The 68,462-nt window shown below is 53.7% G+C and overlaps 3 protein-coding genes across 7 annotated transcripts; 1 reads left to right on the top strand and 2 right to left on the bottom strand.

Annotated features, from left to right (window-relative positions):
* Nucleotides 1–4,840: 4,840 nt before the first annotated feature.
* Phyhip (phytanoyl-CoA 2-hydroxylase interacting protein) lies at nt 4,841–15,918 on the top strand. 2 transcript variants are annotated; one of them, XM_004630647.2, is made up of 5 exons: nt 4,841–5,360; nt 8,684–8,868; nt 10,337–10,511; nt 12,244–12,361; nt 13,869–15,918. In XM_004630647.2, the coding sequence occupies exons 2-5, from the start codon at nt 8,704–8,706 to the stop codon at nt 14,401–14,403; spliced, it is 993 nt and encodes a 330-aa protein (XP_004630704.1). In that variant the 5' UTR covers nt 4,841–5,360; nt 8,684–8,703; the 3' UTR covers nt 14,404–15,918. The 2 variants fall into 2 exon arrangements, with proteins under 2 accessions (XP_004630704.1, XP_023570354.1); XM_023714586.1 differs by having other exon boundaries at nt 8,675–8,868.
* Nucleotides 15,919–21,365: 5,447 nt separating this feature from the next.
* Bmp1 (bone morphogenetic protein 1) lies at nt 21,366–62,325 on the bottom strand. Of its 3 annotated transcripts, XM_004630645.2 has the most exons (20): nt 61,870–62,319; nt 53,915–54,031; nt 51,310–51,474; nt 51,010–51,127; nt 50,535–50,713; nt 49,953–50,058; nt 48,431–48,555; nt 47,823–47,938; nt 37,599–37,701; nt 35,914–36,030; nt 35,528–35,673; nt 35,212–35,407; nt 34,334–34,459; nt 33,511–33,671; nt 32,949–33,129; nt 28,961–29,086; nt 26,101–26,228; nt 25,567–25,780; nt 23,762–24,012; nt 21,366–22,077 (listed from the first exon to the last, which is right to left on the bottom strand). In XM_004630645.2, the coding sequence occupies exons 1-20, from the start codon at nt 62,018–62,020 to the stop codon at nt 21,943–21,945; spliced, it is 2,961 nt and encodes a 986-aa protein (XP_004630702.1). In that variant the 5' UTR covers nt 62,021–62,319; the 3' UTR covers nt 21,366–21,942. The 3 variants fall into 3 exon arrangements, with proteins under 3 accessions (XP_004630702.1, XP_023570381.1, XP_023570382.1); XM_023714613.1 differs by lacking the exons at nt 51,310–51,474; nt 53,915–54,031; nt 61,870–62,319 and having other exon boundaries at nt 50,535–50,750; XM_023714614.1 differs by lacking the exons at nt 21,366–22,077; nt 23,762–24,012; nt 25,567–25,780; nt 26,101–26,228; nt 28,961–29,086 and adding an exon at nt 29,427–29,752 and having other exon boundaries at nt 61,870–62,325.
* Nucleotides 62,326–62,929: 604 nt separating this feature from the next.
* Nucleotides 62,930–65,211, bottom strand: Sftpc (surfactant protein C). 2 transcript variants are annotated; one of them, XM_023714699.1, is made up of 6 exons: nt 65,008–65,211; nt 64,529–64,687; nt 64,089–64,211; nt 63,744–63,854; nt 63,317–63,476; nt 62,930–63,121 (listed from the first exon to the last, which is right to left on the bottom strand). In XM_023714699.1, the coding sequence occupies exons 1-5, from the start codon at nt 65,047–65,049 to the stop codon at nt 63,333–63,335; spliced, it is 579 nt and encodes a 192-aa protein (XP_023570467.1). In that variant the 5' UTR covers nt 65,050–65,211; the 3' UTR covers nt 62,930–63,121; nt 63,317–63,332. The 2 variants fall into 2 exon arrangements, with proteins under 2 accessions (XP_023570467.1, XP_004630700.1); XM_004630643.3 differs by having other exon boundaries at nt 63,325–63,476.
* Between the last annotated feature and the right edge of the window lie 3,251 nt (nt 65,212–68,462).

Below are 68,462 nucleotides of genomic sequence, written 5' to 3'. Positions count from 1 at the left end.
GTGTGCTTTGGGGCCAGGGAGATGGCTCAGTGGAATAAGCGCTTCTCTGGCAAGTGCAAGGGCCTGAGTTCAATCCCTAGTTCTGCAAAAAAAAGAAGAAGAAGAAGTAGTGTGCTTGCTGGGCATGCACAAGTCCCTGGGTTCTATCTCCAGCAAAACACACACACACACACACACACACACACACACACACACGATGATGATGATAATGATGTACAATAGTCTTCTTAGTTAGTCTTCATAGTTGTGTTCTCATATGTCTTATCTGCAAGATTTTCGATAAGCAGTGCTCTTCATAGAATGAGCGTGGCCCATACACAGTGCGTGCGTGGAGGGAAGCCTTCTCCTCAAAGCAGTGGCTTGTACTCAATATGTCAAATGCTTGTCCTGGTTCCTTGCCGTGTGGTGCTCAGTCGTGTCTTGCATTTCCTGCAGTGTGTTCTTCTACCTCAGTGTTGCTCGCTGACTCTTCCAATGCCACAGCTTTGTCACTCTTCCCCCTTTCATGTGACTCACAACTCTCATCATCATTCTCCATCTTTTTCCCTTGAAGTTTCTTTTGCCCTTCCAAAATTTCCTTTGTGTTTCTTCTCTTAGGGCATTCCAGAGGCCATAGATACATCATTCAGCATTTGTACGCCTTAACTTAGTTAAATATTTAAATTTTTAAAAGCTCAAATTCTATTCTTTACTAGACTAAATGCTAGAGACGTGTTTGCTTTTAAAAATCATATTCGCCAGTGGGTGGTGCACACCTGTAATCCCAGCACCCAGTTATCACAGTGAGTTTGAGCGTAGCCTGAGCTGCATAAGTGACTTCAAGGCCTGCCTGCACTACAGAGTGAGATCATGTCTCAAATAAAGAAATAAATAAAAAAGATGTGAGATTAATGACTCTACCTCTTGAGGCTGCTGAAAGAATTGCATGCCTGGCACTGTGCCTTGGTGCTTAATGAATATTTTTGTTATTATTGTAGTCATAGTATCTTAGATATGTTTAATATGGAAAGTTCCAGCTACACACACAAATAGAATAACTTATTGGATCTCAAAGTATCCAGCTTTAATAATTATTATTATTTTTCACTCCTATTTTTATCTCTACTGTCACCAATTCCTGTACTCTAGATTATTTTGAAACAGATCACAGATATTATGTTATTTATCCATAAATGGTACAATTTGCATCTCCACAAGAAAAGTATTCTTTTTTTGGGGGGGGAGGGTCTACAGGGTGTTCAAGGTCTCACTACTAGATCAGACTCATAGTGATCTGCTTGTTTACAGCCTCCCAAGAGCTGGGATTTCAGGCACGCGCCACTGCACCCCTGTCTCAGTTGCTGTCTCAGCGTGCCCTGGGGCAGGGCCAGGCTGGCATGGCAGGCCCATGGATGGAATGCCCTGGCCCCTGTGCCTGCTTGCAGGCGTTTTAATCCACTGAGCTATTTGACTGGCCCAAGAAAAGTATTCTTTTTTTTTTTTTTTTTTGTGGTATCAGGGATCAAACTCAGGGCCTTGCACTTGCCAGGCAAGCACTTATTCCACTGAGCTATCTCCCCAGTCCCAAGAAAAGTATTCTTAAAAAATAACCACGATATCATTATCAGATATTTGTATTAAATAAAATAAGATATCCAAATTTTGGATTTGATTTTGTTTAGTTTTGTTTTGAGACAGAATCTCACTATGTAGTTCAAGCTGCCTTTGAATTTAGTAGATAGCCCAGGCTGGCCTCAAACTCATAATTCTTCTGCCTCAGCCTTCCACATTTTGTGGTTACAGATGTGTGTCACCACACCCAAATTTTTTTTAATCGTTTATTAAAGCAGCATTCTTATAAAGTCCACTAAGCTGGATGTGGTGACATACACCTATAATCCCAGCATTTGGGAAACTGAGGCAAGAGGATCAGCATGAGTTGGAGGCTACATAATGAGTTCAAGGCCAGCCTGAACCACATAGTGAGACCTTGTCTCAAAAATATATAAAAGGTCCATTACATCCCTTAATTTTGACTGTAAGTATATAAGAATATAAAAAGATTTTTTTTCTACAAGGATTTTCATTAGAGTGTTGTTTAGCATAGAGAAAAAGAATTATAGAAGAGTAGGGGATTGGATCTTAAAAAGAATGACAATGAAACACTAAATAGATAGCAATTTAAGATGACACCATGTCCGTCATGGTGGCCCACACCTATAATGCCAGCACTTGGGAGGTTGAGATAGGAGGATTGAAGCAAGTTCAAGGCCAGCCTGGGGCTTCATAGCAAGACTCTATCTCAAAAAATATGATAATATAATATTAAAAATATGATAATAGTAATAATAAAACAAAATAGCACCATAAGAAGGACCCTGTGATGAACTGAAAAGTGTTGCTGAGAGATAAAAGGCTATAAACACTGCTTCATCTTCTTCTTCATTCTGTTAATAAATTATATATCATTCCCATATTTCTGAATGTTGAGAAAAGTGATTTTAATGCTCTTAATTTTTATAATAAGATGTCCTCATCTTTCTACAGTGATCACACAGGATGTTTGCTCATTCTTCTATGGAGTCAGCTGTACTTGGCAGGCTGGGCTTCGCTCTTACCATGTGTGCGGGTCTCATTCTAAAGCAAGCAGAGCTGCAAGCCTGGGAAGGGCCGGGCCCTCACCTGACTGTCTGCTGGTGCCAGCGCATGGCCAACAAAGGGGCATTCAGATGGCAGAGGCACATGATCTCATGCAGCCTCCTCTCATGCACCCTGAGGTGGTGGGAGGCAGAGATGCTGTGGAACTTGACTTCTTTCACAGAAAGGGAAACCAAGTCACACATTTCTGCCTTTTCCTCCCATTGCCCCTCACGTTGGTCTGGGGATAGGGTTTTTAGGCTACATGGCTGGTACTGCTCATAAGCAGGAGGTGCTGTTCCACCACTCCTCTGAGCTTCAACATCTCAGTGTAGGCGTGTAAAGGGTGGGACCTGGTCATGTTTGACCAAGGGAGCACTTAATCCTGCCTGTGACATGCTGTGCTGCATTCTGTGGTTTGGGATCTGACCAGGCTTGCTCAGGTTCTCACGCCCAGTTAAGGTAGGACTGGCTTCTGCTTGTCTTTGTATATCATGAGCTCTTCATTCCCAGTCACTGTCACCTGCTCCGACCTTGTCTCTGTGTCTGCAGCCCACAAGTCCCTCTTAGTGTATGTGTCCCTTATGCTCAATTCATGTCTTCTGCTCTCTGACACCCTCACTTCTGGGCTTGTACTGCATGCTGTTCCTGCACCTTTTCCCTCCACCCCACTCCTCTTCTGTGGTCTCCTCTTCCGTGGTCTCCTCTGGACAGTTGTACCTGGAATTCTGTTACCTTGTCATCCCTCAGCATGCACAGAGAATTGGCTCCAGGGTCACAGACACCAAAATCCGCAGGTGCTCAAACCCCTTATATAAAATAGCGTAGCTTTTGCGTATAGCCTGGGACATCCTCCCACTACTTTGTCACTTGCAAATTACCTGTAATACCTAATGCAGTGTAAATGCTATGTAAGTAGTTGTTATACTATATCATTTAGGAAATAGTGACAAGAAAAGAGTCTGTACATGTTCGGCACAAACTTTTTTCTTTTTTTCCTTTTTTAGTGCTGAGGATTGGAATCAGAGCTTCAAGCAGGCTAGGCCAGCATTCTTATGACTGGGTTATAGAGCCAGCCCTTCAGATGCAATTTTAAACCAAGTGTGGTGGCATGCAAATGTAACCCCAGTACTAGGGAGGCCGAGACAGGAGAAGATTGAGTTCCTCAACTACATAGCAAGAGCCTATCTCCAAAGCAAAAAAGCAATGCAAAAGAGAGACCTCCAAGCAAATGCAATTTTTAAAAATGTATCTTCAATCCCTGGTTGGATCTGCAGATGGATACGGAGTGTTAACTGTATGCTTCATATCCTCTAATTGCCTCATCTAAGTGTCCATCCCTCCTCCCCTGGAAGACAGCAGGCTCCTTGCAGGCTGACTCTGCCAATAATGATGGAAAGATAACATCTCTGACGGTGCCAGGCCTCAAGCTAGCCGATTCCTATAGTGACCTCATCCCATGATCACAATGAGCCCCTGTTAGCATCCCACTTGACAGGTGAAGAAACCGAAGCTCCAAGGAGGTGGCGTCACCTGTCCAAGGTCACCCAGCTGGAAGATGACAATGACGACGACGAGCAACAGCATCGTCCCCATTTCTGTCTGGCTGCAAAGCTTGCGTTTCCCATCACGGCACAAATTCTCTGTCCCTGTTTGCTGCTTGATTCCAGTTTCCTTGAGTGTTCTTGTGGTGGCATCCACAGATCTAGCCTTTTGGTGGCAGACATGTCTCCTGCCAATACTACTGCGTCTGGGTGAGGTGCTCCGGGCTTGCCTGAGCCCTGGGGGCTGGCTGGGATGGGAACACTCGAAGCTCTGTGTGTCCTCCCACCTCCACATTCTTCCTTCTGTGAAGCCTTCTCTGCTCTATGACTTCTTTCCTTGAGCACGCCTGATCAGCTAGAGGGCTCTCAGTGGACATCCAGGCGTCTCCAGGGCTGCAGGGCTGAGATCTCCTTGTAGGAGTTGGTAAGAAAATGGAGCAATGCATCAGTAAAAGGCTGCCAGGAGGGGACCCAGACTGAAAGAGGCCCTGCTCACGCACCCCATGTGGACCCTTCCCTTCCATAGCCTCCCTCCTCTTCCCCTGGTCAGCATCCTTGTTTGGGGGCCCAAGCCCTGGGGTAAGCTCCACCCCTTTCCTGGCATACTAAAGTTTGGGGGTTGCACCCAAGTCAGAAATTTCCGAGTAGGGGGTGTGTTGGAGGGATTTCTGAGGGCCGGTTGTCCTGGAGGAACGGGGGTAAAGGTGGCAGAGCCACAGCTGCTGCCTCCAAGGACATCTGTGCAGCTCCCTGGGAGACCCTCTGCCCTCTCCCCCTCCCGCCAGCCTGGGTGAGCAGGGACCAAGCTTGCTGATTATCACCTGACGCTGTGCAGCCACTGATCCCATTGGTGGAGCCAGATTCGGTCTGGCTCTCCCGTTCTTGCTCGCCTTCTCTGCCTCTCTCTCCTCCACGCCGCTTGGATTTCGTTCTTGCTTCTCTTCTTCCACTCCTCGCACTCGGCTGGGCTGGGCACGTCGTCGTGTTGCTGCAGCAGCAGCCCTTTGCTGCGGAGCCAGACAGGAGCTGCCTGCGGGGCATGGAAGCTGCCTCCTTGGCAGCCGGGAGAGGAGTGAGCACGAGTCTCTGCCTGTGACCCAGGCGTCCAGCCGCTGTCTCCCTGCCTAGGGAGCTCATTCATACAGAGGTCCTCCCTTCCTTCCCTGCCCGGTCTTCCTCTACCGCGCCCGGGAAAGCCAGGTGAGCGCCCTTCCTCCTCCATCCCAGCCATCTGGCTACCTATCCTAAGTAAGGCTAAGATCTGGGGGTGCCAGGGATCCGTCACTGTCCCGGGTGCCGAACTGATTCGCAAGGCCTGTCAACATTGCCCTCTCTCCCCCAGGCCTTCAGCAAAGGGCTTAACAGCTAGATCCAGTCCCTGGGGCAATACAGTTAGTTACCCCGTGACCATTCTGCTGCAGTCAGCGGTGCCAGCAGAGACAGGGGGTGGGGGAGCTTTCCCTGTGGCATGCAGGTGGCTTTCCTGAATGGGGCTGAGCAAGGGGCACTGTGTTACAGCCTGTGTGCACCCTTGCAGGGAGGCCAGAGGCTTGTGTGCGTAGATAGGGTGTGCCTGCGTGGAGATAGGCTCCCATGGGGACTTAGCTGCCTCCTGGCATGTCTAGGAACATAGCTGTTTTGCACGTGTGAGGTACGTGTGAGTGGGAGCAGTGCTTCTGAGTAGCCTGTGGGTAGGCGTAGGCAGGGTGCCTGCGAAGGAGTATTTTTAGGGGGTGGACATGTCACTTGTCCTGTGGGTGGGAGTACATGTGGAGGGAGTATATGCAAGCAGGCACTTTCTATGTGGGGAGACGCAACTCCAGAGCAGGGTGGAGTGGGCAGGTGGGAGGTGTGGGCAGATCTTCATAGGTCGCAAACCTGTTGGCATGTGAAGGATCGGGCTGGCAGAGAGTGGAGAGAGGCAAACATGGTTTCAAAGTCTGTCTTTGTGCCTGGAAACTCTGGCAAGGATGTCAGGGTCCCCTGGGGGAGGTGAAATGTGTGCGGATGCACATGTGTGCTCAGGCAGGCATGTGGGTGGCGTGCCCTCCTTGGGGGGGTGGCACACATGCATGTTGGTGCCTGCAGCTTCTTCTTTTCCCCAAATATGGCTTGCAAGGAGGGATTTGCGTCTGTGGGTGTGCATGAGACCGTGGACATGAGCATGTGTTGGTCTGCTTGAAGGTGGCAGTTTGCGGAGGGAAAAAACCATGGGGTGGACTTAAGTAGGCAGAGGGTACCTCGGTAGGTAGGGAGTGTGGGAGGGAGGGTGGCTGGGGAGGTGTATGCTGGGCACGGGGGCACCCCCAGCACTTATGTGTGCGCATGCCTGTGTGTGGGTGTGTACACACTTGCCTGGGGTGGATTCACATAGGAGCGTGGGTGTTTTGAGGGTGTTGCCCCAACCTGCCCCTCACACCCTGCTTTTCCCAAGGCATCTGGGTGTCGAGAGGCTGGGTTCACACCCACCCTGGTCCACCCTGTTGGTGCCAGTCGACACCTCTCTCCCAGGCTAGGGTGGGGGAGTCAACTCAGCTCCCCCAGAACTGGAGCGAGAACGGATGAGCAGCTGCCAGATCTGGGGCTCCCACACACCACACAGCTACCCCTATCCCTAGAAGACTCTGAGAAGAGGAGGAAACAAGGCAGAAACAGTGGCTTGATCGCTGGGCCAGTGTAGACTGCGTCACACATGGGTGGGAGTGTGTGTGTGTGTGTGTGTGTGTGTGCGCGCGCGTGTCTGTGCACACACGCATGCAAGGGGCATACCTGTGTCTCCTGGGAGCTTCCTGCCAGGATCCAGGAAAATGGTAACTCCCCACTGCACCACACCTGTCCCCCTAATTACAGACAGGTCTATTATTGTAGGCTATGTCCATCTGTTTTATTTTGGGGTGGACTTGGCACTTCTGTGCTTTTTTACCATAGAAATCCACTCATGAAGCTAACCTGTCTCACTGCAGGGCGAGTGGCTAAGAAGAAACAGGACTTGGGGGACACCCAGGGCAGGGAAAAGCCATCATCCATAGCCTCCCCCGGGTCCTGCCATCCAGGCAGCCCACAGGTTAATCTAGAGGTTCCAGGCTCTACAGCAGTCTTAATTGACAGGGAAGTGTGGGCTGGATCTTTGAGAAGCTATAAATAAAGTACCTGTTTTCGCAGGCACAGGGTACCCTCACCCCTAGCTCCTGGGTAAGGGGAGGAGGTAGCATTGAGCTGTGTCAGTGCTGAGCTGGAAGAAAGAACCAGGGGAGCAGGAGACTGGGTGCCCTGGAGAAAGTCCACCCGCATCCGGGCCTCTCCTACCCCTTACCTGTCTCCACCCAGAGCCTGGGGTGGGGGGCAGGCAATAGGCAAAGCCACGCAGCTCTTCTCAGCGAAGGGACAGGTAAGAGAGATGGTGGGGCAGTCCTTCCACAGCTGGAGGGCACCAGATGTCAGGCAGCGCTGAAGGAGTGGAGGAGGCAGGTCAGAGAAAACACAGTTGCCCAAAAGGGGAAAAATACACAGCCAGAAACATACATGCCCTGTACATGGCCACATGCCATGTATGTCACACACACACGCGCGTGCACACACGCACACACACACACACATGCTTAAAGTTAAAGTGCTTGCTCTCCAGAGTACACATCATTTGCTGACCATGGCCTTTGGCACCCCCCAACCACAGTTAACTTATCTGTAAAATGGGGGCAATAATAGTATATACCTATTATGACACTTGTGTGAGATAATGTTTGTGAAATTATTTATACCCTTGGGTTCCCAATAGACATCATTATTAAAATGAAACAAATTATTTTTAAAAAGCCAAGTGAAGACCCGCCAAAAGCTGGGGTGGTGGTACATACCTAGCAAAAAGAGAAACAGTGATTGTCAAAAAAGTTATAGGTGGAGAGAGAGCTTGAAGCCGGCTGTGGCCCACACCACCCCTGTCCACTACAAATATATCCACAGGCACCCATCTGGCACTCGTCCTCTTAGCCCTGCACCATGGGGACCCTCGCTGAGTCACCCCCAGGGAGGTGAGAAGCCTGAGCCCAAGGGGCTTGGCCCCTTGGACTCTTGGCTGCCAGCATCTGCCACCTGCCTCTGCTAGCCCTCAGCCCCCCAGCAGGTGCTTCCTGCCTCCTCTCCGCCTCTAACCCATTCTCTCCACCCCCAGCCTTTCTCTTTTCACGCCTGCTGGCTGAGAGCCCCCTCCCTCCTCAGCTCCATCTGCTGCAAATCTGTCCCTGCCCAGTGTTTGCAATGTTCCCACTGCCTTTGCCACCTGTCAGGTGCCGTCTGCTCTGTAGACCCTCTGAGGACAGCAGAGAGTCCCCCAGGGGCCACCTGCCCCACCTTGGGTCCCTCAACTCTAATTTTTTCCATACAATCTTTTCTATAAGATTTATGAGGCAGATGCATCTGTTGGGTTCTAAAGGATCCCTTGCAAGGGATGTTGGGTGCAACACATTCCAGAAAGCTCCGTGGAGGGAGGGAGCACTGATCCTTCCCCTCACACTCAGTTCCCACAGGGGCCAAACCAGAGGGGAGCATGGAGCTGCTGTCTACCCCCCACAGCATCGAGATCAACAACATCACCTGCGACTCCTTCCGCATCTCCTGGGCCATGGAGGACAGTGACCTGGAGAGGGTCACCCATTACTTCATCGACCTCAACAAGAAAGAGAACAAGAACTCCAACAAGTTCAAGCACCGGGTGAGTAGAGGATGCTGTTCTGGAAGGAAACAGGAAAATGGATCTCGGGGAAAAATGGGTTGGAATCAGAGGCCTGATCAGAACCCAGGCTTTTTAATTTTATTTTATTTTATTTATTTATTTTTATTTTTATTTTTTTAGGGGAGGGTCTACAGGGTGTTCAGGGTCTCACTACTAGATCACACTCATACTGATCTGCCTGTTTACAGCCTCCCAAGAGCTGGGATTACAGGCATGTGCCACCACACCCAGTCTCATTTGCCGTCTCAGCGTGCCCTGGGGGTGGGGCCGGCCTGGCAGACACAGGGATCGAACCCCTGGGTCCTGTCCCTGCTTGCAGGTGCTTTAATCCACTGAGCTATTTGGCTGACCTGGAACCCAGGTTTTTAAAACTGCGTCAGCTTGGGGAAGTGATGTGACCTCTCCTGGCTCCTGTTCTGTCCCTGATGAAAAGGGAGAACCACGGCCACACTCAGAGACTTGTTGAGAAGATTCCATGAGTAATGTTTGCGTGGTGTTTGGCATACAGCCTGACACAGCGTGAGCACTGTTATCTGCACCGTGACTGGGCCTTCAGACAGGGCTGAGTGCCCAGGCAGGGGGTGGACCCACGATGCCACACATGGCGAGGGATGACATCTCAAGCTCTGACAAAGGCCACGCCTCAGGGAGCAGGCTAGTTGCCTGGGTGGGCAGTGTGGCTTCCGTGGAGCAGGCCCTTTTGGCCAGGGATTTGGTGTTCCCCCTCAAGCCCTGTCACTCTGCCCCTCAGCTGCCCGCTGGCCTCTAGTCTAGAAAAGGAATGTCAATGGGCCCTCACGGGTGTGTCCGTTCCGTAGGTGAAAAGCCACTGTGGGGGCGGGTGGGAGGAAGCCCACATCTTCTCCAGCTGGTGAGGCAGGGGACAATGAGGTGGGGAGAGGAAGGCTCCCAGGCGGCCAGCCTCACTGTGGGTTACTTACCCCCACCCTGGAACTGGCTCTCCTGATCTGGGTGTCTTTTGGCAGGCCAGTTGCCACGGTGACGTGAATGTTCAACACCACCCCCTTGAAGCAGGCCCTCCCCACCCCCAAAAGAATAAGGCATATTTTCCCTTCCACCTCAGCTTCTCAGCATTTGCTGTTGCCGTGGAGACGGCACTGCAGTGTGCAGAGCTCTTGAAGTCTCCCTCAAAAATGGAGGTCGTGCTGCCTTCAACTTTGGGGCCTCCTCCTAAGTAGCCTCTCTCCTCAGTTCCTGAAAGAACAAGGGATCAGCGTGGGAAGCTGGAAGGTCTGCGTGGCTGTCCCAAGCAACTACTTGCTTCTGTAGGAAAATGGTAGCTGGGGCACAGAGATGTTAGTCCCTGAACTGCTGATCCTTTCCTGGGGGTGGGCGGGAGTGTGATTTGGTGGGTGGGAATTCTGGATGAGACTGGATGTGACGCCCAAATTAACTCTGGGCTTTCCTCCCATATCCCATTTCTTAGGATGTCCCTACCAAGCTAGTGGCCAAGGCCGTGCCACTGCCGATGACAGTGAGAGGCCACTGGTTCTTGAGCCCCCGCACAGAGTACAGCGTGGCTGTGCAGACAGCCGTGAAGCAGAGCGACGGGGAGTACCTGGTGTCTGGCTGGAGTGAGACCGTGGAGTTCTGCACTGGGGGTGAGGCGTGGCTCTTAGATCGCTTGTCTTGCTCGCTTGCCACATCTGGCTTAATTATGGCCAAGAGGGGCCAACGCTCGCAGCCCCGTGTTCTGCTCTGGATACTCTGTTTGGGCCAGAAGAGAAACAGCCTGGCTTTGTGTAGTGAAGACACCACCACTCACCACGATAGTGAGGAGACTACCATGCAGGGGTGGAGTCACTTTTCCAAAAGAATTGCATCTCATGCGTTCTTAGTAACATGGTAACTAACACACACAGAACACAAACCCTCCCTTCCTGACCTGTACAGTAGCACTAAGTACATTCACAGTGTTGGGCAGCCAGTCTCCAGAACCTTTCCGTCTTGTCAAAGTGAAACTCCCCATTCAGCAACCACTCCCTCTTCCTCCAGGCCTTGGCAAATGCCCATTCCACTTCCTATCCTTATCATTTTGACGACTCTAGCCTCCTCTAAGTAGAATCATGTAGTATGTGTCCTTTGGGAACTGGTTTATTTCTCTTAGCGTCATGTCTTTGAGGTATGTGGGTGTCAAAATTTCCTTACTCCTTGAGGTTGATCAACATTTGGTTCATCAGTGGTCTGGCAGTGGACAACTGCTGGGACAATCCCATTTTTCTGAAAAATGATCCTTATCCAGTGGCCTTGAAAACTCTCTTAGCAGAGTTCACATTGAAAATTCAAACATGAAGGTACTCTGACCTTGTGTGTGCTGGGTCACTGCTGACCTGGGACCTGCCCCACAAAATATCATTCCTTTAGGGTCCATGAGAAAACTGCTCCAGATTGCTGTCCTGTCACAAGGAAGGGGAAGGAACATTCCCTGCCCCAGGGCCTCTGAGACTGCTGGCTCCATCCTCTGCCAGCGTCTGTGCCCCAAGTCTCCTTGAGCTGCCGCAGACCTTACTCAGCACTGCTCCTGCTCCTTGTGGAAAGGGTTTCCTGGTTTCTATAGAACCGCACATATCATGGGCATTGAATTCAAAGTGGGAGCTGGGGGTGGCTCTAGTCTAGTCCACCCTCTTCTCACCCAACCAAGTGCCCCAGCCAGGGACACATCAGCAATGAGGAAAGGTCACCCCTTTCTAGTTTGCACCAAGGCTCTGTCCAGCCTAGAAGCAACCCTACCTGAGCTCAGGCTGGGTTAGGGAGTGCAGGGTGCTGCCTCTGGGCTCTGGTACCAACTTTCCCCATTTCTGCAAAATGGCTCAAGTGGAGACCTAGTTTTCCAGCCCTGACGGACAGGTGTACACACTGCCTTAACATTCACGAATGTGGGGTCCATTTCAGTTCTCTGATTTGGAAGAATTCACCCCCTTGCTGGATTTGGGGCGCCCTGCCAAAGGACCCGCATCCAACCCTCTCACGTCTGTCTTTGGCCTCTGGATATCTTTCCATATGAGCGTGGGCTGTGATGACAGCCCCCTGGGCATGGTCACAGGGCAGCCCCCTACTCTTCATGGATCCAGGGCAGCCATGAGCCTCTGCCAATGAGAGCATAGAGGCAACGAGGACAGATAGCACACAACTCTCTGTGTTCCCAGCCAAGGCGAGCTGGCTTGTTCTGATCTGCATCCAAGCCTCTGCTGCGGCTGTGTGGTGCCCCCTGCTGCTCCAGAGGACTAGGTCAGCTGGCAGGCACAACAGAGGTAGATTGGGGTACAGGGAAAGGATGAGGCTGTAATCCTGCAGCTGGCTCAAACTCACCTCACCCCACCCGCACTCCCACAGATTATGCCAAGGAGCACCTGGCCCAGCTGCAGGAGAAGGCCGAGCAGATTGCCGGCCGCATGCTCCGCTTCTCTGTCTTCTACCGCAATCATCACAAGGAGTACTTCCAGCATGCCAGGTAGGTGGCCTTGGCCTCACCTTCCTCCCTGGGCTCCTCCTCCTCTTGTCCTAGCTGTCCTGAGTCACCCTAGTCTCTCTGGCTGCTAGGTCTTCCTCTGAGGTCCCCCTGTCCTCACCCCTCCAGGCTGTCTCAGCAGTGACCACTGGGGGTTCACTAGATTCACAGAAAATCAAGGCTTCAGAGACAGGGCTGCCTGGCGGAGTACAGAGCTAACAGACTTGGAGGAACAGGGTCCCACTTTGATCCCTCTGGGCAGTTTCTTCATGAGATCCACCACCATGGGGCAGCTGGTTCTCTAGTTCAAGACCTGGAACCACAGAGGAGAAGAGGAGAATGTAGAATGAATCCCAAGCCTGAAGGGCTCCAGGGAACACCCAACCTGCTGGCATTCAACCTGGGTGCTGAGGCCCCTGGATGCTCCAGGAAGGCATCTTGAGAAACACCTTAGGGTGCCACTGAGGGTCTGAGGTGGCAAAATCCGGGCAGGGGTGCTTCCCACCATCAGCCAGAGCAGCCTCAATGATACTTGCCTGTGACCAGCCTGTGCACACATCCCCATGGGGGAAAAGGGTTCTTTAGCCCAAAAATGTTTTAAAATTTGTGATGCCACCCAATAACCTTGGCCTACAGACAAAGATCCTGAGGTCCAGAGGGTCATCATTTGGCTAGTTAGGCCAGTGAGGCCCACATCACTCAGAACAGCCAGGGCCAGCGCTTGTGCACCCTCTGCTGGGTCTGGGGCCATTGCTTCCCATCCATATCCTTCTAAGCCAGGCCAGGCCGGGCCAGATGCACCTATCACTGACTTTATCATTACAGGCAGCTGGGGTGGGTAGTGGGGGCCTTGTGGGTCCTTAGTGTCTATATTGAAGAACAGAGGCAGGGGTCCTATTTAGGCTCACTTGCCATTCAGAGAGACAGGGAATGTCCCTGTGTTCCCTGCTTCTTACAAAGAGCCAGGTCACCCTTTCGAGAACCTCAGCATCTGATCAGTAGGAAAGGATTTTATGTCTAAATATGTGTGATCACGGAGCAAAATTCAGGGTCCTTCATGTAGCAGGCAGCCAATTTTTTTTTTTTTTTTTTTTGAGTATTTGTAAGTGCTCCATGTTCCTGAAAGAAAAGAAGAGCCCCTATGCTAGCTAGCCCTTGCAGGATGATTAGGAGTCTATGAAGCCAGGAGGAGAAGGTAGGCAGGGCAGGCCAGGCAGAGGGAACCACGATGCAAAGGTAGGGAAGCAGGAGAGTGGGTGTGGCTGTCACCTGTTGGGTGGTAGGAGGTGGAAAGTGATAGTTGGACCAGAAAGACGGGATGCTGTCTCTCTTGCTAATCCTGATCAAGCCCCACCAGAGGGCTTTTAAAGATGGGTGTGGCAGATTCAGCTGTCTTCTTGGGAAGGAGAGGGAGAGCAGGGTGACTTCCTCTCTAGAGCCCTCCCCTGCTCTTGCATCTGGGACTTCTGGCTTGGCTCCGCTCACTGGGGGCACTTTCCTTGCGGGGCAGGACCCACTGCGGGAACATGCTGCAACCCTACCTGAAGGACAACAGCGGCAGCCACGGCTCCCCCACCAGCGGCATGCTCCATGGCGTCTTCTTCAGCTGCAACACTGAGTTCAATACAGGCCAGCCCCCCCAGGACTCACCCTACGGGCGCTGGCGCTTCCAGATTCCCGCCCAGCGCCTCTTCAACCCCAGCACCAACCTGTACTTTGCAGACTTCTACTGTATGTACACGGCCTACCACTATGCCATCCTGGTGCTGGCACCCAAGGGCTCCCTGGGGGATCGCTTCTGCCGCGACCGCCTGCCCCTCCTGGACATTGCCTGCAACAAGTTCCTGACCTGCAGTGTGGAGGATGGGGAGCTGGTCTTCCGCCATGCCCAGGACCTCATCCTGGAGATCATCTACACTGAACCTGTCGACCTGTCCCTGGGCACCCTGGGAGAGATCAGCGGGCACCAGCTCATGAGCCTGTCCACTGCTGACGCCAAGAAAGACCCCAGCTGCAAGACCTGCAACATCAGCGTGGGCCGCTAGGGACTCCTGGGGAGCTGGGGGTCAGGGAGAGATGGCAGGAGGGTGGCTTAGGTTTAGGGAGCTGGCTTTCTCTCCCCTGCCCCCTGCTCCCTTGGGTCCATCTGTCCACCCCACCCCCACCCCTTGGCATTGGAAGCAACCGAGGGTGGTCTTCTTGGTAAACGTGGCCCACCCCAGGCCTGGTAGACTTGCAAGGGCTTCTCAGCCTCAGGAGGTCCGTGGATAGGCGGGATTTCTGGAGAACTTCCCCTTCCTTTCCTCTGCTTTCCTTTCCTGATCTCTGCCTTATCCAAGCCTCCATTTCCTAGAATCCTGTCTGCCCCCAGGCTCTCCTGGGGAAGCCCCTCAGGGCCGAAGCCCACATGTAGCTTGGCTGCCTCCAGAGAGATGCAGAGAGCTGTGGGGCACCATCTCCTTAGCCCCACCCCCACTCAGGGCCACTCCAGAGAGCCCCCTCCCTGCTGAGCTGGGCCTGGGGCTTCCCACTCCAGGCTGGGACTCTCCCCTCTATAAATAACCTCCCGCACCGCTGTCATGCCCTGGCTGCCCCTTGCCCATGAGAACCCTCTTCCTGCATGGGAGAGCTGTCCTTCCCCTCCTCCACTTGTCCACTCCAGATGTCGCCCTGCTCTCTAGAGAGGGAGCCCCTTTGTCTCCTGGCTTTGGGGCTGCAGGCTGTCGGGCTTTTCCTTTCTTCTGGCTGGAGATGATATATCCCCCAGCAAAACTTTCCCTGGCTCAGAGAGCACAGGGGTCTGGAACAGTAGCTACTGGGGTCCAGGAGGGGGAAGAAGACCCCTGAGACCCCGTCCTCAGCCAGACCTCACTTGACATGGCCAAGAGATGTGGAACTTGAGATCTGAAGGCTACCTGCAGAGCCCTGGCACCTCACCTGGCTGTGTGCTTCGCTCACCTGCTCTGCCACGGTGCAGTGCTGCTCTGCACCGGGTGGGAATCAATTGGGTTCTGGGCCAGTCCAGCCCCTGCACCTGCCCACTGGCCATTGCCAGGCATTCCCTGGGCGCACTGGGTGACGCCGTCTCTGGGCTTCCTGTGTTCTCACCTTCTCCTCTTGTTGTACAGGTCATGATGCTGGTGAACTCCCCTGCCCTGCCAAGAGAAGCAAAGCAGGGGATGGGGGGACCAGGGAGGTGCTGGTGGAAGCAGCACAGGGTGGCACCACTGTGACTTTCACAGAAGTGACAGGGTTGGTAGATACACAGCTGGATTTGTGTGATGAAAGACAGAGTGGCTGGCAGGCCAACGAGGCTCTCCCTGGGTGCAGGGACAGGAGCAGTGCTGTGGTGGGTTGAGGCTGGGGATGGTTGGGAGGCTGAGGCCTCTAGGAGACTTGTGGTAAGGGAGAGGATGTGGTCGGCAGGCCCTCCCCACCCTGTGCGAATGGCAGTGCTTGGGGTGGTCTGCTGCTCTTCTCCAGCCCAGCGTCCTCCCGGGCAGGGGCACATCCGCCTGTGCTGTGCTTGCGATATACATCAATAAACCACATGGCCTGAGGCCCTGCCTGTGTTGGTCCATCCAGGCTGCCATAACAAAATACCACAGACCAGGTGGCTTCGGAACCACAGAGCTCCAAGTCTGTGGAGTCGACAGCAGGTTGGATGTCTGCCAAGGACCTGTCTTCTGGGGAGTGGAGAGCCGCCTTTTTCTGTGTCCTCACATGGTGGGAGGGGCTAACAAGCTCCCTCAGCTCCACTGCCCCATGTCCTTGTACTGGAAATTCTACTGAGGATCCCTGGCTCTTTCCATGTTTTTATTTTGAAACAAGTTCTCACTGTATAGCCCAGGATGGCCTCAAATTTCTGATTCTCCTGTCTCAGCCTCCCTAGTAGCTAAGATTACAGCTCTGTGCCACCATGCCGGCCCCTCAGCCTGTTCGATAAAGGCACTATGCTCACTCACAGGCCTCCACTCTCCTGACCTGATCACCTCCCAAAGGCCTCACACCCTAATGCCATCTTGGGAGTTAAATTTTCAAAAAATGAATTTGTAGTGGGAGGAGACAAGCGCAGCGGCCATAGCAACTTCTCCTGGGGCTGAGTTGGAGGGGTGGAGAGGGCAGGTTGCATAATCCACGCAGGAGCTCTCTCCGATGGAGCCGCCCTTCTGGGTATATCCAGACCCTGCACAGCCTCGTCTCCCGCTTGGACAGTACTCTGGAGGTCATCTGTGCCTCCCTGCACTGCCCCGTGGAGACACCAAGTCCCAAGGGAAGGGCTGCGACGATCTGGGGCCCTGTTGGGCCTTTGCCACTGCTGCAGCCTGCCAGCTTCAGCCCAAAGGCCACTGGTTTTCCTTGTTGCAGCTGGGGTGGCCCTTCCCCCAGCAGGGCTGAGTCACCTCTGCATCTATTATTATGGCCTTATTAAAATGGTCCTTGGCTGGACTGGAAATGTTCCAGAAATGTCAGAGGCACCTTACCAACACTGTCTGCGTCAGGGCCAAATTCACATGTCTTCAGACCTCAGGGTGAGGCCTCTTCGGGAAAGACAGGAAAGCCAAAGGGCAGGCGACAGCTTCTGGAGGTCCCACTGTGTGTAGCCCTGGGCCTGCACTTCCATGTGCATCAGTCCTGTAAGTCTGCATAAGGGCCTGGGGTGCTATTAGTTCCACTTAACAGATGAAGATACTGAGACACAAAGAAGTTAAAAGGTTTGCCCACATTGTATGCCAGCAAGCCTCAGTGCCTGGGGTTTCATTCAGAAAACCCAGCCCCATTTTGCTGCCCTGTTCTTGGCTCCCCTAGTGTATACCAACATCACCCTGGACAGTAGTAAGACATAAGCCAGAGAGGCCCTTCACAGACACAGTGGCCCTCTGTGCGTCCTCTCCTGTCTTCCCCAACCAAGGCTGTGTGTAGTTCCAGCATAACACCAGGGGGTGCTGTGGAGCCAGGAACGCCCCGAAGGAGGCTAGGGAGCCGTTCAAGCATCTGAGGCCTCATCTCTGAGCAGGTCTGGCTTTTCAGAGTCCTCCATAGAGTCAGGCTTTGGTCTGATTTTGACAACCTTTTTAGGTTTCTTGGGAAGTGGTACTGGCTCTCAGAATCCTCTAACTTGGGGACAAAGGCAATGACCAGAGGCATGGGCTCCGTACAGAGGCAGGGTTTCACCAGAGGGCCTGTTTCTCTTTCCTCCGTCCAGATGGCCACACCCCGGCACATGGCCAGTGCTGGGCTACTTGAAGCACCTGTCAGATGGAGCAGGGTCAGAGCATCCGAGTGGGGTCGGATTCCATTCTGAGGTCCTTTCTGGCCTGGAGTCTAATCTCACCCAGTGGAAGGAAAGGTCCTTGTTTGAGGCGCATGCACTCTCCTTGTCCCAGATTTAGAGAAAGCCTCGGGGACCTTAGAGAGCTCCAAGGTGAGGGCAGCCCTGGACCTTGGCAGCTACAGTCGAAGGGACCTGAGCTAGTTTTGCTGCCAGTACAGACTGGGTGAGAAAGTGAGGCTCGGGGTACAGGGGGGTGTCCTACTGTGCAGGCACAAACACACTAGCACATGCCTGCACACATGCTCCAAGACTCACGTGCCTCCCTCCCACAGTCTCCTCTGCTCAGATGCATGCCCACACTCCCCTGCCCACTCATTCTTCCCAGGCCAGCATCTCTCCTTTGGGTCCTGGGTGGGTGGTGCCTCAGCCTGCAGAGCAGAAGAAAGTGAAGGCTCAGCTCTGAGCACCCTGGCAACTGTGTCTGTTCTGGGAACGTGTCTCTTCTCTGTGTTAGGAAGAGAGGTTGCTGGGGTCCTGAGGATAGGGAGGAAAAGGCTGACCCTCAAAATGGAGGAGGGCTTCAAGAAGCCAAACTGAGGGGATTGGCCGTAAAACAGCATGGCCCCAGCATCTGGGGGAGATTGGAACCAGATGTTCTGGAATGAAGGAGGGCAAAATGGCTGCTCTAGTTGGCAGGGGGCTGGGGTAGGGGCCTTGGGGTTCCCTGGGGGGAACATCTGGCTACCCTCTTCCCCCACTCTCCAAGTGAGGCTCTACTATTTTTGCAAAACTGGAGCAGCAAATCATTTCACAGATTCCAGAATCAGCCTTGTGCGTAAGGACAGTCAAGTACAGGGTGTAACTTGGGAGGCACCCAGAAAGGCTACCAGCTGGCCAGAAATGTGTCCCTTGCTGCCCACAAGGCCCTCCTTGCTGTGGGGCAAGCATTGCCCCCTGGCAGGAGCAGCCGGTGCTGAGCTGGAAACCAGTGCACCCGGAGGTTTCCTTACCACCAGGCAATAGTGCCGTGGAGGAGAGAAAACTGTCTCAAAGAGGAAGGAAGAAAAGAAGGCGGGCCCCTTATTAAGAGTCTGCTGGGCCAGAGATATAGCTCAGTGGTACAAATGCCTGCCTGGCAAATGCAAGGTTCTGAGTTCGATTCCTGGTACCAAAAAAACCCCCAAAAAATCTACTATTCAATGGGCACAGGGGCCGGCCTTCCTCAGAGGTCACCTCATTCCTTCTTCACAACCATACCAGATGCTCTCCTCATTCCAGGATTCCAGATGGAGAACCTGAGGCTCAGAGAGGGTGAGCAACTCTTTCAGAGTCACACAGCCACCCAGTGATACAGCTAGATTCCAAGTTTGCCATTAGGCTCATGACTTTGTGGGCTAAGGAAAGGGAATAAAGAGGAGACCTGGGCATCCACCTTTCTGGTTTAGAAGTTGAGACAACAGTTGGGCTGTGAAGCTGGGACCTCTCCCAAGGGTCCTGGTCACTTCAACAGCCTGGATCCCTGTCCCTTGGCTGCCCCAAAGCCCTAGACCTTGGGGTTTCCCGTTTGTCTACAGCTGTGGCTGGAAGATTGCTGGGGACAGGTGACAGGTTTAGGAAGCAGAGAGCAGGACAGAGACACCTGGCCCACCTCCAGAGTGTAGTGGCAGAGCCAGGCCCCCTGACTGCTAGGGACTGGCAAAGTGTTCTGGGGAGAGAAGTCCAGGAGCCAGGGGCTATGCCGTCTTGGCCTCATTCCACATCGGAAGCACAGAGCTGAGACAGCTTGAGCCCAGCTGGTCGGGCACCCAGAACCAGGGGGAGCTGGGGAACCACAGCTGCGGATGCTGGAGTCTCTCTCTGCCTGCGCCAGAGTTGGCCTGGCCCAGAGCCCTGAAGCAGCGGGAAGGTAAAGGCAGGTAGAACTGGACAGCCCAGTAACTTCCTGAATTCCAACACCCCTACCCCTAAGGGAGCCCTGTTCTGTACCCTCCACCTCCCCTTGCCACTATCTTGTCTTCCTCTGGCCCTCTCTGGCCCTGATGTACCCTTCTCCTCCCCTTTCTGTCATCCATGTGCTGGGCTATCTGCTGCCTGACTAGGGGTGGCATCCAGACAGGCTGTGCTCCTGCTTCCTGGTCATGGAGGAGTATTCTGCACTCCCACAAAGACCTGTTTAGTGGTCGCCCAGATTTGTATCCACTCCATGAGGTGGCTTGGAGCCCACATGCTGCTCCTGACTCACACAAAGTCCTCCTCAGGGCATCAGTTTGGGCCTGGGCTTCCCAGATGCTCTGTGCCCTGCTGGGCCCATTCTGGACCCAAGAGATCGCGACTCCTGGAGGTCAGGAGGCTCTTTCCTGAGTCCTTGAGTCCAAGTCTGCATGGGTAAAGGAGTCCTGACGCGTGCCTGGGAGGAGGCCACGTGGGCCAGCCCCCAGCATCCTCTAGCTGCCCTGTTGCTGTTCAAAGAGTCCCTGTTGGGGTAGAGGAGCAGGTGCTCTGGGGGCTGGAGCCCCTTGGTTCGGATAGGGTTAAGTTCTTGGCTCCTTCAGGCCTGTGCCATCTGAGCTAGGATTGTGGTCCTTGGAGCCTTGGAAGGACCTGGAGAGCTGATATGGACAGCTAGAACCACTGATGACAACTTCTGCTGCGGAGGTGCCAGTGCCAAGTCGGCCTGGAGGAGGCTGGCTTCTGGTAAGACGGCCCTATTGCACTTCCTGTTCTCCACCACTTCTTTCTGCCTAAAAGAGTAGACATACAGGAACAAATAGAGTCCACTGTGGCCTACTGCTCCCGGGAGGCAGAGCCCCAAGTCTGCACAGCATCTGTCCCTGCAGGAGGGAGGAGCTGGGACTAGTAAAGGCTGCATGGTCCGCTACAGGCCCTTTGGGAGCCAGGGCTTGGACGGGCTGCAGCTTGCTCCAGAATCTGACGAGGGCCGGCCAGGCCTAAGAGCATCCTCCCTCTGGCCCTCCATCCCCTCTGCTGTGTTTCCCTCTGTTAGGGAGGGAGAGCTCCCTGGAAGGGAGGGAACAGGGAGGGCATAGTTCTCTCACCAGCCCTGGGAAGCACAGATCCCAGGAGGGAGGGAAGGGGAAATTGCAGGAAGGAGGAGGTTAGACAGACTGGGTTCACCTGGGGGCGGGGGGTCAGGAGGCTCTTCACTTGATGGAATGTTCCCTTGATGGCTGCCTAGCAAGTGTCTGGCTCTTGTTCCCCCAGGAGAGGACCTGCAGGGCCAGGACTCTGGCATCAGGAGAGCAGGCACTGGGGGAGTGGGGAGTGGACCTGCAGGGGCTGATGCTATTCTTCTGGCTCTTTGTGGACTCCCCAGCCAGACATGCTCACAGCCCACTCGCTCCTTCTCATATGAAGAAAGAAAAGCCAGATGGACAGACACACCCCAACCCCTATTACATACCTCCTCCCTCCCTCCCCCAAAACACTCATTATAGAATGTTTTACCCACTGCTTTCCGCGGGCAATGTATGGATGGGATTTGACAGCATACTGCCCTGTAGAGCAGGGTGTGTGTGTGTGTGTGTGTGTGTGTGTGTGTGTGTGCGTGTGCAGGACAAAGTGTGAAATCACACCCTTAGGGGTCCTACAATTGTGACAGGGAAGGGCAGCCAACAAAGCCAGGTGTCCTGGCCACACGCCAGCGAGCCTGCACATCTGGAAGGAGAAACCCAGCCTCCATATCCCAGACAACATCTGGCACAGGACATTCCCTGGCTGTAACACTTTCAGTTTATTGGCTGGGGTGCGCTCAGGTGGCTGACCAGCCTGTGGGCCTGAGAGAAGCCCTGTCTTGTTTCTCCAGCCCCTCCTCCCATCTCACTACAGCGGTTTCTGGGGAACCCAAACTGACACTCCCGCCCCAGGAAACAGAAGTGGGGGTCACAACATGGAGGCTGGAGAAGGGTGGGAAAAGCACATTACAATGAAGATTAAGGGCCACCATAATACACAATACAGTGTGTAGAGACGGTGGGGAAGGTGGCAGGGTGCTGCTGATACCTGCCACACAGGCAAGGCCCTCAGGGAGGACTGGTCACTTGAAGTGTCTCCGTGAGAGCTGCAGCGGCCTGGCCCAGGCCCCTCGCACTGGCAGGAGACCACAAGGTGGTAGCTTATGAGTCCAATCCCTCCAACCTAGAGGACAGCCTCACCTGGCCTGTCAGCCCTGCAGGTCCTGGCATCTGTGGGCAAGGGATGGTGTATCCCCTTCTGCCTGCTGCCCCCACTGTCCAGTCTAAGTGACTGAGGGAAGCAGGACACCATCCTGTGCCCCTGGGTCGGGCAGTGGTCACTTCCTGCTGTGGAGTGTGTCCTGGAACTTGGTGCTGGTGTAGCGCAGGTGGAAGCCTTTTTTGGTGATAGTGTCGTCCGAGTGGAATTTCACAAGGACAGAGTCCCCAGCTGAGTACACCTCCTCGGGAGGCTGCAGGAGAAAGGGACAGGCATGAGGAGGAGGGCGAGAGGCTGGGGCTTCTCTCTTCCCTGCCCAAGATCCCAGCTCTAGGAAGGCAGGAGACTCCCTGATGTTCACCGGATCCCCCAGCCCCTTGAAGTGGAGTTCAAGTGTTGGGCTTTTAATGGTGCAGCTGGTCAAGGAGAAGCTCAGTTTGGAGTCAGCCTTCCATTGAAAACCAGCTGTGATCGTTAATAGGGTAATCCTGGGTCAGCCACCCTCCCTCCCTGCATTGCACACCACTCTTCAAGCCTACCAGGCCGTGGGGGAAAACAATAAGATGAGTGTGGCAGTGTGCAGGGCAGAGGTCACTGGGTGGGTGGCCTTCTTGGTGGCCCAGGGGGCTCTCAGAGAAGATGGAGCAGTGTTTGCAGTGCCCATAGGGGCGTAGAAGCAGCTGTGGTACGAGGCCACTCCCTACTCCCGAGTCTGGACCTGTCCTTTCCACTCCAACTCTGAACCTGTCCTGACTGTGGTCATGGACTGTGCCAGGTGATAGCCTTCCTAGGAGGCTTCACAAGCCCACACTGATGCTCTGGTCCTTCAGACACAGAAGGAATCATTCCTGAGAGCCTTGGAGCCATTTCTGGCCACTGTTCTTGTGGTTCTAGCTGGGGGGAGGGCCCTGGAGGAAGCTCCCTGGAGACATTCCATCTGGCATGGGACTCAGATTAAGGGACAGAGTGAGGAGGGGGCACTGGCTTGGTCGCTAGGGGATGGCAGAGCAGCTGGGCAGGCAGGCTGGGGGCTGGACATGCTTCCCACTGCCCACTCCACACTGGCCCAGCTGGTCACACAAGACTGAAGCTCTGCTCCCAATGGGAGGTTTGACCAATGCAGGGTCCAGCAGCTGCCACTACCCCTGGAAGGCTTAGCCTCCCAGGGACACCAGGCTGCCTTGGAGCTGCCATGACAGAGGTGGGGGTTGGGAAGTGTGCTGGAGTGTGCATGTGAGCACAGGTATGTGTGTTTGAAAGGGCAGCTGTGCGCAGGGAGGGGATGACAGCATATCCTTAAAATGGATGAGAAAAGCAGAGGACTAGAAGGTCTCCTGCAGGGGAACGAAAGCTGCCATGGGCTAGCCCATGGCCTTGGTAAGAAGCCCACGGAGCTGTGTGCCCGCCACCTGCTGGGACAGCAGTAGCAGTGGCTTCAGGACAAGCTGGCCTCTCACAAAGGGGAGAAACTGGCAGAGGAGGAGCACTTTGGGTCCCGGACAGGATTGGTGAGAGCAGCTCTCTCAGGCCCCCACTCCAAGGCCTGGCCCCAAAGCTCTGGCCCCCACTCCAAGGCCTGGCAGAAGCCTTGGGACATGGCTGGGAGGCTGTCCAGAGGGTACAGGGCAAACGCTATCCCTCTTCTCAGATGCAAGCTGCTTTGCAAGTCCAACCCAGCTGGTTCTGAGCAGGCCCAGGTCAGGGCAGAGCTGGGTCCAGTGGCTACAGGCACCCTAGACCAGATGCTGGCTTCCTGGCTGGGGCAGGCCTAGCATAGGGTGGCCCTCTCCAAGGGGCTCACCAGACCAGGTGTCCCTGCTGCAGCACAAGGCCAGCCATGTGCTGCCATTCGCACTGTGGCCTCTAGGGCCATAAGGTCTCAGGATTGGGGTTACATAAAGGATACCAGGGGGTTGTGGGGCCAGGAGAGTGCTCACCCCTGAGCCACAGTAGCGCCCCAGCCTGGGGGCCGTGCTGTCGTAGCCATCAAAGAGCTCCATGTAGTCATAGCCACAGTCCGTCTCTTCCTCCACCTCAAAGGTCTGGAACACAAGCTCCACGCCGTAGCCCTCCTCAGCCACAATGACCCACTCACAGTCCACACCCCCAGGGTAGTTGTTGTCGCCAAACTGGGCATGGGAGTAAAGGTCCTTGGTCTTCACATCTGCTCGCACCTGGCCTCCACACTCTGCAGAGGATGACAAGGTGGGCCACTGAGCACTTGTGTGCCAGGCAGGTGACAGGCCACGCTGAACTCCCATGGTGAGGGAGACACTAAGGACACAGGCCACATGGCTGACAACGGGTGGGCCAGGACTTGGCCCAGGGCTTGGCTAGAGAAAGCACTTGGGGAGCACCTCTAGAGAGATGGCTGAGGAGGGGCCTGGATGCTCCAGGGTGAGGTGCCCAGACCAGAGGAAGTCTCACTTTGTTGAAAAAGGACATTTCTAATTTGTTCCACGAAAGAAGGTGGCCCAGTGTCACCAGAGCTTCCGCTTTCAAGAGAGATGCTGTGTGTTTAGGTTTTATGTGAAAACTCCTGGGTTTTCAACGTTGCTCAAATGTTTAAAAAACACACTGTGTGGGGGCCAAATGCTGAAGTCCGTGGGGCTGATGGGGTTTGGCCTCTGAGTTGTGACCCTGTGCTGGGCAGAGCAAGTGACAGCACACAGGATGGGGTCATCAGTGTCCACTGTCTTCCTGATACCCTCTGGCCTCTCTCCTGTCTCCTGTGGAGACTGTCGGGACACAATTAAAGTGAGAGGCGGAGGCTCTAGGTCTGTGACCTGTGACAGGTAGCTCAATACCTAGCAGGAGACTGAAACTGGTGGCTAAAACCTCAGTGAATCCCGGCCTCTCCAAGCTGGGCTCTCACCTCTCCCTGTAGCCACATAGTTCACTGCTCTGCTATCCTCGAAGACCTATCCCTCTGGCCAACCAAGTGACTCACTGTTACCATGTCTTCCCCAAGCTGTGCTCTCCTCCCCAGCTCAGAATGTGGCCACCAGCCCCACCCACTCTTCCTGCCCTTATCTCATGTTTGGTCTCCAGCTGCCTTATCGCCCTGTGGGACTGTGAGCTGCCCAGTGGGCTGTGGAGAGGGCTCAGGCCTGTTGGATCACCACACACCCCTTGATCTTTTGAGTGGGGAGAAGACCACAGAAGCCCATGGTGGCCAAATAAGCAAATCAATACAGAGAGAGCCCCTCGAGGTCTGGGGTATTCATTTGCTGGGCTCATTTTTGTGATTTACACTTAGAATGCTGCCTTAGTAAATATCTCCATTAAGTGAACCAAGGCACTTTAGGGCTTGGGCATGGGTGGGAAGATGCACTGACACGTATACTACCATTCCCTCCCCATTCACCCGCAGGTTCCCTGTCCCACCCCACACATCACAGCCCCATCCCCACCCTATCTCTGAGGTGCTGGAGATCAGACCCAGGATCATGTGCACAGCAGACAAGCACTCTACCACTGAGTTATAGCTCCAGCACCATTTTCTGCCCTTTCTGCCCTAACTGTGACCTTTGCCCACCTAGTGCTAACTCTGCTCCTCCAGCCTGGTCATCAGAACACAGTATCTTATTCACCCCATCCACAGGGCTGTGTCCATCTAGCCTTCCCTATGTCCCATGTGAACCTCACCCCTGCCCTAGGCCTGGCTTCAAGACCAGGATCAGCTATGCCTCCAGAGCAAGAAATAGCATTTGGATGGCGCACTGGCCTGAGGTGGCCTCACCTGTGGCATGCGAGGCCTGGAAGCCCTTCCTCTGCACTGAGTTGTCAGAGTAGAAGCGCAGGAACATGCGGTTGCCTGTGGCCAGGACGGGTTCAGGCTTCTTGCTGCCACAGAAGCGGCCAAGGACCGGGGCCTTGGCATCACGCCCATCGAACACCTCTAGGTGGTCATAGGCACACTCGGGCTGAGATTCGATGTCCATCTCCACGAAGGTCTGCAGGGTGCAAGGAAGGAGCACAGACTAGGTGAGGCTGGTGGGGATGAGGGGAAGAGGCACACCTGCGCTCTGGATCCCGGCGCTCACGTACACCCCTGGAAGCAGTGACAGCTGTGTCATCCCCAAAGTATTCTGGGAAAGGAGGCTTCTGTGCAGACCAACTTGTCCTAAGAGGGATGGCAGGCCCGTGAGCTCAGCCAGTCCACCCTGTCTGTAACCAGCACTCATCCCTCATGTAGGGTTTAGAGATAAAATAGAAGGCACGTTGCATGGAGAGTCAGGGGGGCCCATGTGGGGCTGGCGGGCGGGTGCCTTACCAGCTTAACCCGGTGCCCAGGGGTGCTGGAGATGGCCCAGGTACACTCCTTTTTGCTAGGATATTTGTCAGGCCAGTTGGGGCTGGTGATAGTGCCGCTGGTGGATGTCACCTTGTGATCACAGCCGGCTGTAGGGATGTGAGTGATAGAAGAGGATCAGCAGGGATCCCATGTTCCCAGTCCTCCTGTGTAGAAGGCTCTTCCTGTGTCCTGTTCCCCACTTAGGAGATGGATTGAAGGCCTCAATCATTTCCTTTCCACTGGGCTCCCCACACTGGGGAAAAAACGACTGCCTTTTGCTACAGAAGCCCTGAGGCCCGGGGGGGTGACATCCACAAAAGCAGCCCTGCCCCAGGCCCTTGCCCCTGGTGCCTCAGCCCAAACCATGTCTCCCATGGGAACCCTCATACCAGTAATGTCCCATGCTCACACCCTCTCCCAGATCCCCAGCCACAAACCTTTGTGCATCCTGACACTGTCACCCATTGCTCCCGCGGCCTCCACAGCCACAGGGGACTTTGGCTCCTGACTCAGTCCTCCTGCCCTTGCTCCATCCCAGCCACCATCCTGAGTAATGTCAACATGCAGGTGGCTGGTCCACCTTCCACGGCCTCTCTGTCCCAACTCCTTAGCCCTGTCACTTCTTATCTTCCTTCTGTAGAACTTTGACTCAAGTTTTGCCACCGACACATCATCCTTCCACCTCTGCAGTGTGTTCAGGTCTCCTTTTTCTTGACAATCATTACTCCTTAAGGAGACCACCACAGTCCTGTTCTGTCTTCTCCCAGGAGAGCTGTCCCTCCATACGTTTGTTCCTGGAGGATTCCAGAATCTTGGGTGTGCAAATCTTCTACATGAAATGAAATAGTATTTGCACAGAGCCTACACATATCCTCCTATCTACTTTAAATGGTCTCTGGATTACTTACAGAATGCCTAGCACAATAAAGACGCTGTCTAAATAGTTGTTACACTTTGTTGTTTAGGGAATCATGACAAGAAGCCTGTACGTTTTCCAAACACAATCACTGTAGGCCTAACCATATGTCCAGTCTGAGGGTGACTGGGCCCACAGGGACAGCTCCTATGGACTCAGAGGACTGTTTCCTCCCAGGCAGACTTCCTGATTTTCCTCTCCAGCTGGACAATATTGCTGATCAGCCAACTGCTCAGTGAGGCCCGTCCCTTGGTTCCCCTTCATGCTGTCCTTCAACCTTAAGAAACCCTATCTGTGCTGCCCAACCTACCAGGGCCCACAATTCACCAGACACTCTTCAGCTCTGTCCTTTGCCAGCTCTGTCTCTCTACTTCCCAGCAGCCATCCCCAGCCTTCAGCCCTCCTTCCCCTCAGGCCCTTCTTAACTCAGCTGCAGCCCACCTCTCCTCAGGTGCTAGCCTTCCTCCCTCTCCTTCTTGGGAGAGAAAAGGTGAATAGATTGTCCCTCTGGGAGCTACTCACACCAGGGAACCCTTGCATTGCAAAGGGAGGGATGCACTGTCCCGCCCTCCCAGCCCTGAGCCCACAGAATTCAAGGTATCCTCAAGTGGCTCTTCCCGGAGCCTATTTCTCTGGTTGTGGCCCCTCTTCTTTCCTGCCCTTCCCAGCCAATCTTCAGGAAGCTGGCAGTCACCACATTCTCACTACTTATGTCTCCGCAATCCACAGCCGTGTGACTTCCGCCTTGGAACAAGTGTGGCTGCTCAACTACATGTTCAAAAGCCAATGATCACTATTGAGGACTGTGCTCACGGTCAGCCAGTGCACAGTGGAGCCAGAGAAAACAGAAGTGGGCAGGATTAAGTCACTCCACAGGGCTGAGTCTCAGTGCATGTACAGCAAGAGAGCCCAGAGCAAGCCCGCTCAGGTCACCGGTGAAGACCGCCCAGCCTCCTGCTTCCTCCGCTGAGCTGTGAGCTATTTCCATTACCCACCCATGGTTTCATATGGCCATTCTGCCCTTCCCATCCAACTCTGGTCCCCTTGTTCTGTTTCCCTGTACACACATTCATGCCTCTTTTCAACAAGGCCATAATAACCCTAGGTGCAGGGCGTTTCCTCTCTTGGCTCCTCTGCAAAACTCCCTCGGAAGTCAGATCTGTCATTAGCCTACACCTGAGTGTGGAACCAGGAAAAAAGCAAATGAACAGGCCTCCTTCCCTAGATGTTCATAGCTCTCCCGGCTGTCTTGATGCTGCCCTTTAACTTTAAAAAAAAAATTTATTTGATACAGGGTTTCACTACGTAGTTCAGCCTCCCCAGCATCGGGATTACAGGTGCGCACCACCATGCCCAGTCTCGGGGCCAGAGCAGTGCACCTGGGGTTCTGGAGCCCGCATGGCGTGAAGTACTGGGGATTGAACCCAGGCCCTTGAGCTTGCCAGGCAGGTGCTTCAATTGCCAAGCTATCTTCCCAGCTGGTGCTGCTATTTATCAAAGCTCTCCTTTCGAGAGCTCTCTTTCCAGAGATGGAATGCAGTGAAGCCAGCATCAGAGCAAGAGCCCTCCCACCTAAAAGTTGTGGGTGCTTTGTGGCTCATGCTCGAGAAGCCTGCCAGCAGCATCTGTGCTTTTAGCCACACTCTTAGCCGGCCTGCACACTGGGGGGAGGTCATTACAGACAGAAAGGCCCATGACATGGGTTAAGAAGCACTAATCCCCCGCAGAGCCTGCAAATGGGCCCCTGGGGCAGCTGTGAGCTCCTCTGCCTTGGCAGGAAGGGAAGGGAGTCCCCGCTGCAGGTGTGAAGTGAAAGGCAGCCCCCTCGAGGTCACTGGCACCAGAAAAGACCAAGCTCTTCAGGTCCTGAGGCCTACCCAGCACAGCAGGAAGCCCTGGCTGCCCTGGTCTCCCTGTCCCTACCTTCTTTGCAGTCATGTTTGTTGTCATGGAGGACGAAGCCGCTGCGGCACTGACACTCGTAGCTTCCAAAAGTGTTGACACAATCCTGTTGGCAGCCCCCGTTGTCCTTGGAGCACTCGTCCTTGTCTGCAGGGGGCAAAAGGACAAGAGGTCTATGGGGGCTCTGCTCAGGCTGAGGGCTGCTGGCCCAGGGAACAGGGAAGGCCGGGCTGGGCTTCCTCCTATCGGCAGAGCGCAGGAGCCAGCAACAGCCAGGGGCCACTTGGGGAGAGGGAGCCAAGGCGATGACAGGCTTCCGAGCACTGCACCAAGCGGAACCAGCTGAGGGGACCCCAGCTGTGGGGAGAGAAGGTAGGAGTGGGGAGGGAGGGCGGGGGCCTGGAGCTGATTAGCACAGGGACCTCTACCATTACCTGCTTACTGGACAGACGGACAAGTGGAAAAACAGACACACGGACAAGCAGACTGCAAGAGAAAGGAGCAGGACGCAGGGGTCCCTCTTTACTTCACAACAGGAAATGTCACAGACACCATCAAAATGGGGAAGGGGTGCCCCTGTCGGCTGAGGGGGACAGGGGAGGAGAGGAGAGCACCAGTTCTGTGCGGCCAGAGGAGGGGCCGGCCAGGCGGAGCGGAGGTGGGGGTGGGTGGGCTTGTCCAAGGTGAGCTTCCTGAGTAACGAAGGGTCTGGGGGGCCTGGTAGGCCTCACTGGGGGGTCCGGTTTCTTTTCTGCACTCGGTATTTGAGCTGCTGGGGGCGTCCCCGAGGGGGCTGCAGAGCTGGCCTTTTTTCTGAAACGAGAGAGAGGAGAAAACCGACCAAGGGGTGGAGGTGGAGGTGGAGGGCAGGGACCAGGGAGAGAACGCAGTGAGAACCACACCCAGGGCCTGCAGCAGGGGCAGGGTGGGAGGGCAGGCGGCCACACATGCAGCACAGCCATGTCTAGCAGCCAGATCATGGGACTGGGTTAGCAGGTGGGAGGAGGTGCAGCGAGAGGGGCCGGAGACTGAGCCTGCTGAGGGAGGAGCCCTGGAGGGACAGCAAGGCCAGGGTGCCCATGCTGGGGCCAGAGGAACAGGGAGTCACTGACAGGGGGAACAGCGTGTGCAGAGCCTGGGTGAGGGCTCTGCTTACTCCCCCGACGGCAGCTGCATTTACAATGTGAGACACAGACTCACACACACTCACGCACTCCCACAAATGCTCATAGGCAGACCCCTGCACAGCCCCATCCACACACGGACTGTGGTCCACACCCGCGTCGGACACATGACACAAACACACAGACAGACACACATCCACAATGTGCCACACAGGTGCAGACAGGAGATGTGGCCATGCATGGAAACCACGTCTGTACGACCTGTGCGGATGTGCACGTGGGAGATACATGTGACCTACTCCTGCACACGTGTAGGGTCTCATACACTGGCAGAGATACAAATGTGTACAGATCTACATGGTGAGATGCACACACAGGTGCTGGGAGCCAGATGTGGACGCACACACGTGCACACACAGACAAACAGGTCACCAGTAGCTCACACACGAAGCTGCTCACACATCTGTGCACACACACTCACATACATACACACACATGTGCACTGAGACATGGTCATCATGTATAAGCCACAGCCACATTGTTTTCAGGTCTGTGGTCACTTTGGGACTGCAGGCCTGGCACTAAGGCAGGCATTCAGGGTAAGTGTGGGGATCCCAATGGATACCCAGAATTCCAGAGATGAACCCCAAAGTGGAAAACTGCCTACTGATATTGGACTGGCCAGTGTCCCTGGTCTGTGGCAAGGGACCCCACTCCTGGTCTCCTCAGCAGAGGACTCAAGCCAGAGCATCGCCTCCCAGAAGTCCCTGCTTTCCCAGCCCTGCTCAGGAGGGCCAGACCGACTGGCGCCACTGGAACATGGGGCAGAGAGGTGGAGTCCCCAGCTCCCTTCCCAAGGGAGCCATCTCTGTTCTGCAGAGGGGAGTCTGCTCAGTGGCAGAGAAAGCTGCCTGTACCTTTGCATTAGATTGTGGGTAATGTGGGACGAGGGGTACCCTAGGACCAGTCCTGGGGTTCACTGAGGACCCTGTGGGACTCTGCTGGAGGCTACAGAGGGCTAAGCTCATGACTGAACAAAGACTTCCCTAAGGTGTTAGACTCCCTAACTTCCCCACCCCAAATACCTCATCTGGCATCTGACACACAGTAGGGGCAAAATACTCATGGAATGAGTGAGTGAATGGCTGCAGGAGGAAGGAAAGAGGGTCAGGCCTGGGGTGGCTGCCTCAATGCCCTAGAGAAGGGGCTCTGGCATTGGCAGAGGAGTGGGCAGACCCAACTCAGGACCAGGAAACAAGTGGCAGGAGGGGCAGGGGCAGGGGCAGAGGGAGTGGCTGTGGGCCCCACAAGGAGATGGCACTCACCCTACAGTGCCCAAATGCCCTGGAGGTGCTGGGGTCAGACTGAAGGTCTTCAGGCTCTTGCTTCTCCTTCTTGGCTTAGGGTCTCCTCGATGGGTGTCCCAAAAGTCCAAACAGCCCCCCTCCTTGGGGGCTGGCTCAAAAGCCCCAGGCCCCAAGGCTGAACCTTGATGCCCACCAGTGGAGGGCTCTCTGCAGGTTTCTTGCGCCACAGGGCAATGCGTGTGTGTGCGTGTGTGAGTGCACATGTGAGTGCACCTGTATGCGTGTGTGTTTTGTGCAAGGCTGAGCGCGGGGTGGGCAGTGTTGGGCAGGGGTGGGGGCAGGGCAATAACTCCAGACCTGACATGGGTGTTGCTCCCCTGCCCCCTCCAAGACTGGAGCAACAGAAAAGCAGGAAGAGACAAGAGTAAGCAGGTAATGGTTCCCCAGGGGCAGAGCCCACCCTGAGGAGGTGTTATGTGCCCTTAGCCCTTTGGCAAGCACCCTTCAGGACTTCTGGAAGTGCCCAGGGCAGGCAGGGATTGGCATTGCATCAAGAATAGGGAAGCAGCTCTTAAAGCCAAGCAGAACAGCTGGCAGTGCCAAGCAGGGAGTCAGAGCCCAAGAGAAGGTGCATGGCATCCAAGTGGGGAAGGCAGGGTGGTCACAGGGGGTACTGGAGGATACAGGACCCTGGGCAGGGAGGGAGACGGCAAGGGTTTGGCCCTGGACTTCCTGCCCGACCTATGCCCAGCCCACCAGGAATTGGGGGTGATGGTCCCTGCGCTACACCCCACAAAACTACCTGCTGCAGCCAAGCTATGGACTCCCTGCTCTTTCCATGCTCCACGCCACAAAGCTTCTGCTCTTCACTGCCTGAGTCCCAGGCCCTTTTGCCTATGAAGGACATCAGCTGCCTTGCAACCTAAGCCCAGCCAAAGGTGAAAGGGACAGGTGTCTGGAGACACTGCCCCTAGAGGCTGGGTGAGGGGCTACTACTATTTAGAACACTTAGAGCGGGCCAGAGGAGGCCAAGGGACTGCAGCCCCAACCTCATGTTGGGGCAGCTCTGAGCCCGGAAGGCCAAAGGGAGCTGAGTGCCCCTGTGGGCAAAGCAAGGCTTTGGTACCCAAGGGAGGGCAGTGACCCCCTCGTTTTGGAAGACCTCAGTCTGAACCTCTCCAGTTTGTGCAGGGTCTGCCTGGAGATCAAGTGGCTGCCACATAATCTGCCCCACACTGTAGAGGGCAGACAGCCTCCTCTTCCCCACGTGCCCTGTGTCCTCAGCCAAACTGAACTCCCTGTTCCCAAGACCTGTCCCTTCCTGGGCCTTGCCGCAGGCTCCTGCTACCCGGAATGTCCTCCTCTTCATTCCCACCTGGGTCTGTCTGGACTTCTCAGCCCTCATACCGTTACAATCTTGAGGTAATGGGATGGAGGCCTCAATGGGGCTGGCCTGGTTGGGACAAGCCGTGGTGGAGAGCTGGGGGCAGGCTGGGCACAGGAGTGCAGGGGTGGGGAAAGGGGAGCCCTTACTCTCCAACAGGAGGCAGGGCTGGCAGCTAGGCAGTCCAAGGATACCTGAGAAAAAGTGGGCCTTGAAGCCCTTTTTGGACACCGTGTTGTCAGACTTGAACTCCACGCGCATGTTGTTGTACTGGGAGGTGATGACCTCAGGCTTCTCAGAGCCGCAGAACTTGCCATGCAGCTTCGAGTCGGCGGTGAGCCCACTGCGTACCTCCACGAAGTCGTATTTGCACACCTGCAAGGGGCCCAGTTCTGCTGCCTCTTCCAGGAGGCCTCCTCTGACCACTGCCACCCTGAGGAAGCCCCACCTTGCTGATCCTCCAGCCCTAATAATCTACTCCCCCACTAGGTGCTCTTTGATGCTCCACAAAGCCCTGGGGTTGGGCCCCACACCCTTTATCCCTCCACGGGTTATGACTTTATGTCCTTCACTCCCACTTGCCATGTGTTCCTTCAAATGTACCCCCACTTCCCACACCTCCCTGAATTGGAAGCAGTGCCCTCCTCTACACTCACAGAGCCTTTCTGCCTGGTCTCTTCTGGAGGTTTGGAGGTAGGCACACACCTCATGCCCCTACCTTCTGCCCTCCTTGCCCCAGGGCTGGGGGGCACTTACATCGTTGCCCTCCGTCTCGAAGAAATCAAACTGCAAAGAGATGCGGTACTGGGTGGGGGCCACCAGCTGCCAGATGCAGTTTTTGTTTGGAGGGTACTCCTTGGGCCAGCCGGGGCTGGTGATGGAGCCATTGAGCTTGGTGAGGAAGCCACCACAGGCAGCTGGGGGGACAAGGGAGGTGGCATCACCAACCAGAGTCCTCACTGTAAGTAGGGGCCTGAGCCCGAGCTGGGACATAGTCAAGAGATGGAGGTCTTGGAGTGCTCCACCTAGAGCCTTGGGACAGATAGGGGTGAGGCCAGGGGATGGTGGGGGGCAGAGTGGCCTAGAAGAGTGAGTAGAGGAGCTGAGAGGATGCACACATGTTCACTTCTGCCTCCTCTGCTGGAGAACAGCACAGGACTCTGCAGAGCAGAGGGACATGGGGGTGGGGAGGCAAAGGGAGGGGCTCTGGGAAGCACACAAAGGGGCTACTCAGAGACACCGCAAGACCACCTGAGCTAGAGCCACCAGCCTAAAGTGCTATCCCTGGCACCCTGGAGACATGCACAGAGCTAAGAAGTGGTTTGTAAATTGTGGCTCATTACCCGTTAGTGGGTGATGATATCAATTAGCAAATCAAGATCATCGTTAACTAAAGAGAAAGAATGAAAACCCCAAAGCCAGCTCACATCATGCTGGGGCCAGTGCTCTGGGACTGCAGTCAAAGCACACTTCTTACACATGCGCTGGGAACGGAGCACGGGGTCCGTTCCATCTTCCCTAGGAAAGGGTCTGTCCAAGGGCACACTGAGGGGAACAGGGGTAACTGAGGGGTACTCACCCTCGCAACGGCGCTTATCCGGGGCCAGCTCATACCCAGGGTCACAGCTGCACTTGTAGCTGCCCAGGGTGTTCAGGCATCGCTGCTCACAGCCCCCACGGTTGGGCCGGGAGCACTCATCCACTTCTGTGGGAGAAAAGGGGTCAGAGACCCCAGGCCAGGCCTTCACCTGTGCTCGGCCTCTGCTGGAGCTTCTTGCCATCACCCCCAGCCCCATCCCTGGGAGCAGTCAGTGTCTGAGTATCACGTGTCTACCTAGCTCTAAACTCCCCATTTCCCAAGGCTGCTCAAAATCCCACAAATGGACCCCACAGGGCCTTCCTTCTGGGCACCCGGTCTGGCTGGCGGCCACCATCTCATCTGCCATTTCTCCTTCAGTTTACCCACAAAGGCTGTGGTGGGGGCAGTGCGACTGCACCCATTTTACAGATGAAGACTTTAGGCTCAGGTAAAATACCTCACAAGGACATGCTGATTTAAAAAGCCCCACACTGAAGCCAGGTGGGGTGGCCTCAGCCAAGGAGGCTGAGGCAGGGGGATGGCGAGTTCAAGGTCCGCCTAGGCTACATATGAAGCTCAAGACCAGCCTGAACTACATAGTCAGACTTTATCAAAAAGAAAGCAAATGACTTCACTCTGCCCATTGTTCTCAGGCATCGAGCCTCTACTCCCCACTGGGGTTAGACTTTGCTCCCAAGTCTGCCCTCAGCTCCTCAAGAGCAGGGCTCCAGTGTCTTCCCATCACTTACACCCTTCACAGAGCCATGGTGTTGAATGAGTGAAGCGAGAAGGAAAGGAGGGATGGAGGGAGGGAGGGAGGGAGGGAGAGAGACAGGGAAGGAGGAAGGGAGGGGATGGGCTGGCCACACCCTGGGCACCTTTAAAAAAGTTGACTGCAAAGCCAGCCTTGTTAATGGATCCATCAGAGACAAACTTGAGCCAGAGGCGGCTGGATGTGCTCTTGATGTCGTCAGGCTTCTCGTAGCCGCAGTAGCGCCCAATGAGGGTGCTGCTCTCGCTGTGCCCATCGCGTACTTCCAAATAGTCATAGGCACAGCTGTCGTGGCGCTCAATCTAGGGGACAGGGGCTGGATCTAAGGAAGGAGCCTGGGCAGTCCCCGGAGGCTGCAGGGGGTGGGCTGTCCAGGAGGGCGAGGGAGGGCTCAAGGGTCAGACCCCAGCATCTCTGACTACCTCAAAGGACTGGAATGTGAGGCCCACGTGGAAGCCCTCGGACACCTGGATCCGCCAGATGCACACCTTGCTGGGCCTGTAGTCATCTGGGTAATTGGGTGACTGGATATGGCCATTATCCTTCTTCACATCACCCCCACAGATGGCTGTGGGGACACGGGGTGGGGTGGGAAAAGTGGTCAGCATGCTTTACCCTGCTTGGGCACCCTTCCTGGCTTCTCCAGCCTTTCCTATGTGTCTCCACTGTGCGCCCTGCTGATCCCACCAGCTTCTGCTTGCTACCCGGAGGACCCACCACTGTGGCAGAAAGAGGGGTTCTAAGATGCTCAGGGATCTCCTATCTGACACCCCTACCCACCCTCCCACCCACCCCCACCGCCCAGTACCTTCATAGACGGCAAAAAAGCCTTTTCCAACCCAGTTGCTGCTGCTGCGGAATTCAACCCAGAGGCGGCTGTCGGTGGACACGATGGGCTCGGGGAGTTTGCCCCCGCAGAACCGGCCTGCAGATGCACAGACAGAAAAGCCCCGAGCCCCATGCTGTCCCAGAGAGGCTCCACAGTTCCAGGGAGCTCAAGGCTCAGCCTGGGCCTATAGCCGCCCTGCTACACATATTCCTAAAACTATGCACTGGCGGACTGGCTCCTAGCTCATCCAAGGCCCAGCGTGGCTGAGGCATAGGCCATGAGCATGTGTCTGGGGGGAAAGGTGGGTCCTGATCATACCCAAATGCACATGTGTTTCAATGACTTTTAAAACACACTACCATCATTGCTGATCTGTCCTTTCTTAGTCTCCAAGTAAGAAGTAACAACAAAGAAAATAACAGAGCTCTCTTGGCACATTAGGCCCTGCTCCCCCAGGGAAGCCTTCCTTAGCAAATGCAGGGGAGGCCCAAGGACCTCAGCAAACCTCAATAGGAGGACTGAGTCAGAAAACAAAACCCCGCAAGGGTCAACATGAGGGACGAGGCTGGCCATCTGTGGAATTCTCGGCGTCAGACATCAACTGGGAATGATTTGTGTGTTCCTAAGAAGGCTGGGTGTTTCCCAACTTTTGGCAAGGGACAGAGAGGGTGCTGGCCTGGGAATGTCAGTTGTGAGTAAGAAACTGCATCTTGGAGATGCGAGCAGGTTGCAGAGGAAGTGCTGTAATGACAGCTGCTTTGGCTGACGAAGGCGAACGACTGGAATATCAGAAACGGCTGCGGGGGTGGGGGGGCAGGAATCTGTCCCACTTTCTGTCCAGGTCATGGAGCAGACTGCATGGCAGTCCCAGGAGCCTGAGGAGAATGTCCAGATGGGGGAAGGAGTATCCACAGCTCCTCCGGCTCACTGCAGATGTCCTCTGGTGACAGTATGCACTAGGCCCCAATTCCGTCTGCAACAGGGACTTCTGTGTCCTGTGGGCTTGACCCACTTAGCCCTCTTCTCACCCTCCGCCCATCACTCACACACGCGGCCAGGACAAAGTGTCCAGTGCACGGGGTCAGGCCACCGCACCAGGTGGAAAGCCTCTGAAGTGAGTTAACAGCCGGCCCGGCAGGGCCAGGAGCTGCTTTTGAGCCAGGCTACACCCTGTGCACTGAGCCTCTATCACTGCAGACAGAGAATGTGGAGCTCTGAAGTCATTTCATGAGGAACACAGCCTGGAGCCGGGGGGACGTGCACAATAACCCCCCACTCTCTGTCCACTCCAATGACTGTATCCCAATAGCAACAGCCACTTTCTGAGGGAAGCTTAGAGCATGGATGAGATGTTCCCAGGCCTGCTGCTATCTAATGAAGGACTCAGCCAGGATGAACTACAGCAGAACTCCAAGTCCCACACCAGGATGCCACCCCATTCTAACAAGGAATCAGACCCAGCATGGTGGCGCTACCTGTAATCCTAACACTACGTAGGCCGAGGCAGGAGGATCATTGTGAGTTTGAGGCCAGCCTGGGATACATAGTGAATTCAAGTCCAGTCTAGACTATACAAGGCTTCATCTCAAAAAAATAAAAATAAAATAAAAAAAAACAACAAAGACTAAGGTACCAGGGAGCAAGTCACGCAGTGACATCTTTACCTCGGAGGGGTGCCTTCCTCCAAAAGCCGTCGCGCACCTCCACATAGTCGTACCAGCACAGGCGGCTGCGGTACAGATCCATGGAAGTGAAGTTCAGGATAATCTGGGGTTGGGGGAAGAGAAGAGGGTTACTCTGCACTCACCTCCTTGGGCCAGCCACTTGACCACGCCCCCATGTTCAACAGGTCGCCAAGGCTCACAGGTAACCATCTGCCAGCTCTGGTCAGCATTCTTCCCAGAGAGGCCAGTCCAGTCCCGCTGAAAATGTGTCCTTTGACTGCATCACAAAACTTGAGGGAGAGACCAGGGTCCCTTCCCTGCCTTGCCATCCCTGGTAAGAGGCCACTACACTGGCTCAAATGGCCAGCTCAGCTCCTTCCCAGGCAGTATAAACAACAGTGTCTCTAAGAGGAAACCAGTTTCCGCAGGGCCACAAAGGGAGCGCGGTGGCATAATGATCCTGGAGGTCTGAGAGGAGAAGGTGCCAGAGAAGACAGGCAGCAGGCAGGAAGCTGAGTCACCCATCATCGCATGTTTATTGGGTGCTGATCCTCAGCAAGGGAACACTAACTGTTAAAGGAAAACCACAACTGAATCAGTCCCAAGAAAGGACTTAAGATAAATTCTGTCCGCAAGGAGCTGAGGGCACAGAGATAAGACATAAGCATGAATAAACATGCAGTTAAAAAAAAACTCAGCCTCCAGCCTTAAGCTGGGTCTGAATCTCAGCCTTGAATTTTCTGCTGGGAGTTCTTGGACAAATAGCCAACCTGCTGGAGCCTCTGACCCTGCCTAGCTCTCCCAGGGATAGGTAGTGTCCTGGGTGGCTCTTCAACAGCAGGCCTAGCCCTTATCATCCATGTTCACCTGACACTGGAAGGGCCAGCAGGGAGCCCCTGGGTGAGGAAACACGCTCCCCAGCTTCCTTGGTAGCCCCACAATGAGCCCGGAGCCTGCTCTGGGCACTTACTGTGAGCTACAAGGTACATGCAGTGGACACAAAGGGGCCTGAGGGGCTGTCCCATTCCATGCAAAGGATAGCAGGTTCCACCTCTCCTGTGTCTTAGAGGACAGTTAGATGCACACAGAAGAGAGGCCAACAGGAAGCCAGTCCCAAGGTGGGTGCTGGCACCTGCTGCCTGTGTCAGGGAGAGCGCATTTCCTGATCAAGGAAGAGCCTCAGGTTCATCTCAGTGCTGGCTAACTGGAACACCCACCTAGATGACCTTCCTACCTCCCGGCCTCTTATCCTTTGACGCCCTTTTTGCAGCCCTGTGGGCCATACCTGACTCAGCACACCATTCCCTGGCCCGGATTCCCTGAGCAACCCCTTGAGTGAGCCTGTGCCCCTCCTAATCATGGTTCCCAGGGCCTGCTCTGCATCCTGTCGCCTACTCTTTCCCACCTCACTCTCCCAACAGCTCTCCCAATGGCCCTGAGAGATCCCTGGGTCAGTGGGGCACACATATCACTCTTCCCTGAGCCTGCTCACTCCTGTCCTTGCCCACCGCAGGGCCCCTTCCTTCCTTTCTTAATTTCTGTTTTGTTGCATTAATTCCCACATCAGTTTAAATACGTTTATTTTTTTCTTATTTATTTATTTATTTATTTATTTATTTGTGTGTGTGTGTGTGTGTGTGTGTGTGTGGCCAGCTCAGCCTACCTGGGGGTGGGGCTGGCTGGCATGTGGTGCTGGGGGATTGAACCGCGGTCCCTGTACTTTGCTAAGCTTGTTCCAAGTAGGTGCTTTAGACCCCTGAACCATCTCACCAGCCCCAAATACGTTTATTTTTGTATTTATTTATTTTAGTGTATTTGGTTGTTGCAGAGTCTCACTAAGCAGCTCAGACCAGTGGTGATCCTCCTACTTTCAGCCTCCCCAGGGCTGGGATTACAGGTATGCATCACCATACCCAGACTCTGGCTGGCTCAGCCTGCCCTGGGGCCAGGGCTGGCGTGGCACGTGGTGCCAGGGATCGAACCTCGGTCCCTGCGCTTGCCTAAGCTTGCCTAAGCAGGCACTTTAGTCTGCTGAGCTATCTCGCTGGCCCTAAATACATTTATGTTTGGGAAACTTTTATTAATTGTGATGCCCTGAGACATAACTGAGTGAGATCACAACTGTAGAAAGTCAACCATATGTGATTTAAAAAAATTTTTTTTAAATTTTATTTATTTATTTGTGTGTGTGTGTGTGTGTGTGTGTGTGTGGCCAGCTCAGCTCACCAGGGGGTGGGGTTGGCTGGCATGTGGTGCTGGGGGATTGAACCACGGTCCCTGTGCTTTGCTAAGCTTGTTCTAAGTAGGTGCTTTAGATCACTGAGCCATCTCACCAGCCCCTAAAAAAAATTTTTTTTAATGTCTTTTTGAGACAGGGTCTCACTGTGCAGTTCAGGCTGGCCTTGAGCTCACTTTGTAGCGTACGTAGGCTGAACTTGCAACAATTCTCCTGCTTCAGCCTGCCTAGTGATAGTATAGGCCCAGCTTGTGACTCTTGATTATTACTAATCATCAGGAAAGGTTGTTATTATTGCTATTGTTGCTATTACGATGAGCTCTAGCATTTTCAAACCATGACGTTGCAAATCCATTCCATTCCAGCCAGTATCTCATTATCTGTTTAGAAAATAACCAAATGTGATCATAGAAGAGGCAGAAATCCTGCAGACAGCATTGTCAACCCTCTCTCTCACTGCTCTGCTTCGCCCTGTACTCACTTGAAAATCAGGAACCCTCAACATGCTGCCTGCTGGGCCTTACCCAGAGGCCTGCAGGTGCCCACAGCAATGGTCTCCGGTCTCCATCTTAGGGCTCCAGAACACCTCCTGCCGGCCGTCAGTGCTGCAGACACATTCTCTGACCACCTTTCCTCACCTGCAGCCACTTCTGTCTGTCCTATTCCTGCCATCACCTTGACCTGGCACTGCCCCGAAGTCCTAGCTCTTAACTCATTAACCAAAGCAGACAGCACTGAACTGTGATGCCAATGAAATCACACCTCCCCTTGTGTATGTAACTCCCTATAAAATCCAAAGTCCTCAACATGCGAAGGGCCCTTTGCCTCTCTCATGCCATCTTCCCTGTCTCCTTGCTCACTCGGCCTCAGCCACTCTGACCTTGCCCATCCTTGGAGGGCCTCAGATACACCAAGCCAACTGCAGGGCTTTGCAATGGCTACCTGGGAGCTCCGCCAGCTATGTGCCATGTGTGCTCTCACTTCCTGCTGGTGTCCCTGACTCTGACAGCAATGAGGCCATCCCTGACCATCTCACAAGAAGTGGGAGCCCCAATCCTGCCCTCCTACTCCCTCCTGCTGATGCCCCCAATATTTATCCCCACTCACCACTGCACAATGACTTGATTGTCTGCTTATCAGTTGCCTCTCCTCACCCCACATTCAAATGCAAAGAGAATTTCTTTTGTTTAATTCACCACCATCTTGACACAAGGCACATTGCTGTTGCTTAAACATCATTTTGCCTTCAGGAATCTACAGACAGACTTGCCCAAGCTTATAAGGAGGGAAACCTAAAGGTAATTATTAGCCAGGCACGGTGGTGCATAACTATCATCTTAGCACTCAGAAGGCTGAAGCAGGAGGACCACAAAGAGTTCAAGGTCAGCCTAGACTACATAGCAAGAATGAAAACTTGAACAAACTTAAATGTCCATCAGTACAGACCTGCAGGGGGTGACCGAAAAATTAACAGAGACTCAAAATGATAGAATTCTAAGCAGCATGGAAAGGAAGGGGCTAAATCTCTATGAGCTGACATGAAACAGTGACGTGGTTCACTATTAAGAACATGAAGACTGGATATGTGAGTTTAAGTCAGGATCTAGAAGGATGCAACTGTTCCAACGGCTTAGTTGCCTCTAACAAGTGAGATTTAGAGGAAGATGAAGAGGGAGAATATTCACTTCTTTTACTTATGTCCTTCTAGACTGCTCAAAAATTTTACAATATGTACTTTAAAAAAAAATCTAACAAATGACAAAAATATCTTGAAAAGTGATGCTGGCTAAACATGCCAGTGCATACCTGTATTCCACCACTTTGTGGGCTGAGGCAGGAGGATTGCCAGAACAGCTTGGGTAACTATTAACTTAGCACCACCCAGTCCCCCCAAAAAAAGTTAAAGAAAGGGGTTGGGGATGTAGCTCAGTGTGAAAGTCCTGGGTTCAATCCCCAATACAAAGAAAAAAGTCTGGATGAAGGAAGGATTTCACAAGGGCCTACTGTGTGCACTGTGGCTTCCAAAGTCACCCCCTCGCTGGCTTCCACATGGTCCCACGGCTGTCAAGGCACAGCAGGAAGCAGGGGCCCCTCCCTCAAGGAAAGAACCTGCGCTGCTGCTGGGGAGCAGCCTCTGGAAGGCACAGCGCTGGCTATACCGAGACTAGAGGTGTCTAATTAGGACTTGTACCGACTTCTGTCATGTGGAAACAGCTGTGCCCTGGTGGCGGGGCAATGCCCTCTGCCAAAGAAAACCTGGCCAGCTCCACCACTTCCTGGCTGGAGACTTCCGGCCTGAGGCTTAGCTTCCAGGAGCCTCGGGATCTTTGTCTAAAAGATGGAAGTGGCCACAATGGCTGCCCTGGGAGTGTGGAGATTAATGACACACAGGGAAAGTGACTCCTAGCGCACCTGCATGTAAAAACATCTCCTTGCCCTGTGGGATGCACCAGAATGATTGAATGCTTGGCTTCATGCCGGGCAGGCGCTGCCTGTGCTGTGTACCGCGCTGCCCCGGCCACTCACTGGCTGGCCTCCATGTGGCTGGACTGCACAACCACAGGCCTCTCTCCGGACTCCAGACACCAGTTTCTTTATTGTAAGAGCACGACGATTACATGACCTGCCTCATAGGGCTTGGGGGATTACATTAATGCAAATAAGGCTCACAGGCTCTGGTATACAGTAATCGATCACTAAATGTAAACTTTAGTTAGCCCAAGGTATTTTAATTTCTTTCCCTGTACTGGGAGTTAAAACCAGGGACTTTGCACTGAGGTACACCACCAGCTTTTTTCTCATTTTTTATTTTGAGACAGGGTATTGGTAAACTGCCTGGGCTGGCTGGTGCTGGGGTTACAGGCATGCACCACCATGCCCACCTAAGATGTTTTGATTTGGAATGGTGCAGATCAGAACCCTAAAAGTAGAGCACAGTAAGTAGGGTGCCAGAGAAAGCTGACCAAGATTCACTCATTTACTGTATCAGGAATATAGAAAACTTAACGGCAGCCCATAGTGGTTGGCTGGATTTTCACTATGTGCTACGTACTACTCTAAAAAATTTTGTTTTGTGTAAAACTCACACAAAACCCATGAAGAAGGTACCATTGGGCTGGCAAGATAGCTCTGCGGACTAAGTGCCTGCTTAGGCAAGCACAGGGACTGGGTTCGATCCCCAACACCGCTTGCCGGGTGCACTGAGCCGGCAACTGAATCTGGGTGTGGTGGTGCATTCCTGTAATCCCATCACTGGGGAGGCTGAAAACAGGAGGCTCACTATGAGTCTGAGCTGCCTAGTGAGACCCTGTACCAAATACATTTTTTTAAAAAAAGGTACCATCATCAAGCCTATTTTACAGGTAAGGAAACAAAAGCACAGAGAGGGTAAGCAACTTCCCCCAAGATCACCCAGCTAATAGAAAGCATAGCTGGATATCAAACCCAGGCATTTGGGCTCCCAGACTTAGGCCCTCAGCCCTTCCATGCGACCCGGCTGGCCTGCTGACTAATTCTGGTCAGCAGCTGTGCTAAGCACAAGCATCCACTTCCCTGCATCCTCAGAACCCCACACACCCCACGACCCGAGAAGCTGCTAGACCCTAAGGGAGGTCCAGCACAGGCTTTGTTGAGGGTGGCCCCCCTATCTGGTTGGGGGCCACGTGGAACAGGAAGGCATCAGGAGGAAGAGGAGAAAAACGAGGAGGAGGAGGAGGAGGAGGAGGAGGAATTTGGTTGGACCCCGAAGAGGTAGGATTTCAGAAGGCAGGGACAGGAATGAGGGTGGATACTGGCAGCTCCAAATGACACTCACAGAGCTTATCTTCTTGGCTCCTTGGTAAAATCTGCCTGGAGAGCACAGGCTCTCCCTCAAAACACTCTCTTCCTGCCCCTAAAGACTATGCTTTGTTGCCTGGGAACCAACGTGAGTCTTTGGCCCCACAGTTAATTACACGAGTGGATGAAGAGAACCCTAAGAGAAGGCTTTCAAGTTAGGCCTGTGGCACACACCTGTAATCCCAGCATTTGGGAGGCTGAGGCAGGGGGATCACTGCAAGCTGAAGGCCAGACTGGGCTCCACGGTCTGAACCACACAGCAAGACCCTGACTCAAAGTATAAAAGGCTTGCAAAGAGACTCTTTCTTGACATATGCATAGTTGCGTAAGAGTCCCCTATTATTCGCATTTCTGGCAATAAAAAAAACAACCTACTGGCAGCCAAAATAGATGTCAAAGTCCAGCCACTAAAGTAGTTACCTATTTCAGGTTTACTTTAGAAAGATCAGATTTTGGTGTCAGATAATCTAGAACTAAATGCTGGTCCTACTGCTACTATTTGTGTAAAGAGAGCAGATTCATCCTAGCATTTTTTTTTTTTTTCCTTTGAGACAGGATTTCGCTTTTTACATATCTCACTATGTAGTTCAGGCTGGCCTCGAACTCATAACAGTCCTCCTGCCTCTGACTCCCAAGTGCTGGGGTTATAGGCGTGTCCCATCATGTCCAGCAAGATTTTAATTTATAAACAGGCTTCAGAAAACAGCAACAGAAAGCAGCATCATTATTCTATGTCACCAGCATCTTGGGGCTCCCCAACCTCTGCAGATCTTTTCACTAGAGATGTCCACAGGGTGTCACCTTAGGTTCCCTTACAACTCCTTTAGCATTTACCCAGTGCATTTCTACAATCTTGCATTCATTAATTTGGGCTTTTTAGCTCTAACCCACTTCTTCCCCTGGACCTCTGGGCAGGTTCTGAAAAAAGATGGCATCTTGTGGGAATTATGGAGGGAGCAGACCCAAAAGAGAGAGAGGCTTCTGGGCAGGGCTATGCCTCTACTAGAGAGAGAGGGCAGCCAATACAGTCAGGAATAATGGGAAGGGAGCTGGTCCTAACCAGGCTGTCTTACCCTGTGACGGAGCCAAACTCCTGAACAGGAAAGAGCAACCCTCCACCTGCTTCTGTGCTGCTCGGAGCCAGGACCATGTTGGTTACTGCTTGTCCTCATGCCTTGCCCACTGTAGGGGGCACACAGTTTGCTAATGAGCATCAAAGGCATTGCTGAGATACCACAAGGCTTTAAAGTACCACTGTACTGCAATTAGACATGTGTGCCATCATCTATGATAATTAAAGCCAAAACAAGCTGTGCGTGGTGACACACACCGTGTAGTCCTTGCTACTCGAAAGGGGGAGGCAGAAGGGCTGCAAGCTTGAGTCTAGCTTGGGCAACTTAGTGAGACCTTGTCTCAAAATAATATTTCTCCCCAAAGGAAGGTGGGGCTGGGGATGTACCTCAGTGGTAGAGCTCTTGCCTAATGTGCCAGATGCTGGATTTGATCCCTAGCAGAAGAGAACAAAACAAAGCTACACACAACAAATGGGACACAGGCCTGGCCAATCATGTGCTCAGTCTTTGTTATTATTATCTGTGAGTAAGTTTCCAAAAGCCAGAGTAGGGGGGAAGGACTCTTGGGAGAGGGATGAGGCGGCCAGGACTCAGCCCATTCAAATCAGCAAAACACTGCAATGTTAAGTAAGATTTAAAACAAGAGAAACAGAAGGGATGGATTCACTTTCGAGGGAAGACAGTAGAATGCAGCTGAGAGAAACAGAATGACTCCCTTCTCAATAAGTCTGTCACAAGTGAGAATCATCTTCAGATTGCAAAAATAAAAATAAGCATTGTTTGGAAAGGAAACGGAAGCTTCTCAATAGGACAGAAGAGTCAGTGAGTACCTCTCTAAGTTGGCTTCTGTCTCCAGGCTCACAAATGACATCAGAGGACAGTCAAATAACTTGCAGATGTGATCAGTGTGTATAATCTTGAGAACCCAGGGCAAAAGCTTTCCCAATTTCTAAGCAGGATATGTGTGCCTGTGTGCATGCTGGGAGGGAAGAGGAGTGGATTCTGGGAATTGCAAACCACTGAGCTGAACAACAATCCTCAGTTAGACACATGGTCTGTGACCTTTTGGAGAAGCATTGCATCACTGGGTGCCAGTTAGGGTTCGCTTAGAACAAGCCCATTAGACCCATTTCTCTTCCATTCTAAAGAGGTGTGATCAGGGCTGGGGGCCTGCTATGTGCAAGGCTCTGGGTTCAACTCCAGCACCACAGATAAAGGAGGGCCATGAGCACGGTGAGCAAGAGTGGATTTGGTGGGGTGAGGCTTTCCAAATAGGTAGTCAGCATGGATAAAGCACTTCTAGTACCAAGGAAAGAAAGGTGATGAAGGACCCATGGCAACCTGTGGCTAGAAGGCGATGACATTAAGTGGTGTCACAGCCAGTGGAAACCTGCACATGAATGGATGGGCAGAAGTTTGGAGACAGACCGTGGATTTGCTGTGGTCTGGGGCCTGTTCAGCATTTTGATCGAAGACCAGGACAGAGACCCAAAAGACATGCTTATTAAATGTGCCCCATAGCCATCTGCTGGAGGCAGAAGTTTGTGTGGCAGCATTCTTAGAGTGATCTGCTAGAATGGAACCTGCAACCAGTAAGAAGGTCCAAGCCAGCTAGTGGCTGCCTGAGGACAGCAAGGACCACATTCCAATCAAGGGCAGGAAAGCTGCCTAGATCAGTCTGAGGAACCATACACATATGAAGGGCATGGAAGCCACCCTTCGCTGGGACCTAAGAAGGCAGAGGAGAGGCCTCCCAGGCCGGAAGAGCGGTGTGACTGCAAGGGAGGGAGGTGCTCCAATGCATTATTCTGCAGGGGAGGACAGCCAGTTCTCCAGGATAGTGCTTCCTGGTCTATCTAAGAAGAGACTGCAACATTACGAGAGCAAAAGGGAAAAGTGTGTGTGTGTGTGTGTGTGTGTGTGTGTGTGTGTGTGTGAGTGTGTGTGTGTGTGTGTTACAGGGATTTAATCTAGCACCTTTGCACTAAGTTACATTCCCAGCTTTTTTTTTTTAATTTCTTACTTTGAGATAAGGTCTCGCTAAGTCATTCAGTCACGCAGGCTAGGCTCAAACCTAAGATCCTTCTGCTCCTAATCCCAGAGTGTTGGCTTCACAGGCGTAATCTGGCCCCAGAATGAGATATTCTGAGAAGTAGTAATCCCCTCATCAGCTCAGGTATTTAAGGCTAAGCAACCATGCAAGGGGAGCCTGCACCAGACAGGCTCTGGGTCCTTCTAGCACTTGGTGTGCACCCCCAGCCCCAGGAGTAGTGAGCAGGACAGGCCAAGAAGATAGGGACACTTCTGACCCACTTTGCAGGCTGATCCAAAGTCAGACGCCCAGGGCAGTGAGTATGCAGTTGAGAGCTTACCCAAGGGCTGAGGGAAGGAGGCTGAGGTTCCTCTGCCTCAGGACAATCAGAAGGGGAGAGGTGGAGGGAGAAGTGAACAGCCAGCAGGAGGCAGCAGACCTCAAAATCAGCCCCGTGGGGACACGAATGGGTCCCAGCCCAGGTGGGAAGAGGAAGGGCGGGAAGGAGCTACAAGAGCCACACTGGAGCATCTGCCCTGTTCCTCTGTTCCTAGCAAAGCTGGGAAGGACCCTTCCCGAGCTCCCCTCCCTGATGAAACAGATGAAAAGGTCCAGAGTTGGAGCCAAGCAGCCCAAGGCCACTCAGGCCACCAGAGGCAAAGCTGATGGAACCTAGCCCTGGGAAAGGTTCAAATCCCACCTCAGTCCTTGTTAGCTGTGTGATCTTGGGCAAGTTACTTAACCTCCTTGCGCCTTACTTCTCTCCTCTATAAGATGAAGACAAAGGGTGTCCAAAGGACTGGAAGGAGACACTACATGATGACCACTTAGAAAAGCACTCAAGAAGAACTAAGCAATAGCACACAGCACTATCTGCAATCAGTGCTGATTCGAGACTGCTGAGAGCCATGCTGACTCAGACTGGCAGGAGCACTCCTCACTGTGGACCTGATGCCTCTGCCATCTCAGATGGGTGGCACTCCTGTAGCAGGAGTCGCTGAGCCAGGCTCCCAGGAGGAGACTGCTCTCCCCCACACGGAGGTTACCTTCTCCCCTGGTGTGACCGAGATGCGCCAGACGCAGTGCATGTGAGCAGAATAGCCGTTGGGGTACTCGGGGGAAGAGAAGTTGCCTGTGCTGTCTTGTAAGGTCTCTCCGCAGGCTGTCAAAGAAAGGAAATGACTGGGCAGCTGGCTGGGGTGCCCAAGCCCCCCACCTCCTGGTTCAAGCACCCCTGGGCCCTAGAGGAGAGAGGAATAGCTAAGGAGTGCCAGTCCTGTCCCTTTACGATCCACCCCCTCCTATGACCCTGGGCCTAGTGCTGCCAGGGTAACTAGATGCTCTGTTGTCAAGGCAATGTGAATCCAGAGTTAGGGTCAAACTCCTATGGTGGACCTCAGCTCATCCTCATCCCCTCAGACGTTTCTCTCCTCCCCTGTGCTGTGCCAGCCATGCACCCCTCGGTCTCCCAGGCCCTCTAGGTGGGTAGCTCTGCTTCTCAGCACTACCTGGTCCCAGCTCCCATTCAGCCCTTCTCTGAAACAGCCTATCACTTGGAATCCATCCCTACAGACTTGGAGCTGTGACCTTTGTGGTGGCCTCAGGTCCTGACCTCCACCTCCTCCCCTCCCAGCCTGTCCCTTCCTCCTCTGACCTGGACACTTGTAGAGCTTGCGGGCCTGGGCAATGTCCCCCTTGCTGAGCCGGGTCCTTTGGCCGATGGGAGGTTTCACCCCATTCACCTCATACTTGGGGACAATGGTGTCCAAAAAGATGCCCCTGAGGAAGATGAGGAGAGGTACGGCCGAATCTCAAGACAGTAGGCCAGGAATCAGGGGAGTGCGCCTGTCTGCACCCATGGGTCACAACCTTACCAGAGCCCAGACATTCCTCAGCAGGGTCAGTGACCAGTGGAAATATCAAACCCTATCATTATGCTGCCCACTGACCAGCTGCCACCCTGCCCCGTGGCAGCCAGGCCTCAAGAGCTGAGGGAGCCCCAGGAATGCTCCGGAAGGCCCTAACTCCTTCATCTCCACAGCCCCACCCAGGGCCTGCTCCTGCGCCCCTCTTGCTGATTCAGCCCTGAGGAACTCTCCCAGGACAGCCCAGTCTGTCTTCTCCCTGACGACAGGGAGGTGTCTGGCAGCATCTGGAGCCAGGCCAAAGGGCAAGGGCAAGTTCCACCGTGGCCAGCCCAGACCTGGGTACAGCCTGGAGGCTCCCAATCCACCAGCATCCCTGTCCCTAGTTCCTCCCGGTGAAATTTCGGGTGTTTCCATCTGGGAGGAGCCGAGGTGGGGGAGGCAGGCGGCCTTCCCCTCCCCCTGGCCCCTGACTCACACCCAGCTGGGCAGAACTCCTGGGGGTGGGGTGGGACACAAAGGGGAAAGTCAGGAGGGTCTATGGGAGTAAGCACAGAGTGACCTCACTGCCTGGCCTTGGTCTCTGTCCCCTCAGGTCTGGAGCAGGAAGTGGGCCTCAGAAGAGCCCTGAGCAGAGGGGGAAGGGCCACTGTTCAGGGCAGGGACCTGGCTGAGACAAGAGCCAGGCACAGGGAAGCCAGTCCAAGAAGGAGCATGAGGAAAAAGAAGGGGCTGCCGCTGGCATGGGGCAGCTGGTAGGGGTGCTGTTTGGATGCACCGGCTGTCATTTCCAAGAAGCTGGCCCAGGTTAAGGAAGTGACTTGTGAGCCAGAGATGGGGGCTAGACCAGGGCAGGAGCCAGGCTATGTGCAAATTAACCAACCACAAAAATGCAGAGCTTGCGGGCCTGGGCAATGTCCCCATTGCTGAGCTGGGGATTAAGGCCTTCAGAGGACTATAAGGGGGTCTCTCCTTGGGGAAGCAGTAAAAGAAATTGTGCCCCCTCTAGTGACAGATGAAAGAAAACCTCAGCTCCTGCTGGACTGGTAGAGCTTGGGGACCCTGCCCTGGCAGGGCTCACTGAGTGTGACGTTTCAGCCTTTGGGTCAGGTCTTCTCAGCATCTACAGCAAATAGCCCAGGTCCTGCCACCAACCCCTGCAGAAGAGGACATAAGGCGGGAAGTACCCTCATACCCTGCCAGAGGGGGTCAGCCATTGGTGGGGAGAGGAGCACCCTGTCCTCAGGGCGAAGTGGGAAGCGGAAAGAGAATGGGATCCAGAGAGCAGGAAGTGGCTGGGCCGTGTCTTACCTGGAGAACGTGTTGCGGGCATAGTGCATGATACTATCAAAATCATAGGTCTCCCCCAGGGACTCTACCTCCTGCACCTCCATCTTCAGGAAGTTATACTCCTGCCCTGCGAAGACCAAAAGAGAGTGTCGGGGGACGCAGGACGGGCCACTGTCCTCCTCATCTTTCTAGGGTCTCCGATGCCATGAGGGCCTGGGGAGCAGTCAAGGGAAATCTGGGGTCCTGTCCAACACAAGGCCAGTGAGTGGGGGGCTCCTGGGGAGAAGACACAAAGGAAGAAGTGAAGAGTAGAGGTAGCCTGGCAGACTGGAGGGGGGGGCGCAGGTAGAAAAACCCTTCAAGGATCGTATGGGGATGGGCAGAGTGCAGAGACAGCATAAAGTGAAGAACAAGGCCTAGGGCTGCACGCATGCGCAGCCCCAGCCTTGAAGCTGGCTGGATTCTGGCCAATCAGCATGGCCCTAACTGACCCCAGGACTTAAGGCAGCCCCCCAAATAGCACACAACTGATGGGGGGTGGTCCCTGAGCAGAGGCCTGCCGTGGGTCCTAGAGATAGGGCTGGAGCAGGAGTTGCACTGTACCTGGCTGGATGTTCTCGCGCACGATGGAGACGTGGCGGTCCCGGTCTGGTCTTGTGTGCTCATGCCAGAAGCCGATGACATGGCCCAATTCGTGGACCACGATGCCAAACTTGTCACAGTTCTTGCCAATGGAGATGGCCTGGGGTCCCCCTCCTCTGCGACCCACGTAGGAGCAGCACCTGGAGGGCGGGGCCAGCTCAGGGGGGCGGTCCCGAGCTGGGGGAGTGAATCCACTCAGGGGCCGGGCCAGGCTGCCTGGGCGGGGCAGCAGGGGAGCGGGAGGGGGTGGGGAGAGCCCTGATTGTGCGAAGCCCAGGCTGAGTGCTAGGGTCTAGGGCACAGCAACAGGAGAAGCCCTGCGGCAGGAAGGAATGGGATGACTTAGGACAGTGCTCAGTAAGGGGCAGCAGCAGTGCCCGGGGCAGAACTAGGTGGGATCAAGGAAGGTGCACAAGGCCCAGGGGTCCCTGCTCACCCGCAGGGACGATAGGTGAATACGATATAGCTGTCCTCATCTGTTCGCTCCAAGAAGGTGACACAGGTGTGTTTCTCCCAGTGCCTCATGGCCTGCCGGAAGACTGCCCTCTGGCTGCCTGTGAGGAAGAAGGAAGCCAGGCCGTCTTGGGGTCCAGGTGGCCCATCTCCACCCACTGCTACAGTGTCACAGCCATGCTGAGGGAACAGTGCAGGACAGGAACCCATGGACACAGAGACCCAAGGTCGCAAGGTCAGGGTTGGCTGCAGGCTGCACCTGGCGCCCCAGGACAGCACTCACCAGTGAAGTTTCCCCCAATGACAAAGGGGATGACGCCGTCAGGCCACACACGTTCTGGCCTGGATGTTGCTGCCCTCCGCCTGCGTGGCCTGCCCCTCCATCTCTCTGGGGTTTCCCTTGGAGGCCTCCCACTAGAGCTCTGGCAGTTGGGGGCAGAGGAATTTCCTGGAATTGAAAGAGCAAAACTTTGGCAGCAAGTGGGAAGCGGGTACAAAGTATAGCAGAGTGCTGTTACTTGTTAATTCCGAATGTGCCTGCTTGCTAAAATTTATTTGTAAGCCCAAATCAATATTCTTAGGGTTTCGGTCATCTGTGGGTATGTACAGAGCAGTAAAAATGTTGAGTGGTCTAACATGCCCCTTCCCAGCTGGGGCTAAACAAGGTGACGTTGTTAGTGTGTTTCTCCTCGCCTACTGCACATTCTTGAGGTATGCTAAGTGATGCTGCTTTTCCATTTTGCGCTTTCTTTTTATGATTGTCCTATTTAAAACCATTCCCCAGGTATAGTGGTAAATGCCTGTAATCCCAGTGCTCTGGGAAGCTGTGGCAGGAGGATTACAAATTAAGTCTACCCTGGGCAACTCAGTGACTCCTGTTTCAAAATAAAAAATAAAAGGGCTGAGGATGTAGCTCAGTATGAAGGCCCTGGCTTCAATCGTCAGTCCACAGTAAAGAACAAATAAGGCTAAAGACCTAGCTCGGTGAAAAGGCCTTCGGTTCATCTCCTGGGAGAGCAAACTATGAAAAAGAAAGAAAGAGGGAAGGGAAAGAAGGAGAGAGGGGAACAAGGGAAGGAGAAAAGAAAGAGAAAATGGCTTCTCTATATTGTCCTAAAATGTTTTATCCCAAGGGCAAGCAGACTGAGATGTGTTTTGCAGAGAAATATGTGCGTTAGATAAATTTATTCAGGCTAACTCAGTGTTCTTGGCTGTGAGTTCAATGTTAATGAATCCACTATGTATTAAAAAGTTGTCCTTAAATGAAACCCACATATAAAGTGATCATGTAGTGATCAGCTGACAAAAATGTTCCCAGAGGCTGGCTGGAGACTGCATTTGCCCCCAGGAGCAATGACGAATTCAGTGTTCACAGTGACTTTATGGAGTAAATAGTTCTATAGAACCATGAAGTTATGCCGTAACTATTCATAACTATCTCATATGGCAAGAACAGGCTACAACTGCAAAAGCAAACAGAGAAGACATTCACTTCCTAGGAACTATGGGACCATGGGACCTGAGATTTGGAATGTCCACTGCTGTCTAATTAAAACTTGATATCCACAAAGTATACAGAACCTTATGTGTTCTGGGTGTTTCTGAGATTCACGCTCTCATGTGACATGGGTGGGCATACATTATTACCTACATGGGACAAATGAAGAGGCAAAAGCCGAAGCTTTGCTTAAAGTCACCTGTTGCATAGGCAGCAGACTCTTCATGTGGGCTTCCCCTGTGCCATGCCTATAGTCCCCGCTAGGATCACCTAAGCCTTGCTTGTCACTAGGTCACCAAGTCACCCTCTGGAGCAAGCTGGCCGCTGGGCTAGCTGACCTTCATTCCCCAGGTTGCTGTGCCAGTATCCTCCCTCCTACTGAACAGGATGACTGCCTGACACAGTGGACTGTGCCCAGAGGAAACCCTGGGTGGGCAATAGGAGAACTCCCCTTGGGCAACACCGCAAGGGCACCACAAGGGCTCATGAGGCTACACTCCAAGACTTAGCATAGGGGTAACAAGCCTGGGCCTTCTGCACCTTCTATCCTGCACTTACTCTGCACAAGCACCATATGGGTTATCAGGTATCTGGGCCACCAGGGAAAAGAAAGACCTACTCCTGACTTTTTTTTTTTTTTTTTTTTTTTTTGCAGAACCGGGGATTGAACTCAGGTCCTTGCGCTTGCCAGGGAAGTGCTTATTCCACTGAGCCATCTCCCCGGCCCCTACTCCTGACTTTGAAGAACTCTGGGTCCAGCTGGGAGGATGGGAGATTGAAACAACTCATTTCCATATGGCATAGTGAGATACAACAATGTAGGCACAGAGCAGAAGGCTGGAAAATGGAGGTGTAGCATCACATCCAGGGGGCAGAAGGGCAGGTTCAGAAAGAAGCCCCTGAGATGGGCTCCAAAGGATGCACAGAAGCTTGTGAAGTGGGATCAGGAGACCATGGAGGGATTGCAATGTTGGGCACAGCATCTTGGATTAGGAAAGAACCCTTACTGACACCAATAAGCTACCTGATCTTGGGCAAGTCACTTTACTTCCATGGGGTTTCAAACAGGGATTGGGACAAAGGTCAGGACAGGGGTTGTCCTAATACAGACCTCTGAAGGTGGTAGAGGACTGTCAAGTTTAGCTTAATGCTTTTGAAAGAACTTTATAAGCCATAAGCAGAAAGGGTTTCAGCTCTTAGCTCTCACAGCTGTCCTCTCCTCTGGGGGAAAGGCCAGAGACACCCAAGAGAAGACAGCCCCCTGCACTGGGTTCAAGTCCATGGGCTCTGTCCTAGGAGGGCATGGCTGGGAGAAGGGAATGGGTTCCCTGTTTCTCCACGTCTGGAACTCATTTCTGGGACACAGAGGGCTGGCCCATCCCCAGTGTACCTGCAGTTTTATTTATGGATGATCTACAGGCTGTATGCTGTCTGAGATTTGCAGCCCGCAGCACCTGGAAGGCCCTCAAGTCCTCCTCGTCCAAGGCAATGTCCCCAAGAAAGGCAGCTGGAGAAAAACAAAAGAGGCCAGGGGCTGAGTTAATCCTCTTACCTGGACTAGACATACTGTGCTCACAGCCCTAGCCCCCTGGGCACATGTCCCCTGTCCCCGTAGCAACCCTGCCCTCAAATGCCACTGGCAGAAGAAAGGCAGTAAGGGATCAGCTTTTGAATCTCTTGGGAGATCATGCTCACTTTCTAGTTGAAATTCAAGCAAAAGCAGGACATGGTGGCATGTGTCTATAGTTCCAGCTACTCAGGCAGCTGAGGCCACTTGAGCCCAGGAGTTGAAGGCCAGCCTGGGCAGCACAGTTATGCTGTCACTTAAAAAATAAAATCCCAGCCAAGCAGATACCCAGCCCCTACCAGGCCATGAGCTCCAGAAGACACAGCTGTGTCATTTCTTCCATCATTTTTCAGCAAATACTTAGCACTTACTGTGGTTACATGCGCCACCAATGATTAGCAACGTGGAAGAGCTCCCTGCAACTAAGGAGCTGAGCTTCAGCAGTACTCAAGGAAACAAATACTGACTTAGAGAATTCCAGAAAGTGGCAAGGCTCTGAAGAAAATAAAAAGGGATAAGGTGACAGAGGGCCTCTGCTATGGTTTGAGAAATGTTCTCAAAGGTCCTGTGTTACAGGGGTGGTCTCATGGGGTGATATCCCTGGGAGATGCTGTGGACCTTCACAAAGTAGCATCTCATGGGCAGTCTTCATGTAACTGAGGGCTTAGCCTTGAAGGGGGCCATGGGACCCCAGCACCTTCCTCTACTCTTGCCATCCTGGGTGATGAGGTAAGTGGTTTATCTCTGCTGAGGACTCATGTTATGGTGTAGTGTGCTGCCTCATCAAAACAATGCCCCCATCTGCTATCTTGCACTGGAAACTTCAGGATTGAGAGCCAAAATAACCCTTTCCTCTTTCTAAGTCAATGGTCCCAGGTATTTTGTCACAGTCACAGAAAGCTAACACAGCCTTGTGTTCCCATAACCTTGGTGCTCTGCTGAACATGTTGTGTGCACACAGTAAATGCCATTTCAGTCAGATCACGGGGAGGATCTGAAGGAAACTGCCTCAGATGTCTATGAGTGGTGCTGAGACTGGGCACAGGCCAGGTAACACATTGGGGCACTTCCCAGCTAGCAGGAAAAGACTCCCAGCACTGGCCCGGAGGAGAGGCGTTTGTGCAGATGAGCTGAGCAACCTGTGTTCTTTCCAACCATTCGCAGCAAAGGAGGCACAGCCATAGAGTTGGTGCTTGAAAGGAGCCCAGATGTGAGCTTCATGCCAGGCTGGGCTGGGGAGGGCAGCATGCTGAGCTGGAGATGGATCAGGATCAGCTTCCCCTCCCCGCAGCCCCGTCCTTAATGACATCTGGTTCTCATCCCCCAGAGCACTGATAGGCCAGGCGGTGGGCATTACACCAACTTGTTTTAACCTTGAGGCCTCACACACAGGTTTCTCCGCCCCAGTTGGCCTCATAGGGGAGGGTATGGTCATACAGTGACAGCCACACCCAGGCTTTCAAATGTAGAGCCATTGAGATGAGGCATTTGTCCCTCCCAGGGCTTTTGGGTAGAAGGCTCTTGATAGCTGAATGAATGGAGTGCTGTACTAATAGTTTCCTGGCTTGATACTAGAATTGGTCTCGCAGGCTACTGCCCCAAATAAGGGATGTGAATGGAGCACAGAGATGCACACCTGACCAGACAAGATACACAGCAAGGTGGGAGGGGATAATCTAGATCAACAGTCACCTTGCCAATCTTCCCTTGGAGAAACTGAGACCCAGATAGGAACTGGCTGAACTGAGACCACACTGCTAGCCAACAGGAAAGGCTTGATTTATAACTCAGGCCTTTCCATTCCCAGGCCAGTGATGACCACACTCCAGCTCATTACTTCTCTAGAACCCATATTATAAATATATATACACAAAAATAGACACTCAGCCAGACACAGATCCACAAAAAATACTCACACAGTCCCAGACGGTCCTAAAAACACACACACAGGCACAAGCTCCCACACACTCAAAGCAGCGGCAAGCTCTGAACTCATTAAACCAATAATAGTAGGGATAATGACAACTTATGTAAATGTCTGTTGGGATTTACAGAGTGCTTTCCAGTTGACAAGGTGCTCTCACATTAATGAGTTCATTTAATCCCCACCCGCCCACAGCAAGCCCAGCACAGTGAGCCATACTCTCCCCTGAAGCTCTCGCCTAGGGATGTCCATTACAAACACTCGGAGAGATAAACTCCTGACCAGAGGTCAGTCACCTCCCTATCAGACATCAGAACTCTTGGGCCTAAGAGGGTAAATGACGTGCTCAGCATCACTAGCCTGTAACTGGTCCAGTATCACCTCCACCCCATGAGAAAGCTGCCTCCCTTGCGCCACCACCCTCTGAGGTCTTTGCTTACAGGGCCTGATGAGACAGGAACAGAGGATGCTTCTCAGCTGACATGCAAGAGTGGCTTTAGTGAGGATTCAGAATAGGGGGTATGCTCCGGGATATGGGGGTGGATCAAGAAAAATATTTGTACATGTTCAGTACAGGTACATTTCTGAGTCTTGGTTGGTTGAATCTGTGGATGTTGGTCCTGGATACGTGTGCATGTGTGGCTGGACTTCTAGATTATCTAGATTATGTAGTTCAAGGTTTTTGGTGTCAGACCTGTCTGAGCCCCAACTCAGGTAATGCTACCTGAAAAGTCACATAAACTCTTCTAAACCCCAATTTTCTCCTATATAAAGGAGTCCTGATACTAGCATCAATCTCCTAGGGCTACTGCTAAAAAAGCTTGTAAACGGAGCACTGGGCCTGGAGCGCTGTAAGCACCCCCTAAGTGACCACTTCAGTATCACCTCGGGGTCAATCCCAATCACAGAAGCTCTAAGTCTGCTCTGTATCTTCCTGGTTCCCCCACACTCACTTACCAGTTGAGGGGAACCCAATGGCAGCGGCTACAGAGCCCTGTTGGCCTGTGGGACCAGGGCGGGAGCAGGCAGAAGGCAGAGGCCTTGCTGAGTTCAGCCCCAAGCGGGCGTCCTGTGGTGGGGATGTCATGGCTGAAGAATGCGTGGGAATGGCATGGGGGTGGGGTGGGGTGGGCAGGAGAGCCTGGAGGCCAGGAGCGAGGCCTAAGGGCCTGCCCTTTGAAGATCCCACCCAGAGGAAGCTGGGAAATCTCGATGAGGTAGTCCCAAGGTCATGGTCAGAATCAGGGTCAGAGTTATGATCAGGATCAGGGCAGTAGTTGTTTTCCACATAGAATCAAAACGTTTTTGTTTTGTTTTCCAGCTGTAAACCAGCCAGGAGCACTCGTGGCAGCTCCACAGCCAGGCCCAGAACAGGAAGAGAAAGAGCCACATCTGTGAACCTGGGCCTGGGGACGACCTTTGTCCCTGGGTCAGTCTCTGGACTCTGAATCCCCTCACCCAGGGCATGGCAAGGCCTCCCCTTTAGAGGGGGTAGGGAGCACAGTCTGGCTGGTATGACAGGGCAGACACATGTCCCCTTGCATAAATGCAGGCTTCTAGCGGGGGAGGACACATGTGAGGCCCTGCAACATGTGAATGGGCTTAACCACATGTCCACTTACACATAGGTGAACACTTGTACTCTCACACAGTTGTCAAATGCCCACAGGTGAACCAACTGCCACAAAGCAAGAGCACACCCACAAGAATGTGCAACACCAACCACCCACTCTGCTGTGCAAAGTGTGTTTCAAACACATGAAGGTGGCCTGGCACTCACAGGCCACACTCCAGAAAGGAAATGGAGAGCAGAATGTGCCTGCGTGCCTTGCTGAACAACCAAGCAGGCAAAGGAGCGCGAAGACAGCTGAACCACCTGCAGATCCTTTCTCATGAGGGCCTCAGCAGCTTTAAGAGTGGCCCATGATACTCTCATCCTCTTCTTTTCCTTCAATATTTTCTCCCAAATATCTGGAGAAACAGGTTTTGTTTTTGTTTTGCTTTTGCAATACTAGGAATTGAACCCATGGCTTTCCCACTTAGTAACATCTCCAGTCCCTTTATTTATTTGTTTGTTTCTTTCTTTCTTTATTAAGACAAGGTCTCTCTAAGTGGCTAAGTCGTCCAACCTGAGCTTGAACTTGTGATCCTCCTGCCTCAACCTCCAAGAGTTCTCGGTGGTATTACAGGCATGTGCCACCATCCTTGGCTAAGAAAAGCAGAATTGCTAAGAGATCAGTGAGAAATCTCACGGATCCCTCTCCGTCTAGAGCACAGGGAGACGCTAAGTGTTTTCCTTCTCCCTACGGGCACCTAAAAGAGAGGGTGACTCAGGAAACAGGGGCCTAGGTGGGTGGGGTGACTCACTCTGAATGTCTGGAAGGGGGAATGTGGTTTGGTGAGACAAGAGATTGTGCTCAGCTTCCACAGCCTGTATCCTTCAAGGTCCCTAAAGGCCAAGTGTGCACCAAGAGGCCCCCAAGGTAAGGATGTCAACCAATGCTCCAGCAGATCTCTGCATTGCTGGCTGAGAGAAGGTGGAAGCAAGGGTCTTTCAGGCTCATGTGCTTCTCTGTCTGTGGTGTCCACTGTGTCCTAACTCCCACCCCCAAGGTCTCTCCAATGGTCCCTGGCAAAATTGACACTCTCAGGGAAGACCTCATCTACAGCTCAGCATCCCAGCACATGGAAAATCCAGATGCCTCAAAATTTCCCTCTAGAGGGCAGGCTTGATGGGATGCCTCTGAGCACAGCAACAAACCAGCCTGGCTTCGCACCCACTGCTCTGGTCTTGCCTGGAAGGTCCAGATCTTCCCCCAGAGAATCAATGGGCTTAATTTTGCCCTTACTGCAAAAGTAACCATAGCTCCAACAGTAATGGCCATGGATGACTTCAAATGATGGCTTGGCCAGCCTTGCAGCAATATGAGCCATCTCAGGTAAGAGGGACAATCAAAGGGACACTTGGAGAAGGCCCTGGATACACAGGTGGGCAGGAAGACAGGAGACAGCTGGAGAAGAAACTAAACAACCAAAGGAAGCAGAGACGGGAGCCTGCCATGGTTACCTCCAGCAGCAGGCCAGCCTCAGCAGTCGGTGTGTGTGTGTGTGTGTGTGCGTGTGTGCGCGCACGCATTTGTGTCTATTCAAGTTTCCTCCAAGGATGGCCCACAGGCTTGAGCATCAGTTATACCCAAGGAGCCTGATGTGACCTTGAAGCTTGGCCTTGTCAGGCTCTCAGGCCCTCTTAGCCACTCCAGGGCCTGACCCTGCTCTCCACCAGTTCTCACTTCACCCTGTTGGAGAGCTTTCTCCAGAAGATTTGTTTGAAGTTCCAACTCAGCCAGCCCCACCCAGCATGAAATCTGACACTAGGGAGAGAGCCCTCAACCTCCCTGCTCCCCAAATCACTCCCATCAGCATGGCTTCCTACAGTCTTTGAGGCCTTGCCCCTGCTCTCCTCCTCCAGGAAGACCCCACAAACCATGCTAGCCCTCTAGGATCACTCTGCTCCTGCCACCCTCACCACTAAGGTGGTAAAGAGAACAAAGGGCACCCTACCCTCCTGTGTGGTACTTCACACATCTCAGTTTATGCAGGGAGGGGGGTTATCTGTGTGCCTGTGGGCCCCTTGTGGACTGTGAGCTCCTGCCTGGCACCTCTGTGTACCTCCTACAACATCAAGGATAGGGCTGGGGCCTGTCAGGCTCCCATAAACTGCAAATCATCTCAGCGAATAGATGAATGACAAAAAGACAGGGTGAGGAGACATTAGTTTTTCCTAAGCACCAAGCCAATAAACAAACAAACAAACAAATAAATAAATATCACTGAGTGTGGTGGCACATGCCTGTAATCCTAACACTCCTAGAGGCTGAGGTAAGAGCATCAACTTGAGTTCAAGGCCAACCTGGGCTACATAGTGAGTTCAAAACCACTTTGAACTATAGAGTGAGGGGGCTGGCCAAATAGCTCGGCGGATTAAATCGCAGACACAGGGTCCCGTTTGATCAGCACCCCCGGGGCACACATAATCCCAGGTCTTGGAAGGCTGTAAACAGGCGGATCACTATGAGTCCGATCTAGTAGTGAGGCCCTGAACACCCTGGTAGTAGTAGGTAGTAGTAAACCCTTCCCTGAAAAAAAAAATACAAAAAAACTACAGAGACCCTGTCTCAAAACAAAACAAAAGAAACCATCAAGTCCACATCCCCTCAAAAAAGAAAAAAGGGAAAGAAAAATTGACAGAGGCACAGAACACAGAGGAAGACAGCCCACATTTATTTAGGCCTGGGTGCTAAATGCTAATAAATCTCTTACATGTTCTCAGATTTGGTCTTCACCTTCTATGAAGAGAAGCCTCACTCATCCCACAGGTGAGAAACTGACATTCAGAGAGGAGGGCTAATGGGTCTGGATTTGAAAGCTAGCACCACCTGCCTCCAGAGTCCATGCGCCATGCACTGTCCACTCTGCCTCTTGCCTACCCAGTCAGAGAGATGACAGCTCATGTCCTGATTTGCCCACACCCAGTAGGTGTGGAGGAGGAAGGGCCGAGAGATATGGCTTTTCCTGTCTGTGACCAGGCCAACCAAAGAGGGAGTGAGAACAAGGAGAGTCCCTCACCATATCCTCATGACCAGGACTATAGTGTCCTCCCCCAGCACCTGGTGTCTAGTTCTAGGAACCAGGACTCTGCTCCTGGCTCTGGCTACTTGGGGACAGGTTGAAGTTAGAGGCAGGAGGTCCAGGAAAAGTTCTGACATTCTTGTCTCCTGTGTATCCCAGGCAGCCTGCTCAGGCCTGAGTGCCTGGCCATCTGGTCATTCCAGGGACAGGACCCTTCTGGTCCTAGCAGGAATGAAAGACTTACATAAAGAACACACACACACACACACACACACACACACACACACAGCGCCTGCATGCATGCACGCACACACAGGGGACATGAACTGAGTGGCCTCTGGTGTCTGTAACCTGAAAGGGCTGATGTAGAGTATCTGAGTTTTCTTTGTGTCCCCTTTTCCACCCAACTTGGCCTTGGCAGGGTCCTGGCACACTGGGGTATAGGTAAGACCCCTCCTGGGTTGGCTTCTCTGACTTTGACAGCTGCCTCCTGAGCCCCAGAAAGCTGCTGCTGCTGCTGCTGCTGCTGCTGCTGCTGCTGCTGCTGCTGCTGCTGCTGCTGCTGCTGCTGCTGCTGCTGCTGCTGCTGCTGCTGCTGCTTGTTGCTGCTGCTTGCTGCTGCTACTGTTGCCGCTTGCTAGGATCTCAGAATCCCAGGATACCACAGAGCAAGGGCTCAGGAGACCCCATGGAGTACTTTCTTCCCTGGCTGGGCTGAGGTGGCTACAGGGCAATCTTTTCCCAGGAGTTGCAGGCCTGGGGAAACCAACCTAGACAGATGTGCAGACCCAGGACAGACAGGCTAGCAAATGCCGGTGCTCATCGGAGCAGGAGGGAAGGACACACACACACACACACACACACACACGGAGTTTGGCCAGAAAAGTTTCCTGCAGAAGGAAAAGCCTCCTTGCCCGCCTGCAGGATTCTCTGGGATCTGGGGAGTTTTGCCCAGGAATCCTCTAGGAAAAGCAAGAAGCAGAGCGGCAGCTTCCACCCAGCGCAGCAAAACTTCAGTCCTAAAAGTCCCCCAAACTTCCCCCCTCCCTCTCTCCCTCGGTCTTTTGTTCCCCACTGCATTGCCAACCAGGCAGCTCCCAGCTTCCCACACTGGACTGTCCTCCCCCAACCCCAAACCCGAGCCGGCCCGCACCACCTCCAGTCTGGCCGGCCCGCGCCCCAGCCGCCCTTGGGGTGGGGGGCCTGGGGGCCGAGAGGCGCTTACCCGCCTTGCAAGGGTCTTTGTAGTTGAGGGGCTCCGGGGCGTCTTCCTCGCCCAGATCGTAGGTATAGTCGGCCAGGTCTAGCAGCCGGCCAGGGCGCGCCAGCAGAAGCAGCAGGAGCCCCAGCAGCAGCGGGCGGGCCACGCCGGGCATGCTGGCGGGCGGCGGCTGCGACGGTCGCGCCCGGACGCGGGAGCGGGCGACGGGGAAGCGGAGCCCTGGCGGCGAGGGGAGGCGCTCGGCGGCCTGCGCTGCCCCCGCGTCGCTACCTCTCCCCTTCCCGGCTTCCTGTCTCCCGCCCCCCGCTCGGCCGCAGCTCGCACTCGCCCAGCGCCCCGCGGCTCCCTCGCCCTTCCCTGTCCCGCTCCCTTTCTCTCGCGCCCGCCCTCTCGCCCGCTCCCCCAGCCCCCTTTAAGGGAAATGAGCTCGCTGGAGGGCGGGTTTTCGCCCAGCTCGGCCCCCCTCGGGGCCGGGACTGTGCTCGGCTGGGCCGGGACGCGCGCCAGCCCGGGCGGGGAGGGCGCGGAGCCGCGCCGCCCGCCGGGAGGGGCTCCGGGCCGGGGAGGGGGCGCCGGCGCTGAGGTGCCGGTCCGGGCGGCCAACACTCCCGCCGGGGGCCCCCTAGTGGCTGCTGTCCCCGCGGGCGCCGGCCCGAGCCGCTCTGGGCGGCGGGACACGCTGTCAGGCTAGTCGCGCCGACCCTGCCTCTCGTTCCATCGTCTGCGACTGGCGTCTTAGCCTGCGTCTCCTCGCTGCCTCGCTCGCTCTCTCCCTTCTCACTCTAGGTATCTCTCTGTCTTTCAGTCTCTCTCGCTATCTCTGTCTCTGTCCCTTCAAGCTGACAAGCCACTGGAGGGCGCCTAACGCCCGTGGATGTCTCTGGGGTCCCCAGCGAGGACGCTGCCCCTTAGTGCCTCAATTGGGCGGACGGAATCCCCAGCACTCTGCTGCAGAGGGAACGTGGCAAAGCCCCTCAGCTTCCCCAAAGCCCTCCCTGCCCTTTTGCGAGCCCCCACCAAGAGCAAAACTGAGCAGGTGTCGGAAGAGAGGTTTGATCCTTTGTTTTTTAAACAAGCTGCTTTTATTCTTTTGTGGTAGGAGTCCCCTGGCCCAAGGAAGCTGCCTCTCCTCCATCCCCACCCACCCTCTCCGGCAGCTGTCTTCCTCCAGTCAGCCCTTTTCCTTTGGCAGGACCCTGTCTGCAAAAGCCCCTGTGCAGGAGATCTTCCCTCTTCACTGTGGCTCCCACTGACGCTGCGAAGCAAAGGAATGTTGTTTATCTGGGGAGGGAGAGGAACTGGGGAGCCATCCACCCCCTGCAGCAGGGGCACGAGCTGTGAGCCTTCCCTTCCGAGTTCCCCGGACCGCCCGCACTGGGAGTTTGATTGGTTGACACAGCAGGTGGCCCAAGCCCTCCCCTGTACTTTTCGGGTGCCCTGGCAGCCGCACCTGCTCACCCTCGGATCTAGATGTAGTAGAGAGGAAGCTCTCCGCACAAGGTGCGCACGGCGAGGCCCAGGAAAGCCAGATCTTCTCCCTGGGAGGCTGCAGAGCCCTCTTCATGTTTCTCCTCCCCACCCGGCCTAGAGCCAGGTGCCATGGGCTTGCCCTGGAAAGAGCACGGACTCTGGAGTCTGAGTTTCAACCTCCCCTGCAGCTCTTATTGTGAGACACACATCACCCAACCTCTGAGAGCCTTAGCATGCCAGAATCAGAAGCCACAGGTGGAATGGGACAGTATGGCCGTTAGTGTAGAGAGGGCACGCACCTGACAGGCCCTGAGAAGCTGTGCTTTGCAGGTGACAAAGAGCCATCGTCTCAAATACTTCGTACCCCTGGGGGGAAGACAGCTCACTCCTTTTACCCTGACACCCACCTGTAAGTTCTGGAATTTTCTAGCAAGAGCCTCAAGACTAGGCATGCTCTCTGGAGCCATCTTCATGACGTAGCAGCAGGTTCCCGGGGCAGGCTTATAGGTAGTCAGGAGCTGGGCATGGAATGCTAGAGGTCATTCTGGGAGCCCCCCTTTCCCCCCGCAATCCAGTCCTCAGCCAGCTCTCTAGGTTGGGTATGGAGTCACATTAGAGTCTGGATTCAGGCAGCCTGGGGAAGCCAAAAGAACTAAGGGATGGGGAGATGGGTGCTATGAAGTGGCCCCACTGGGCACCTCTAGAAAGGTCTTGTCATTGGCCCCAAAGTCAGGAGGTCCAGGCATACCCACCCGCTGGTAGTCATACACAACCATGCCCGTGGAGCCAATGAAGAAGGTTGCAGTGGTACCCATGTGTTCACTCAGGGCCAGGCGTTGCTGGGCTTCCGGTGCCCCAATGCTCATCTCAAGAACCTAAGTGAGGACAGAATGGTGCCTGGCAGTCCTCTTTGCCCTCTCAGCCTTGCTGCGCCTATGCCCACCCTCATCTCCTTTACTGAAATGGAATTTCTTCTTTCTGGAGAGCTGGGAGAGGTGAGTAGAACCAGGTGCTGGAGGAAACAGGTTGTCACATTGTGGAGCAGGGTTGCCATGCTGTTCCTGCCTCTATCTTCCCAAGCTATGCGACAGAGTAGTCCTGCCATTCCCTAGTGGTTTCCTCCTGCCTAGCCCTCCCAGCCCTCTGTGTGGCATTCCGTGCCCACTGCCCACCCCATCCCAGGCCTGCTCACCATCTCAGTGTGCTTCTGGCTCATGTGAAGACCCATAAGCAGGGCCCCCACAATCACCACCACCACAAGGACCACCACCACGACCACGATGAGAAGGCGCTTGAGGTGCACAGGGCAGCAGGGGATGCGGAACTGGCCCCGGGGTGCTGCTGAATAGTCCTGACCAGATGGGGCAACCAGAGAGATAAGTGTGAGATCCATCCCACCCAGCCCCACTATGTGCCCCCCTGCCCACTGTTCACCCCCTCCTGTCCCTGTACAAGCTGGACACCCTACCAGCCCCTCTTAGGGATATAGCCAGTGCTATGGACATAGAGAAAACCTCAGGAGATCAGAGAAAGCTTCTTGGAGGGGGCAGCCTATATTCTAACAAGCCCATAGTTGCTCAGAAGCGAAGTCCTTGGTGTCTCCATCCTAACTTGGCCCAGTACACACACACACACACACACACACACACACACACACACTCACTCACTCACCGGTGGGCTCTCCATCAAGACCTCTTTGCTGCCCACATCCATCTTGTTGTAGGTTCACTCCTCTCTGTATCTTTCAGGTGTGATCAAGATCTTATATGTGTCCACAGGGAGGGGACAGAGGTGAAGGACCGGGTCTCCTGTGTGCCAGCCAAGCCCTTGGCTTTGAAGCCTGTTTGTTCCTGGCTCTCCAGAGCCAAGGCCCTGATAAGCCAGATGCAAGAGCCCTTAAGGGCCCTTGGCCTTGGCACCTGAGTCCTCTTGGCCCCAGCAAGAGCAAAGCTGAGTGAGCTGAGCAAACTTGCCCTTAGGCCACCTGCAGCTCTCACTGTGGGTGTCTTCCTGGCGCGTCTGCCTTTCTTGCTGGCACCTGCCCTGCAGCTCTGTGGCTTTCTTCTTCTTTTGCCAGGCCACATCTCTCAGGCAGCCAAGGGTCCAACCATCCCGTTCCCAACAGAACGTCCCCAAGCTTAGGGGTGAGCTCCAGGAAGAAGGCAGAGCAGTAGTGACTGTAGACATAGAGAAGGCTCAGCCGAAGGCAGAAGGGACATGGACATCACTTGGCAAGGGGTCCACAATGAGGGGTCAGATTCCTCTTTACCTTGCCTCACCTCTCCCCACACATCCCTAACCTAACCTCAGACTCCCATTCTGTCCTTCCAAATTCTGGAAACTCTGTCCCTGCTAGGGGAAAACTCTTACTCAGAGGTGGACGGTGTTTCATTCTTTGCTCTAGATTTGTCTGTACACCAAGATTTCTTTTTGAGGTTAACTGTTTATTTTAATCCTACAATTTCAAAGCCATTCTCTCTTTTTTTTCAAAACCAATTAATAGGACAGTTTCAATAATTAATACATTGCATATTGTTGTCTTCGTAGTGGTTATTCATAGTACAAGATGCAGACGTGATATCTTGTTCAAACACTATTAGTACAAATCTTTCTTCTCATTGAATTAAGAGAAAGTAGCTGTATATCTATCCTAACTATTTTGTATATACAGATACAAAATGGTCCTTCATTTGTATCCCCTTTTTTGTTTAGTTTTGTCAGAGATGGGTATTCCATTGCCATTTAAATATTGTAGGTACATGAATTCAGCAAAATAATCCAATATAGTCCAGTAGTCCATAATAGTAGTGGGTTATCTGTAGGATTGGCAATGTCAGAAGTTTTTACTTGAGCCTTTTAGAGCTCAGCATATTAATATGGCTTTACTTTTTATACCTTGTTTTTATACTTTTCTGCTGAATGGTTAAGACCAAGATAAAGCAAGACCTATGTAACAAGAAATGTAACTTTTGTACACCTAGGTTCTAATGGCAGATTCCTGACACTGCTTCCTTAGGCTGGGACAGCCTGGCAGAAGGCTGGGTGTGGCCCCATTCTCCTTGTCCTTAGATCAGCTTACTACCCCTCTGCCTTCCTGTCACCCTTCCCTTCTACACTTCTTAAAACCCTCAGATTCCAACTGTCCTCCCTCTCTCTGCCTCACTTCTTTCACCAAAGCCAGCTCTCTGTGCTCTAAGTCAAATATGTGGTTTGGCTGTGCCCTTTCTCTGGGGCTTCTTGTCACTTGCTGAGCCAGGTAGTCTATAAGGTCCCATCCCCTTTAAACATTTGTGAGTGTGTGAGCCAGAGCTGCCCCCACCTCTGTCTTGGCCAGACTCCCTTGTCCTTGGAGGCAGCTGGCCGTTCTATCCCCAGGGACTGGTTCCAGCCACCACCTTCCCTCCTGGACACAAAATCTACTGATGCTCAAATCCTTTATATAAAAGAACAGAGAATATTTACATACAACCTGCACACATCCATGTCTATGACTTCAATCATCTCTAGATGACTTATAACACCTATTACAATGTAAATGATATGTAAATAGTCATTATACTGTCTCATGTAGGGAATCCATGACAAGGAAAAGTGTCTGTACTTGTTCAGTACAGACACAATTTTTTCCCCAAATACTTTCCATGTATTTTTGGCTGAACTGGCAGATGCAAAACCCATGGATACAGCCAGCCAGCTGTACTTTAACTCTAAAATGTCACCCCAATTCCTGCCTTTAGCCCTGGGCTCCTCACACCTTTTCCCTGCCCTTTGATCATGAGCCAGCCCCCACCACTTCAGCCCTGGCAGACTCCCCTGTCCCATCAGGACTGTCCAGCTGGAGGTCCTCAGCCTTGAGGTTGTACAACAGCTTGGCCTCTGAGAGCCCCTGAGAAGCTCAGGGAAGGAAATGTTTGCTCCCACCACCCTCTTTGCTCCCCACCCACCCAGCTGCCCCTTTAAATATTTGTCAAAGCCTCCAGCAGAGGAAAGAGTGTCCCAGGATGAGTGGAAGAAGGGGAGGGGTGCAGGAAGGAGGGGGAGGGGAGCAAGCATCCGCCTCTCAGCTCAGCCTCAGCTGTGTGCAGGTGCCAGATGTAGAAGACAGCCCGCCTACCCGCACTGGCCCCTGCCCGCCCCCAGCTCTTTCCCCAGCTCCCGGTTGTCCTGGCAACCCTGGGATTGATGGCTGACTCACAGCACTGGGCCTGAGCCAGGTGGGCAGCTGGCCAGGGGGAGAGCCAAGGAGAACTACAGGCATGATGGGGTCCCCGTGGGCATCTCAGGGGGCCGCAAGGTTCAGCTGTGGGGCTTGCATTGAACAGGTGTCATGAGTTGGGATTGCCATATTGACTGGGGGAAGGAAAGGAGTTCCATTCTCCCTCTGGCCTTCAGTCTCCCCTGCAGAGTGTAGCTCTCAAGGCTTTATGGCTTGCCACTGCTTCTTTTTTAAAAACTTGCTTTACTTGGGGGCTGGGGAAGGGTGCTATTAAGTTTCGTACATGAAGTTCAGATGCCGGCACCACCTGGCAGAGACCTTAGGCTGCTCAGAGGAGGATGGAGGAGGAGGCAAGCCCAATGCATGGTCACACACAGCCCTTCATCTCTCCCTCAGCCCAGTCCTCTGCTGCAGGCTTCTTGTCACTTCTGGGCCTTCTTTATGTCATTGCTCTCTGAATGCCACCCACCCTGAAAAGCTGAGAGCCATGACACCTGCTCCATGACCTCACCACCCCAGCCTCCAGGGCCCTCCACGTCTTCACCGCTCCCTGCTGCACACTCACATGCCCTTTAGTGCATGCGATGGGAGGGTAGGCTCTGTGGTGCTTTTGGCTGCCCCAGCTTCTCAACCTGGCTGAGGGAAGGGAGTGCACTCTCCTGTGCTTCCACACGCCTGCCACAGGGCAAGGAGCATGCACACCGCCCACACATAATTATATTCAGCGACAGGACTGATGCTAAACAGGCATGGGCTTCTGCTAGGGCTGTGTGGAGGTCTCAGTGCCTCACTGGCAGCTCTGGGTCCCAGAATGAGTCATTCTGCTTTTCTGGGGTTTAGTGTGTTCCTCTGTGACATGGAACGACTGTCCCCAGCTCATTGACCTCACTAAGCTGTACTGAGGCTCCAA

Source organism: Octodon degus, unplaced genomic scaffold (genome assembly GCF_000260255.1).
Source record: "Octodon degus isolate 3935 unplaced genomic scaffold, OctDeg1.0 scaffold00036, whole genome shotgun sequence".
Taxonomy (NCBI): Eukaryota; Metazoa; Chordata; class Mammalia; order Rodentia; family Octodontidae; genus Octodon; species Octodon degus.
The sequence above is the reverse complement of the archived record's forward strand: the minus strand, read 5'-3'. Positions and strand labels throughout refer to the sequence as shown.

Bases quoted from the DNA above. Each gene is read 5' to 3' on its own strand.
- Bmp1 (XM_004630645.2), bottom strand. From the start codon at position 62,020: ATGCCCGGCGTGGCCCGCCCGCTGCTGCTGGGGCTCCTGCTGCTTCTG. The intron at 36,031-37,598 runs GTAAAGATGTCA...GTGCATCTGCAG, and splicing joins GAGGAAGGCACCCCTCCGAG to GCCGGTTCTGCGGGGGCAAA. The intron at 22,078-23,761 runs GTGAGCACTCTC...TTTCTCCTGCAG, and splicing joins GGCGCTACTGTGGCTCAGGG to CCTCCCGAGGAGGTGTACTC.
- Phyhip (XM_004630647.2), top strand. From the start codon at position 8,704: ATGGAGCTGCTGTCTACCCCCCACAGCATCGAGATCAACAACATCACC. The intron at 8,869-10,336 runs GTGAGTAGAGGA...CCCATTTCTTAG, and splicing joins CCAACAAGTTCAAGCACCGG to GATGTCCCTACCAAGCTAGT. The intron at 12,362-13,868 runs GTAGGTGGCCTT...CTTGCGGGGCAG, and splicing joins GAGTACTTCCAGCATGCCAG to GACCCACTGCGGGAACATGC.
- Sftpc (XM_023714699.1), bottom strand. From the start codon at position 65,049: ATGGATGTGGGCAGCAAAGAGGTCTTGATGGAGAGCCCACCG. The intron at 63,855-64,088 runs GTGGGTATGCCT...TTCCATGCCCAG, and splicing joins TTGTGTATGACTACCAGCGG to CTCCTGACTACCTATAAGCC. The intron at 63,477-63,743 runs GTGGGTGTCAGG...TGCTCTTTCCAG, and splicing joins GAAAATTCCAGAACTTACAG to GGCAAGCCCATGGCACCTGG.